The sequence below is a fragment of the Mytilus edulis genome, chromosome 10 (genome assembly GCF_963676685.1).
Source record: "Mytilus edulis chromosome 10, xbMytEdul2.2, whole genome shotgun sequence".
NCBI lineage: Eukaryota > Metazoa > Mollusca > Bivalvia > Mytilida > Mytilidae > Mytilus > Mytilus edulis.
In genome coordinates this window covers 12,838,361-12,892,211 of record NC_092353.1, presented here as the reverse complement: position 1 = coordinate 12,892,211, position 53,851 = coordinate 12,838,361, and the positions used below count along the sequence as shown (strand labels likewise).

The 53,851-nt window shown below is 32.4% G+C and overlaps 1 protein-coding gene across 1 annotated transcript; it reads right to left on the bottom strand.

Annotated features, from left to right (window-relative positions):
• Positions 1 to 395: 395 nt before the first annotated feature.
• LOC139493430 (uncharacterized) lies at positions 396 to 18,624 on the bottom strand. The gene is made up of 8 exons (XM_071281828.1): positions 18,382 to 18,624; positions 16,854 to 17,050; positions 14,686 to 14,994; positions 13,640 to 13,945; positions 7,768 to 7,988; positions 7,369 to 7,483; positions 5,630 to 5,713; positions 396 to 4,809 (listed from the first exon to the last, which is right to left on the bottom strand). The coding sequence occupies exons 2-8, from the start codon at positions 17,047 to 17,049 to the stop codon at positions 2,177 to 2,179; spliced, it is 3,864 nt and encodes a 1,287-aa protein (XP_071137929.1). The 5' UTR covers position 17,050; positions 18,382 to 18,624; the 3' UTR covers positions 396 to 2,176.
• Positions 18,625 to 53,851: the final 35,227 nt, after the last annotated feature.

Genomic DNA, 53,851 nt, shown 5'->3' with positions numbered 1-53,851 from the left:
AACATAAAGGGCACAAATAGTACCTATCAAAAGGTATTAGGTTTATAATTTTATATGCCAAACACGCATTTCATCTACACAAGACTAATCAGTGACGTTCAGATCAACAAAGTTTGAAAGCCAGAACAAGTACAAAGTTGAAGAGCGTTGAGGACCAAAAGTTCAAAAAAGTCGTGCCTAATACGGACAATGTTTTCTGCTTGGGATAAGAACATCCTTAGTATTCAGAATAAGTATCTATGATGCGTTTATTCATACTTTTGCAAAAAGTAAATTTATAAAAATGACTATATAATAGATATCAATGATTACAACGAAGTACGAACCTTGTATATGTGTTGTAAAAACGCAACTACCGAGCAGAATAGTAGACAAGGCTTCAAATTAACAAAGAGTTCTAAATGAAATAATTTATTCTGCAGGAATATTTATTTCAATGCTTCAAAGTCAATTTATAATTCACACAATTTTAATAAAGTCAGAGAATCTACATAATGTCAGTGTCTAGACAAAAATAAAGAATATCAATAAATATATGTTTAAAGAATAATCGAACAATTCCAAATTTTAAATTTAGGCCAAAATGTTTTACGACAAAATACCACCGTCAAGTACAATGTGTAACAAAATTCATCGTCTTTTTACACAAAGAATACGTGAAGATGTGTAAATAAATGCTAGAATATCTTTACTTAACATCTTACATAAATTCACAAAGCCAAACGTGAAATGAATAGGTAAGGAAAACGAAAAACAGCCGTTCTCTAGGACAGTTAAATTTCAACTTACAAAGTGTTTACGTTGAAAACCAAGATGTCATTAAAGCGATTATTACACTGACAAATATGCATGACAATAAATTATAAACAATACATAGTTTTATTCCATAATAACAATATTTCAATAAGTACACCCGGAAAAAAACTCCCTATTTCAGAAATAACTTCTTTGTTGTGATAAGAACTACAACTCTTGCACAAAACATGAAACTACAGTGTTTCATCACAGTAACTTCTACTGCAAACGTTGATTAATAATTAAAACAAGACCATAATATGCTTTATCAGGTCACTTTAAAAACTTTAAAATATGAAAGTAATGATATTTAATTGGAAATAATCATTAAAGTTCGAGATTTCAAGAGTACAATTTCAGTTTCACAACACATGTAACGAGTTCTGAGACTGTGGAGTAATAAACAATTGCAAATACATAAACTATTATATTACACACACTGACATTATATAGTATACACGTAAAATCCATTTACACTAGGACTTTCTCTACAAGAATTCACAGAAACGATATATCATACTGCAGGTACTGTTATATACAACTATGTAATACGAATATTTAATCAAAGCAACATCTCAAATATAGCATTTGATTACAAAGAACAACGATTTTTAACACTGTTTCAATATACAAAATATAATATCTTAATTACGCTGAGGTAGAATTAAAATTTTCTTGCTCAAAAGCATTGTATATAAAATGTATTACATACAAATAGATATCTCCTTTGCGAAAAAATCAAATAAAGATAAAAAAAAAAAAAACAATCAGCAAAACAAAAATACAAAATACAAAATAAAATAAAGCATTAAGCAATACCAACTCTATAACAATCTGAGGTCAAATTTAGCTGCTCCAAAAATTAATCTCTTCATACCTCAATACAGACAATTGTCGTGTAAAGTATACTATGTGCGAATACCGGAATTAATTACATGCGATAATCTGATTTCCTATTTCTTAAAAAGAGAACCGGATAATGATTCCCACAATTTAAACATATTTTTGGCTCTTTCTTGTTCTTTTTCGATTTTTAACATGAAATTGTCTGTTTTCCCTTTGATTGGTGTGTTTAAACATCTCTTTCGTGTCTTTCACCTCTCTTGTCGAAGATAAGTCAGCCAAATCATGGTTTCGTTCAAAACACGTCTATAAAATAGTTTCAGCTTTATCAATAAAATCTCTCGATGCAATATACATAATAAATGAAATCAACATGGCACAAAAAAGCTCAGTGTTACTATATTTGGTAAAACATGGCAACAGCTACTTCCTCTGCTATGGAAAAAAATCCACATAGTATACTGTACCTTTTCAAGGAAAAAGAGAAAATGGGTTCCCCAAAAATGTACTTTTACATGAGAAAAATTGTTACTTGTTTTCAATAAAAGATTATTAAACAAGCAATCAGAGTTAATATTAATCCTAAAATGACGAGATAATACTTTTTGCAGCCATTGATATGTGATTGTATCATGTAACTTAAATAAGGCTTAATGGTCTTGTCGGCTCCATAGTGCAAAAGTAGTCCCTGCAAATCGATATTCCCAGAAGCTAGGAAAAACGGGGAAATGTTATTTAAATCTGGTAAATTTACATGAGCACCGTTATTTAATAGTACTTTTAAGGCTTCACTATGCCCATTAGTCGTTGCAATTGATACTGGAGATCTTCCTTGGTTATCGCAGATATTTGGATTAGCTCCATATTTGTATAGAGTCCTGATTAATTTTACACGCCCTTTTCTTGACGCAATGTATAATGGTGTCCTGTTGTTTTTGTCAACGCAATCTACATGTGCATTGTTTTCAAGCAGTTCGGTTACAACATCAAGGTGGTTTTGATTACATGCTGCAAATATTGGAGACCTTGACGTGTCATTTGAGAAGTTTACATTTGCATCTGTCTGAAGAAGGTATTTTACTATTTCTAAATGACCATTCTCTGACGCAATAAACAAGGGCGATTCACCATCATGATTGCATAAATTAATATCTCCTCCTTCTTGTACAAGCACGCGTAATACTTCTAAATGACCTCTATCTGAAGCGCGATGTACGGCAGAAGTCCCATCATTTTTGCACAAATTAACTGTAGCTCCACGTTTTAACAATTGTAAAATTGCCTCAGTGTGTCCAACTGTTGCTGCAAGTATTAATGGCGGTGTGCCAGAGTTATTTCCTTTATTGATGTCTGCATTGTGTTTTATCAAAAGATCCATTGCATCCCAGTGACACGAATAAGCAGCTGCTAGAATGGGGAGAAGATATGCACTATCTGGCATATTAACATCCGCACCTAACTTTAACAATTCTTCAATACTTGCTAAGTCCCCACGTAAACAGGCAGCAGATAACGGAGTTTTGCACCTGTGTGGATTTTTTTTCTTTTCTGGCCAACCGGCATCTATTGGTAACAAAGCTCTATTTATACAATTAGAGTTTACATACTTTTGTATCAATCTCAACATTTCGAAATCTCCACTAAAGCATGCGAGTATTAAAAGTCTAGTTTGTTCTGTTTCGCTTGTATTAAATATGATGTCTATAGATTCATTATTGGACATAACCAATTCAATAATAAACTGCAGAAGCAAAGTATGCCTATAATATACAACCCAACTGAGAACTCGTATTTGGTATATTACTAAGTTGTCAGTTTTGACTATTTTGTCCAGTAGTATATCTTGACTTCTAAGAACAAAGGAATCTCTAAACTTGTCTTTATTCATTACCTTTTCAATGACGTTCTCCCCTTGATTAACGATATGTGTTGATATACTACCAGTCTGAATGGACAAAAAGAGATCTTTGATTTCTTTATATGCCTTTCTTTCTAACGTTTTCAAAAAAAAATTCAGAAACGGTTCATAAGTCAATGAATTGTTCATGAAAACATCAAAAAGTTCCATATTTGTGATATCTCTGTAAATCCTGTTCCCTAAAGACGAATAATGTTGCTCTAGTACTTTAACATGCATACATTGATTTAATTCCTCGGGTATAACCCGCACCTTATGAGCAATGTAATTACTGTCTAGGTACTCTATTATCAAATTAGGATATTGATTTCCGAAATGGGAAGCAGTAACTTCGAATATGCAATCATGGATAAATCGAAACACTCCATCACATTGTGTCACATACGTCTCCAACATATGATCTAAAGCATCTATCAAATCCAACTCGGGCGTCCCATCGTTCAGTCGACATGTCCTGTATATCAATTGCTTTACCTTTTTTTCTGGAAAATCATCCTCCGATAATTTCCCTTTGTTGATCATGCATAAGACTAGTGCTGCATAATAGATTTTGCTTCTACACTTCATTTCATCTAACTTTTCATATAAGCATTCATGTGGTTCATTGAAAAATCGTAATCCAATATCTTGGTACTTTTTCTCATTTGCAAAAAGCCGACATAGAAGAGGAAACATAATGTTTGCTGATTCAAAGGACCAGGACGTATACTTATTGGGGTTCATACCTACCGCAGAACAGTGCATTTTCAGAATGCATCGTTTTTCACCTTCACTAATACAAAACTGCTTACTCTCTAAGTCCACAACATTTTTCAGGAAAAATACCTTTGTCGATTGGAAGGTGCATAGCATTTCAGTTGCCTTAAATACTGATTTACGACATGTCATGATCAGTTTTGAATCAGTCTCTAAAACTAACATAAGCATCTCTCGTTTTCGTTCTAATCTATCCACTTTGTCATGATCAACTCCAAAGACGCCTAATATGTCATCATATACAAATATTTGCTTTTTGTTTGGATTTCCGTATGTAATAATTTCCTCTGGAGAATCTATTGGAACAAGCTGGTATCCTTTTTGCATATATATCAATGCAACATGTTGAGAGGTAGCCGATTTTCCTGATCCCGGACTCCCTATTATCGTTACGCAACTATGATTCTCAATGGCTGCAACTACTTCCTCAGAAGCTTTAGTTTCTGCAAAGGTTTTATCATAATGTATCCACTGTTCAATTGCATTGAGCTGGGTTACTGTAATATGAAAATTCATACTGATTTATGACGTTTCATGGGCAAAAGTAATAACTTAAAACACAAGGCATAATTTTAAACAAAAAAACACAAATGAAATCCACACTAACTAAACATTCTAATTAACACATCCCCCGTTTCCATTCTCTATTAATCTATATAAAAATGATAGCATAGCATCTACTATTTGTTGAATGATTTCTCTTTTCCGTTAAACATTATTGCCTATCCAGCCGATATGTGCTTATATTAATATATAAAAACTATGGGTGCTGTATTCTTGCGCTATTAAGACATAACACTGAAACGACGAAATAGTAAGCGACTGGACGAAAGATCAAGTTCAGAACAATAGATATAGGAAGATGTGGTATGAGTGCCAATGTGACAACTCGCCATCCAAGTGTCAATTTATAAAAAGTAACCCATTATAAGTCAAGGTACGGCCTTCAACATGGAGCCTCGGCCCACACAGAAAAGCAAGTTATAAAATGATCCCAAAAAATACTAGTGTAAACCATGGATATTCCTTTGCAACTAATTCCTGAAACAATACCAGGTCTCTCATGAGATGAATGTTTGGAACAAAAAGCATGTGGTATTGTCGAATGGTCAACCTACATAGTATTTGTTTCTTATAGAAATAAAATTGAACAAAGGTTTGATGTGTATTTAAAATCATTGGTGACTACGTATACTAACTGATAAGAATCGACATAATTAGTTTCAGTGCTACACGCTGTTCAATATTGATTATATTTATTTAATCGTTGTTTTTTTCAAGTTAACGGATTCCTTTTATATAATAATGCATACTTACATCTAACATTTTTGGGAATGCTTTCTTTACCATCCTCTTCCATGTCTTTAATTTTCATCTGAAGGCTTTTTATAACTGCATTATCTAACATTACCAGAAATTAAAATTAACAAAACATATATTTATGATAAGACGAGAGTAAAGAGCATTTAACTACAGCAAAACTTAATGTAGCCATTATAACATTGTATAATAAATATCTATATATAATTGTATTGTTTGATACAGGATAACACATAAACAGTACTGATAACGAAATTAAACTAGATGTGTCAAATAGTTATCGAAGGTACCAGGATTATAATTTAGTACGCTAGACGCGCGTTTCGTCTACATAAAACTCATCAGTGACGCTCATATCAAAATATTTATAAAGCCAAACAAGTACGAAGTTGAAGGGCATTGGGGGCCCAAAATTCCAAAAAGTTGTGCCAAATACGGCTAAGGAAATCTATGCCTGGGATAAAAAAAAAATCCGTAGTTTTTCGAAAATTCAAAGTTTTGTGTAGAGGAACGACATGAATGGTCCCGTCTCATAAAGTTAAAAAAAATCTGCAATTTCAACAACACATGGGAACACAAACATGATGGTGGTCTCACATATCAAAATCTAAAGCTGTTTAGAAAAAAAGTCCGTATAACAACTGTGCTTTTTAACAATTATCAAAGCCTGAAACCGATTATTTGGGCAAAAATCAACGGAGCGAAACTTGAAATAAACTTGATCTGTAACTCATCATTGTTAACTGACATAAAAATGTAGCCCAATATTTAAAAGTGTTTAAAACAATGTCCGTGTAACTGTGATTTTCAACAATTTATCAAAGCCCAAAGCCCGATTTTTCTGAAACAATTAGCGGAGCGGAATGAAACTTGAACTTGATCTGAAATTTATCAGGGTTAACTCACAAACCAAAAATTAGCCCCATATCTCAAGTTATTAGAAAAAAAATTCCGTATAACTATGATTTTCAACAATTTATCAAAGTCCGAAGCCCGTAATGTAGGCAAAAATTAGCGGAGCGGAACGAAACTTAATCTTGATTTGTAACTCATCATGGTTAACTCACGTACCAAACATCAGATAATCCAAATATCTGAAGGCGTTTGGAAAGCAAGTTCGTATAATGGTTTGTTGCGGAATGACCAAATGTCGGAATGACGGAAGGACAAAGAAGGGTAAAACTATATGGCACCGACAACCGACAACTTTATTGTGGAGTCATACAAATAAATGTAATAGCAAATGATTGTAACCAATTATTTACAACATAAAAAAATCCGTGAGCATTAAAGCAATTCCTTTAAGTGTTAGCCGATATTACTCCAATTGTCATTTTATTTAAGTATACTTAAACGAATATAAAAATTACAAAAAAATAAACGATTATCTATGCATGAACTCGATCATAAATATCAATATTTTGTGTGTAGTTTTTTTTCTAGATGTCATCTAGTTAACCATCGATATGATTTCCAAAGACTGTCGAATTCATATAACCCAATATATTAATACAAATATGAACAGAGAGTGACAATCCGTAAACAAATTGTTTATTTGAAAATACACCTGACTTTTTGTCTGATAGAATGAACAGGACCTGATGTCTTTTAAGAGCTGCTAGAATCAAAAATTCAAATTTGGAATAGTGTGTATAAGTCGATTTTTTATTCTTGTTGATACAGTTTGAAATGACACGTAAATGAAGCTGTTTTCAAATTTCCCATTGTTTAATTACCTTTCATATTTCGTAGTACTTTATGCATTTCATGTATTACTTCAGTACCAAGATGTTCCAACAGACCAACTTTTAAATGCAATTCCTGGGATGAACCACACATTCTTTCTATAATCTAGAGAAGAACGTAAGAACGTAGACATAAACACATGTCACTATTAATACGGTCAACAAAACTAAATGAATCACAAAATATGTATTACTATGGGTAATGCAATTGTTTAAATTTAAAGCTAGACAGCACATGTACATGTATGTTTGTCTGAATTAACTTAAAGAATGTCTTATTGTAGCAGTGCATCGGAAAGGCTTTTACTTATGTGTTAATATACATATCTGAATGACAAGAATTACATTATTATTCATACATGGCATGAAAAGGTTAATATATGTACTTACATCAGCAGCTTTCTTTAAAATCTCATCATATTGTTCATCACAAATGTCTTGAACGTCAATAATATAATTACAGTAATGTTGGAGTGTGTCCGATTCACCGTCTATGCTGTTATCATGCATATCTAGTTGTGTATTTTGTGATTTGATGTCTTGGATCACTGTATACATCACTATTGCAATATCAATAGAAATTGCCTTAAATATAGGGCTATCCAGTATGGCTGAAATTTAAACACAAGGACTTCAAAACAACTTACTATAATTCTAGATTGTTGACTAAACATGATTTATGTGTCATTAAATAACATGTTATAAAATATACTAATATGAGAAAACAAATAACAAACAAAAAACGCGCGTCAAGTAAAATACAAAACGACAAAACCCCTTTTCAAATCAAAAGCTTAAAAACATCAAACAAATTGATGTTGCAGGCATTTCCTTATATAGACAATTGATACGCAGCAGTGTGCTAAAATGATATATTTTTTTTAAAGAATATCAAAGAAGAAGTGATTAAATGTTTAGTAGAAATATTGACTTTTATCAAAATAAAACTATTTTTCTAGTGTACGTCATTTTTTTTAATTACTTTCCATTATTTAAAAATTGTTACATAGATAATAAGAAAAAGAAAAAGGTTATTACACTTTACATTTGTGACAGGCTTTGCAAAATACATTGTTGCTTGTATCTACAGAAAAAGCATTCACGTCGTTCAAAAGTCATACCTTTACAGATCGTTTAAGCTTGTACGATCATCGGCACGTATATTGTATAACAGTTATGTTTCATTTGCAATAACAAAGGTGTTGGAAAACGTTATAAAGACGGCAACTAAAACGATAAAAATAACCAAGATCTAGAGGTAAACATATAGTCTTCTACAAAGACCGTGACAGAACATGCAGAGACTTAAATCATTTCGTGTCCAAAACATTAGATTTAAATTTAAGGAGGCTCGAGGGTATAAAAATTTCGGAAAAAAAATAAACATTTGTTTTTCATTTCAAATTTTATTTGTAACCATTTATAGTTGTTATTTATCATATGGTACAAAAATCATTCAAAACAAACAATTCATGTTGGCCCCAGATGACTTTTAAAATGTATATATCATTGAAAAAGTTCCAAATTATCTCCCTTTGGTGGAAAAATGCCATTTTTTTGGCTTTAAAATTGAAATATCTTTTTTAACTCATCGGTGACCTATATGTTTTAATATAATTTCCATATAAGCTGTACTTAAACTAAATTATTGTAAAATTTGAGCGATTTCTGTAATAAATTTCTTTTTTTTATTTCGATATTAAATTTATTTCTCCTATTACTTCAACAGAAAAAACTCACTTTTACAAAAATGTATGCTTCTTTCGAAGGCAAATTGTGAGCGCAAATGAACGGTGACCCCATTTTTTTATTTTATTTTTCTATTAACTATAAGATAAAGTTCATTTGTAGAAAAATATAGAGAAATCCTATATAAATGATTTAGACCCGCGAACCCCCTTAATTCTCCAAAGAACAATTCTCCTTTAGATTTGACATATTACACCTACTGGCAAGCTAAGCTAAGAGTTATGATTTGAGACACACGGAATTAACAAGTTCCGTACTTTGCAGATAATGTTACACCTGCGTTAGACCTTTTGACAGAAAAAAATCACCAGTCATAAAAAATTATATATAAATATACTAAATAAATAAATGATTTGGAAAATACATTGAAGGTATAAAAAGTCATGAGAATTCCGAATGCAATTAGGTTATATCCGGGCACTCTGGTTCTAAACCTTGGTTCCGTCTGGGTTTTCTGGTTCTGAACCTTGGTTCTTTGGTTCGAAACCATGGTAACTGGTTCAATATCCGGGTTGTTCTTGGTTCCATCTGGGTTCTATTCTAGATCATTCTAATGTTCCCGTTGAACATAACAGAAGATAACCGCAAGTCTCCGAATAAAAAGGTAAAGTAGGTCAAAGACGCTAAAATTATTTTATAACATTAAACATTTTAGCATCGACGGTAAAGGAAGCTATAAGGTATTTATCTTCTCATTTTAATAATTTTGATAAGGAAACTAGATAAAAATAAAGCAAAACAAACCGAAGTATACAGTACATCGAACATCCTTTTATTCAATTCAGTCGGGTTTTTTTTCTTTCCTTTACTCATCCCTTATTTACGTAAATATGTCTAGACAGTGGCGGATCCAGAACTTTTCCTAAGGGAGGCCCGCTCCAGTCATGCTTCAATGATTCCTATATAATCAACCAAAATTTTCCCACGAAAGGGGCAAGGCAACACCCTCTCCCCCCTTGATCCGCCTTTGCTAGAAGTTTTAAAACCGACCAATTAGGACATGTTGTTATATGGCTAACGATATGTGCATCTAGCCACTTGACCTGTTGACGACTTGCATATATATTTGATTGCACATTTATTATTAAAATTCGACTGAATTTTATTTAATGGCTTTTTAATAATTTCAGATTTGAAAGAAATACATGTGAAGTATATGTAACAAATCTTTTTGTTCAAAACAGAATGTTAAAAGACATATAAAGGAAAGTGATGATCAATAAGTTGGTAAGCTTTTTAAATTAGTTGGAAAAAAAGTTAAAAAATATAATAAAATGTATAATTATGTACAACATTCAGTCATTGTAAAGGGCATGCATATAATCATTCGGTCAAAAATAAAGAAATCAAAATTAAAATTGATTATTTTTATAAAAAAATTATATGTACATGTGTTAATGACAGTGCTAGTGGGATGTGTATCACCAGCACAATAGTCAGAACTTCTGTGTTGGCGCCATGATTTAGGGGCATAAAGCGTTACACTAGTCCGTCTGTCCCGAACGTCCCATAAAAACGGGTTCCGCTCTCCTAACTTTAGTTTGCCTCTACCAAATACTACAAAACTTATACACACTATATAAAAGAAGCTGGTGCATAAGTGTCAATGAGAACTCTCCACAAGAGACTAAATGACACAGAAATTAACAATTATACAATGTAGCCTAGGTCAACACAGGGTCTTCAACAATGAGCAAGGTTCATACTGCAAAGTCAGCTATTAAAGGCCCCGACATGACTATGTAAAACAATTCAAACGAGAAAACAAACGGTCTAATTTATGTACAAAAAATAAACGAAAAACAAAATAGGCACGTGCATATAAAAATAAGGCGGGGTTAAACATGTTAGCGGGATCCCAACCCTCCCCCTTATGTGGCATGAGTGCCAATGAGAACTCTCCACAAAAGACCAGATGACACAAACACTAACAACTATAGGTCATATACAGCTTTCAACAATGAGCAAAGTCAATACCGCATATAGTCAGCAATAAAAGCACTGAAATGACATTGTAAAACAATATTCAAACGAGAAAATAAACGATCAAATCTATGTACAAAAAATGAACGAAAAACAAGTATGTAACAAATAAAAAACGACATTCATTGAATTACAGGCTCCTGACTTACCAGGCACCTACATACCTAATAAGGCGGGGTTGAACATGTAAGCGGGATCCCCACCTCAACACAAAATCAAATTTTAAATTTTTAAGTGTAACTTTTACCGTTCAAGAGTTATCATGTTCCTTTAAAAACATAAGAAGTGCTGACTCTTTCGTTTCCTTTCTCTTAAATAAGTCTGACTCAATCAAATGTTATGAACCTTATACGCGATTCAAATTACCCCATAACACAGATCTATTATGTTCGATATTGGGTCCCGATGGCGTCACTGTTCATTAGTTTTTAGATGTAAAAAGTTGTGGTACGAGTACCAATGATACAAATGTCAACCCGGAGCCTTGAGTTAGGAAAACTGCTAAATCTATTGTTTCCGTTCTTTAACTTTAATTTGCCTCAACCAAATGTTTTGAAACTTATTCACAATGCTTATGATCACAAAACGGTCAAAGTTACTCGAATTCTGCATCTATATGCGGAAGTTTACTCATTTTTTTTTCACAAGCAGGGGCATCTGTGGTTAATAGACATATTCTACATTTATTTCAGTAATCAGCTTATTTACTTCCATTAGATTCTTCTTTAAATAGACTTAACTTGCACATTTTTTTTCAGGATTTCGGTGCAGTTTGGTAACAGACAGTGATATTTCAAGTTAAATGTGACCAACTTAACAAAGTGTTTCACTAGATTGAGCTCTCTGTCTAAGTGTACTTTATAGGTTCTTAGCATTGAGTTCAGTTTATTGACATGCGTATACCTTCTGTGTGAATTTTTATGATGTAAAAGCAGACCTACATGTCCATGAAATGAAATCTAAGGTAAATTGATTGAAACATTTTGCATTATCTATCAAAACTGGCAGCACACGATGCTACTGAATCAGTAAACTTTCTTACTTGATATTCACGGAAATTAAAGGATTTCGTTTCATCTGAACCAAACATTCTTAAAAATTGAGAATGGAAATGTGGAATGTGTAAAAGAGAAAGTAACCATGTCAAAAGAGCAGAAAGCAGTCAAAGGCCACTAATGGGTCCTCATAGCTGACTATGCGGTATGGGCTTTGCTCATTTTTGAAGGCCGTACGGTGACCTATAGTTGTCAATGTCTGTGTCATTTTGGTCTTTTGTGGATAGTTGTCTCATTGGCAATCATACCACATCTTTTTTTATATCTTCAACAAAGCGAGAAAATCCCTCGCCCAGAGGCGGGCTTCAGATGGCCCTTACAATGTAACAAAATGTGTACCAGTTCAAAGTCCATAAAATAAACTTACAATTAAAAACATACAAGACTAACAAAAACCAGAGACTCCTGACTTGACGTCAAGGTAATCATACCAAGAGACACATCCAATATGCAAAGGTCAAGAGTCAAAAAGTCATAGTCTGGTCAAAAAAACACACAAAGCGGATTTTGAGAAAAGGGTCATCGTGGTACACAAAACTAACAATATATCTATATATCTTATATATCTAAGAAGATGTGGTACGAGTGCCAATCATACAGTTAATTCTCCATTTAATTCAAACAAAAAATACAAGTTTTACCTTAAGGGCAAAGGTCAAGCTCACATGAAGTTTCTCGTGCCAATAGACTCATCATCTTATGACAATACATCTACATGCCACATATTCAGAAGCAAGGTCAATTGAAAATTTTATTTTGAGGTGATGGAAATATACCTAGGAACACACAGCAACATGATGACACACCCAACGTGCATACATGTAGGTCAGGAGTCAAAAAGTCAAAGTCTGATCAAATGTTCCATGTAAAAAAATACACACCGCAGTCTTGCACGAAAGCTCATCATGGTACACGTAACAATGTCTTATGTCATGATGCACTACACATGCAAAATATAGAAAACCTAGGGCTGAGACAGAAACACAAGACATATAACTAAACTCAATTGAATGGTACTTGTATTGCAGGTCACTACAATTGCCTTCAACAAAGAATATATACTCTTGCAACAATGCAAAGTTAAACCCGTCTTTCACTAAAGTTTGAACAGGATTCTTTGCAACGATTATCATACCACATATTTTTATTATTGTTACATTTCCATGTAACCGTAGCTAGTGCCTAATTTTTAACCCAACCATATGATAGTACTATGGTAAACTTATGGAAACACTTGATACAGTCATGAAATTGAATATTTGAAATAGTACGACCTAACAATACAAGACAGAGTTGTAAACAAAAGAAAGTAATGATACATATCAAATTTTTAATCCCAATGCACAAATAAGAAACCGTAGTTTTTCATTCAATGTATTTATCAAAAATGTACGCTTGGGTTAAACAATGAAAATTAACACTGTATATTTATATAAACGATAAATCTTGTAAAATATAAATAAAATATATGAAACCTGCAATACGTGATCGTTTCTCCTCTTCAGAAACCTCTGTTGTTTCCAAAATGTCAGCAAGTTGTGCGTTGACCTCATCCTGTCGCAAGGCGCATAGAAAATGTTCATATGCTGTCTTATTTTTAATTTTCCCGATTAATTCTCTGACTTGGTCAGATCGATTTGCTATCGACATAATGTCACTTGAATCATCTATGGACAATACTTCAGATGATATCAAGCTGTCAACCACACTTTCTAGTGAAGTCGTTTGTTGGACTAACATGAAATAATTCTTTTCCAGTCTAATCGTCCATTCATTTATTTCTTCAAAAGAACAGTTTAAATATGATACATGATTTATACAATCTTTAATAACTCATGTTTAGTTTATATTTAATACACAATATATAACATAGAAAAGATCCACAAGGACCAACCGAAAATTAATGACAGTTAAAAGTTAATTATGTACTAAAAAACAATGGTTATCACTTGGAACTTACCCTGATAGTTCCAAATTTGCAAAATTTAGGCCGTAAAAAGTAATAATGTGACAGATAGTGAAACATATGGTTACTTTTCTTATCCAAGTTGAGGCAGTTCAATGTCGTCTGTTATAAAAAAAAACAAAAGAAGAAAGAACTAAATCTTCCATTGATCATATCGAGGCGAAATGCTGATGACAATGAAAGATTTTTGTTGACCCTGAATCAAGGACATCAGTTCTAGCTTCACATAATATGTTTGTGTGTTATATAATTCTTGACGTATCGTATTAAATGGGTAATATGAAATCCTTCGATTGTGCTGCTTGAATTTTTTACACAGACAGTTCACCATTGGAAAGCTGTAATCATATTTTTTGACGTAAAGGCTTGCTTTCATCTTACCCATGGAAGTCATTTCTAATAGGTAAGTCAGGATATGAGACATACTAAACTGTATCGTTGGTGTCGGGTAGGTCATGTAAGATGTTCACATAGTTTATTACCAAAAACCTGTATCATATAATGAATTAACGATACGTAATTCCATATTTTAATATGCATGCAAAATTAACCAACCTGATTCCGTTAGTTTTTCCGCTTTCGTATCTGCTTTTGTATCTGTTATTCTATCAATCCAGTTGTTGTTCTCATGACCAGATTTATGTAACGCATCAACCAATGTGTCTCTGACGTTGTAGGATCGATTCATTAGAAGATCAATTATCATTGTGTTTCTTGCAGACTGATTTGGGCATCTTTTAACCTTCTCTCGCTCATCTATTGATATAATTCCTTTGGAGATTAGACAATCCAGCACTGAGCCGTCAAGGGTTGTATTGTTAACTAGTTCATGGTAGTTCGAGTGTATATTATGTTGTAATTGATCTGAAATAAATAGTAATACTTTGTAAAGCTACGAAAAACAAGTAAATTTAACCAAAAAGGTGTGAGCAATCGTAGAATTGCAGGGTTTGTACCAAATGTAAATTGTTTGCAACAAATGGGAACATCAGACATAAATGATTTTTCCATTATTGACCTTCTCAAATTTAACTTTGTGCGAACCTAATGTAGGTAAATCACGAAATGTTCCCGGATTCGTGTTTATTAAGTATTTTTTCCATAATCTGGTGCTGTATTTTCTAACCTACACATTACAAATGCGTTATCAGCACAAGCTTTAAAATGAGGCAAACATGTCAAATGACATTTTAGGGAACAATTGTATAAGACAACGACAATATAAAAAAAATCTGAGTAAATATACATAATTGAATGACGTACAATTTGTTTTAGTGATAAGTTGTTATATCTATGGATTGATTTCTTAACAAAACAAAAGATACAGACTTCAGTGCACTCGACACATTTTCAAGGATATCAAATATTATGGACGATATGTCATTGGCGATTCTACGTGAACAATATGCAAAAAAGTGTAGATCCTGACAATGAATGTGCAATATTCAAATAAGATATCTGTACAACACAACACGTCCGCGGTGCATAGTAAAACAGACATGAATATACATATCAAGAGTTCTACTTATTCACAAGTAGATTGAACGGAAGTCCTTGACAAACAAACACTAACATGGAAACAATGTTAATTGGATACATCATTTATTCTCACAATGAAATAAGTTCTCAAATTTCACTTATGCAAAACAATTGAAGGACAGTACTAGTCGTCAAATGAATGTGTCTATTATTGCAACTAACAAACGTATCATAGCGGAAGTGAAAACATTGCTATAGTATAGTATATAGTAGGAATACAACTACATTTTTAATTTATACTTATTGATTGGTTATGAGAAGAATAAAAAGTTTATTGTCTTCAAGGTGCAACTATTGCTTTGATGCAAAACCGAGGGCAATAGTTGTATCCTAGGTGACCTTAAACTTTCTTGTCTTCAAATTTCAGGTCAGTAAGTGTATTTTTGTACAAAAAAGGCAGCATATAGTACACAATAAATGTCGGAGCAAGATCAACTATCTTAATAAAGAAAAAGAACACAGCCATATTGTCTCACGTTTACTTCATATATATTCTGAATGCTGAGGCTTCGTCCTGCATTGACGTCCAACCTAGATACAAGTGGTAAAACGCGACGTCGTAACCTCATTGGTAATCTCAACATTATCTTATCCAAGAGCTGCATTTAAATTATTGTGTACTTATTTTATATAGGAAATGTTTACGGATGTATAATGATGTAAATTACGTTCGATCATGTTCTAAATATCATGTTTGTAAAACAAAATTGTAACATTTCTGAATATTGCATATTTTCATATAAATATGTTTTGTACGTACAATGAAGTTATATAAAAGCTACAAAAGAGAGACGAAAGATGACAGAGGGACATAACACTAAAGAAACGAACATAATCTGATCACGTCTCGGCGAAAACAAATTAAAATAAGCATACAAAAAACAACATAGAAACTAAAGACTGAGCAACAAGAACCCCAACAGAACAAAGTATATCAAGGTTATGCCAAAGTTGGTAGTTTTGAGTGATAAATATTGATCCGTGTGACAGAGACAGCGGCATAAGGAATATTACGCAATATCGGTCATAGGTTATTTATTAGGTTGTTTTATGCTTCTGTTATTTTTTTCAGTAGGTGTGCAACACAATTTAAATGAACTACACAAATTACAAGATTAGATTTAAGACCATAATAAATAAGGAGATGTTTTGAACAGCGGTATACTACTGTTGCCTTTATTTACCTTCAATTTGGCACACTCGCCTAAACTCGTCTGTTGGTAGACGTTGTTTCAGTACTTCCTTGTTTTCTTTAATTGCATGTTCTAGGCCTCCGGGATATGTCTGTTCAATGTGTTTAATAATCAATTCAGGAGCCATTCGGAACAGAATATATGCTAACTTTATATGGTTTGGTGTCTCATTATTTGTCCTATCCATACTGCAATTAAACATGTCATATAACCATTCCAGGTCTAACTTAACATAATATGTGTGTGTGTTATATAAAGATAGAGGTACAAAGAGTATAAAAAAAAAGATATACATTCACTGCCAAGCTTTCTAGATGCTTTGAACTTATGAGTTTACATTAGTTTAACGAATGGTACGGTTTTGTGTTGGTCTTTTTGACGAAGGTAATCCCACAAACACTGTTTTGCCTAGACGTTAGTGCTAATGATACCAGGCTGTACTCAAGTCTTCTAGTATATGTCAATAACATAGCAAACAATCTATTCTACTAATAACTAATTTAGATAAAAAAGAAAATTCTGATCAGCATAATAACCAGTTACTACGGTAAGATATCATAACCCAATAAAGTACTGTACTTTTATGAGTTAAGTATAATGATGGATCGAGGAATATAAAAGCAATCGAGATTTAAACCCGATGGACGATTTATGTCGTTGTAATCTGTAATCGTTCAATTAGAATTAAGATGTGAGGTTTGGGATAGTTTATTATTAGAATATATTACTTGATTACTGAAAAAAATATAACCAAGGACTTGTCTTTGAGAAGATACAAAATCAAACCACTACTTTGGCAATTACAATGTCAAAACGTATTTTGGTTTTCCAAAATCAGGTTTATAAGCTGTCAGCCTTACATCCGACTAGAGTCACATAACCTTTGATTAGAGAGAAAACATTAGTCGATCTCAGTTCATTTTACGTGTCAAAATGTGAAAAGAAGAAAAAACAACTCCTAAATAATTATGTTCAATAAATATAGACCTACCTGAAAGTGTGTACGCAGTTAACGATCGTGCACATATAGTTAAAATTGTCCGAAGGATACGAAAGATTATTTAAATTAAACAAAACTGTTCGGTCGGTCAAGTGATGATATCAATTACATGTAACATGCAAAAAATGTATATCATTAGGGATGAGGATTAAGGTTGAGCGCACGCTTACAGTTTCAGTATGTGCTTAGCTCAAGTCAACAGCCTGCAACTCAATGGTCCATCATATTTGATTTTCGTTTATTATTCTATACATTCAATTTTTGTTTGAACTGTTTTAGATTGTGTCATTTTAACAATGTATATAGCTCTAGTGTGGGTCTTGCCTATTGTTGAGGACCGTAAGATAACTTATATCACATACAAAGATATAACTTTGCACAAATTCTATTTCCTATTAAGTCATATACCTAGATTTATTTTTCTTATTTTCATTGAATGACATTCAGACTTTAATCTTCATGTATCTATAAGAAGACGAAGAAAAGTCACTAGCATTTTAACCAGTTATACTATCTTACCTTCTTTCAGCAGCTGGTAATGGTATTCTTATATTGGTACAACACTATTATCTATATGAAATTAATCTAAATATTTGTGTTTTGAATAACTCAATATTTTTTGTAAATCACATACATATATAGTAACAGTTTACGATGAATCGGAAAACACTAAAAACGACATATATCGGAAACATTATAATTGACATTTTGAACTGATAATACAGCAGAGGATGTTGTCACTTTTATTTAAACTGAGTAATTGATATATTAATTTATTATAATAAAAAATACTTCAGATTATTGTCAATTGATCAATTAAATATAGCTGCATCGGATAGAAACCGACCTTTTGCAATACATAAATACAATACATCTGTTAATTTATTTCGGGTTTAAATAATCGCTATGCAAAATATGTAAATAAATTGTATTTGCACCAGACGCGCATTTCGTCTACAAAAGACTCAAAAGATCAACTGTTCAAAATTTGAAATGAATACCTTGCAAACAGTTCATGATCCCTCCGTTATTGCTTAATTGAATATGTTCCAACATAAAACAAAGTTTTAGTTAATTTGACTGTTTGAAACAGTTCGTTATTTTTGGTATTTAATGTTCACTAATTTATAAACACTCGTACTATAAACCAATTGATATTTCCGTTCTCCATCACATTATACCTTTCAACAAAAAAATGATTTTTATTTACCTGTGTACAATATTTTATTCGGTGGCATTTTTTCATGGTTATGGTTGTATTTCTGAAATTGTTGATCATGTCATCAGTTATTATGTTGATTTTGTAATTAGAATGTTTCATAAATCAAATTGATTTGTTCTGTGTATTTTCACTTGTGTTAATATACGTCATTTGATTGAGTTAGACCATTGCAATTGATATATTATTATGTGTCTTTCTATGTGTTGATGCTCCGCTATTGTTTTAGGTAAGGGTTAAGGTAGGTACCATTACACCATTTGAACACGCTGCATTTGTTCGCACCTGTGCAAAGTTAGGAACCAGATGTTCAGTGGTTGTCGTTTGTTGATGTGGTTCATACATGTTTCTTGTTTTTGTATAGATTATACCGTCGGTTTTCCCGTTTGATAACTTTTACACTAGTCATTATGTGCCCTTCATAGCTTGTTGTTCGGTGTGAGCCAAGGTTCCGTGTTGAAGACATTACTTTCACGTATGATGGTTTACTTTTACAAATTGTGATTTGGGTGGAGAGTTTTCGCATTGCCACTCAAACCACTTTTTTATTATATCTTTTATTGGAAATTGATATGGGGAATGTATCAAAGAGCAAAGAACAGCCAAAAGCCACAAATGGGTCTTCAATGCAGCGACAAACTCCCGCACTAGGGGGCGTGCTTCAGCTGGACCCTAAATAAACATGTATACTAGGTCAGTTATATTGGACGTCATACTAAACTTCGAAATATACACTAAAAACTTAAATGAACGCAAAAATGAGGCGGGGTTAAATATATTTTTTTAGAACGCAACCCTCCCCCTTTACCTCTAGCTGATGTAGAAAAACAAACACACAACAATACGCACAGTGAAAATCAGTTCAAAAGAAGTCCGAGTTCGATGTCAGAATAGGTAACAAAGGAAAATAAACAAAATGACAATGATATTAATTAGGAATACTAGCAGTTACTAACATGCCAGCTCTAAACCTCAATTAAATGATTGAAAGACTATGTTTTATCATATGACTATCACGTAAAAGCCCTCCAGTTAGGGGTTCATCATTATATCATTATACAATATATGCAAAGAACATAAACCGTATCATGCCAACAACTGGTTGTAGAATGAATGTGTTTATGTCCGAGCTCGAGGTAAATACCTTATAAGTTAATCAATATTAAAGCCAAAGTATCAATCTTTAATGACCTGAAAATTGTACATGTATACGTACACTTGCATACGCTAAATTTCTTACCAGCAAAGCTCAAATATGTTTAAACATAACCAGTCACACGGAGTAAACATACACTTTTGATGTCAGGTTGACAATCAGATCTGTATAAATATTTTTTGATATTTTCCTTTACTACTAGCATATTAATCTATTGTTATAAAAATTCATAATATCTAATAAAATTTGTAGATTTAGCTAACATGGTCCTTATATTTGGATAAAGTAACATTTGTTTATATCGGAAAGTTGTTTTAACGTTAAATGAGCTACATTTAAAAATTGCTTGCTAGTCCCTCTCTGTGATTACCTTTAGATAACTTTGGTTCATTTCCCAATCTTTTTTTTTACCAAACAATCTATCATGAAGGGAAGACAAATACTACGATTTTCAATCATAGTCTTTTTCAAAAATGATGAACGGTTCTTTAAATTGGTATGTAATTATTTTAAACGTTTCAAATTTATGAAATTATATTCGTACATCAATAGTTTTGATACACCAATAACAAAAACTGAAATATATTGAATTGATACATTTTGTAACTATTCAAATTTATATCAGAAACCTAAACTTAATTATAAAATAATGAACCAGTTAAAGGGAGACAATACTCGCATAACTTTTTCGAATTGGCACATAATACAACGGAATGTCACTCTTGCATACAAATGGCACATCAATATAATTAATTAACTGTGCAATCGCGCTCCACCTTCAATGATGATTCTAAATTATAAATATAACTAAAAGTTGTTAATCTATAGATAGTAAAGACTAATGAAATCTAACCCACTGTTTAAATATTTCTTTGCATTTTTCTAAAACTTCCTCAGTAAAATGCTTGAGCCACTTGACTTTCATAGCTCATAATTAACGTTTTTACACAATATTTAAATAAAGTAGCTAAAGATTATTCGCTTTTCAAAGTGTAAGACGCAATAAAAATCGTATGCTTGCACCATCTTACCCATAAACCGATTTAATTAAGTTCTGAACATTTCGACATTTCTTCGTTAAAACCGGTTTTAAACAAATCACAAGTACGTGTTAAGATCCGACTAAATACCCATAACAAGATATCGTCAGGTAAATTTGCTATATAATAATGCCATAAATTGAAACACCTAAACTTATGCTAGTGCGTGTGCTTGGAATCTTTAGATTGTTCCTTACAAATTCGTCAATAAGTGCGTTTTTGTTTTGTCCTTTGCCTGGAGATCATGTTAACTGAAAATTAAAAGATCAATATCTGAGATACTGCCGACTTCTAACATTGTACAATTTAACGGTTAATAGTGATGCATACATACAATCTGGTATCAATTGTAGGTTGAAATTCCAATCAACAAACAAGGCTACTTTCCAGTTTGAAAGGATCTTCAAATGTTGAGCAAATAATGATTCGGTCGTCTGTCATACATTTTGTAATGATATCCTTCCACATTGATCGGTCTTAAAAGTGGATAACAGTGTTTAATCTATCAAACACCAATTTAAGTTTTTAACGACCTTGACTGGATATACATCTCTCGCACGGTCCCTTCGGTGCCCGAAAGTGTTTAGAGAGCGTTAAATATTTTCTGTAGTGGGTCAGGAACAGGTTGAGGACGCCTTTTTTTGGTAGGCCGCCATCTTTTGTTGAGCTGTATTTGGTTTGTTAACTATTATGATGTTTCTTACTTATAATACGTTACTTTCGTATAGATATTTATACTCTGAACTTGATATAATTACCTACATGTATGTATATAAGATCTAGAGTTTCTATTGGCGATAACAATAATTCCGCCTTATGACCGTTCATAGCCTCTATATGTAGGTTTCACAACCTGAAATAGATTTTGGTATACTTCAGTGTTGACAAACTTTAAGAAATGGTCTTAAATTGGTTTGACAAAAAAAATCGATTTGATGACTAACCTACCGGAATCACTACTTTTCCTCCTCCTCTTGAATGGTTTAATGTGTTCTTTCGCCTTGTCAATGATTAATGTACATGTACGTGTTGTTTGTATAAACTTTCCATAATGATCTTGTTACAGGTTTTTAATTCTTCTGGTGATGATTATATCCGTGCAGCAAACAACACGTGTGACAAGATAAATTATTTCCCATTTGTGCTGCAGGTGAAAATAAGTAATGATCATTTACTTATATTTATTTTTGCAGCTTTATACCAAGAACAGTCCTCCTTTTCTTAAACTATCTGGATGAACTTCGCTGTGGTGTTATTTCGTTTTCCTGCCATATATTGCGCAACTAAACGGGAAGAATTGTAGAACAAAACACGTCTACTTTTCGTCAGGTTCTTGTTACTCCGTGTTTAGTTTTTTATGGTTTTTTTGCAGCGTTCTTTGGACATGTATGTCTTTTTGTCGTTGTGCTTTGTTCTTGGTGGCATTGTCAGTTTTACTGTAGTGATTTGAATGTCCTCTGTGTTTTTTTGCTTTTTGCATGTTCTATTGAAATAATTTCATCATAGGTACCAGAATTGAAATGTATTTACGCAAGACTTGCGTTTTATCTGCAATAGACTCGTCAATGATGCTCGAATCCCAAAAAGTTAAAAAGACCAAATAAAGTTCGAAGTTGAAGAGCATTAAGGATAGAAACTACACTTAAAAAAAGATATAGCCCGCCACCTAAAAGAATAACGTCAGAAATACGATGAAAAACAACTGATGTTAGACACATGATTACTCGTGAACATCAATGAAACTAGTACTGCTTTATTTTAGGCTAGTTTTTTTTCAGGTAGATACAAGTGACTCATTACTTTTAAGTAAACCACAGTTTACTTTGTTGATTCAGAGCCAGTGAAAGTAGCCATTGCTGTTCCGATTGGTTCAAAATTCTATGTCAAGGACATACATTTATGTTCTACTCCAACATTGATTCCCTAGATGAAAACGTAGAAATTAACATTTTAGCAATTGAAACGTTCACATTGACCAAATAATAGTTATCCAATACAAACTGGTACACTTACACATTCAGGAAGTCGAAATTTGCAAACTGACAATCAAAAAAGAAGACCATTAATGCCAAATGAAGACTCGTCCTTTGCTATTTGGGAAATACCCTAGTAAGTAAAGTTTCGGAAAACACCCCTAAAATAGTATTTGCTATTTCAAACAATATTTCAAGATTTGATTTAAATAAATATCGAAACTAGCTAAATAGGTTACACATGATTCCATTCAGATCGGTAACTTTAAAATATAATAAAAAGTAAAATCACAAAAATACTGAACTCCAAGAAAAATTCAAAAAGGAAAGTCCCCAATCAAATTGCAAAATCAAAAGTTCAAACACATCAAATGAATGGAAAACAACTGTCATATTCCTGACTTGGTACAGGCGTTTTCATATGTAGAAAATGGGGATTGAACCTGGTTTTATAGCTAGCTAAACCTCTCACTTGTATGACAGTCGCATCAAATTCCATTATATTGTCACCGATGCGTGAACACAACAAACAGACACAACAGGCAAAAATGCCAAAAATAGGGGTACAGCAGTCAACATTGTGTTATCATCTTAATCACTATAAAAACAACAAATGTAACAAAGAATCATAAAAAGGCATGCATCAAAATTAACATCCTCATTTTGCTTATATTATACGATTTTATTTATCTATGTAAAAAACAAAAATACACCCATAAAGGATGGAAGGTTTTAAGTACTGGTGTAAAATTGCGTGTTTGAAATTCGCACAGGTAGAGATAAAATAATTTTGTCGTTCAAAGTATGACGGGATACATAAATACAGTCACGTAAAATAGATATAACAAAAAACAGACTAAACAGAAATTAAAGTAATAATAGTAAAAATAAAATAATAGTGTTGTTCAAAGTATGACATCAAATGTTTATCACAAAAAACAGACTTAACAGTAAAAGTTATATTAATAAAATAATTTTGTCATTCAAAGTATGACAAGATACATTGGTACAGAGTCACATTATAAAATAATTTTGCCGTTCAAAGTATGATGGGATACATAAGCACAATAGCCCTTACAGTGAAAGATAAAAACAATACAGTCACGTAAAATAGATATAACAAAAAACAGACTAAACAGAAATTAAAGTAATAATAGTAAAAATAAAATAATAGTGTTGTTCAAAGTATGACATCAAATGTTTATCACAAAAAACAGACTTAACAGTAAAAGTTATATTAATAAAATAATTTTGTCATTCAAAGTATGACAAGATACATTGGTACAGAGTCACATTATAAAATAATTTTGCCGTTCAAAGTATGATGGGATACATAAGCACAATAGCCCTTACAGTGAAAGATAAAAACATGATAATATTTCTTCTCATGGACCAATGTTTTTATATGTTGTTTACCTGGCAATTTATCTCGACAAGGGGTCGTCATTGTCGCAAGAATATTTCAAGCATAAGCAAATTTTGGATGTTAAGTCAGCAAAAAACGGCACTCTCTTGTTGACCTTTTTGACTTGATATTGTTCAAGTTTATCTCAACTTATGGTGTTTGCATGATACTAACTTTTATCACTGTCTTGTCTAACAAAGTCCCGATTCATTTAGGTGACGGAGTTCTTGTATTTGCCTTTTTAGGCAGTTAAGCTGCCTTATGCGAGCACCCTAGATTTGTGTTCTACCCAATAAATGCTGAAATATGTGCCATTATTATTATCTAGCTGGATGTTATGTTATTCTTAACTAATTGGACAGTTTTTTTTCATACTTTTACTTCTTGATTACAAAAAATATGATCAGAAAAACCTTAAATGATCGTCGATTTATCCAAAAGTTTTGAAGTTGCACATAGGAAGTAGGGCACATTAGGAATCTTTACGTAGTTTATTATACCCTGTGATTTTGGATAAGCTGTCAAAGAACAAATGTATGAAATGTTTAATCGCCGAAAATTTCTAACGACAAGTAGTTTAGATTTCCCAAATGGCAAAAGTCGTAGGAATATTGTTTGTCGTCAATACGTAGTCAACTACGTCAGTAGTCTTAAAATAAGTTCCACTGTTCATGCTGTTGGCGGCAATTTTAAATTATAAGACGAAATTTTTGTATCTTTTCAATTTGGAGGCAGGGGTTCAATCAGCGGTTGTCCGAGGTCTGTGAACTTCCACTTTTGCAGTCGGACTTTCGACTTGGTTACTAGCTACGCTCGACATGCACGACTTGAGAGGAAATAAAAAAAAAATAACTTTGCAAACCTTTTTACCAAAGTCTCCTAATAAACAATCTCAAAACTTGTTTTTAGCATTATTATTCATGACATCGATGTTCATTTTGTTCAACCGCTAGCTTTATACAGAAAATCGCCGACAAATAATGTGTAAATTCGAGTAAAATCGTATCTGACAAAAACAACATTGAAAACAAAATGGCTGACATGAAAAGAAAATTCTAATATCGGATCCGATTCCGGAAGTGAATATGGGTAATTTCGGGTTTTGGCGATCTTTGAACTTTTAAATAAATCAGACAGATGACAAAATACATCTTTGCATGGTAAATAAATATAAACAGTAGAATTAAAAACCAAAAGATATATGTAAAATAATGAAAAAACAGGAAATATTTTGTACTGAAAATGTGAGAAACGTACAATTAAATACAATGATGATGAGGTACAGCATAATGGTGCAACAGTGCCAGCGTTCTGAAGATCCATAGGTATCCATAGGAAACTCAAAATTACTTTTTGACAAATTTTAATGTCAAAATCCAATACAATGTGAGTCTTTGTGACAGCTGGGAACAGTATATCTAACAATATATATGGTCCTGGTGACAGTATAAATTTTCTTTATCAGTAATAAATGTTGGTAAAGCAAGTTAGAAGCTTTTAAAGTGTAAACATATTACTAAATGGGTACTTTTTTTCTCAATTTTGATGGGTCAGTTAAAATAGCTGGAAGTTTCTTATTTTACACATATAGTGCAACTAGATTATATGATACCTGAATGTAAGCAAATTATATATATGTGGAGTCCTTTTGGGCACTCTATCTCCTCCTGTTTAATAACTTGGAAACGGATGAAATGGAGATCCCCACCTCTCAACCATACATATTCATGTTTGGGACTATATAACTAGTCAAATGAAATATAGGTGAAGTCCCTAGGGTCACCCACCACCTCCTGCTTTAGAACTTGGAAACAGTCGAGATCTCCATCCCTCAACCATATTTATTCATGTATGGGACAATATAACCAATCAAATAAAATACAGGGAGAGTCCCTGGGGTCACCCCACCACTCCTGTTTGGGAACTTTGAAAACGGTTCAGATCCCCTCAATAAACCATATATTTTCATGTATAGGACAATAAAACAAATTAAATGAATTATAGGGGGAGTCCCTAGAGTCACTGCACTCTCATGTTTGAGAACTTGGAACTTGAACAGTCGAGATCCTCACCACGTAACCATATATACTCATGTATGGGACTAAATAAAAAATCAAATGAAAAATAGGGGTTGTCCCTAGGGTCACTCACACCCTCTTGTGTGTGTTTTGAGAACTTGTAAAAGATTGAGATACCAACTCCTAAACCATATTCATTCCTGTTTGTCATTTCAAAAAGATTGAATGACATACATGGTCAATCTCATAGGCGTCACATATGCATATCACTTTGCTAGACCTAACACTTGTCATTTTATTCCAAACTTAGATAACATGGACTTGGGTTGAAGGTGGGAGTCATTTAAATTTACTATGGACAGGTCAGTCAGACCTCACTATTGATCCCTGTAGTAGTAAACATTTGTCTGATTTGTGGCTCATAACTTTTGTAATGTAGAACACAAACTCAGTTTTCTTTTCAGGGAAGCAAGTTCATTCATACTTTTACAAGCTCGTACTAAGTCAACTTGAAATACTAACAGTCAACTAATACGAACAATTACGATCAACTAGAAGAACTGCAATCATTGCGAATTTGTACCACTGCTGACTCGAGACTCATGACCATGAAAAAAAATGTACTTGATATATACGTTGCTATTGAAAACCTTGATAAAATATGAATTATTTGCCTTAATGATTAATTCATTAAATGAACATAAATGTACAATTATATATGAATTTTTAATGTTTGTTCTTTTAAATCTTTAAATGTTAACTGCCTACATTGCTTACAGCGCTTTGATTTTCAATATCGATGGTGGGGCAAATCCGTTGAGGTGTAAGGCCTTGCTATAGGAAATGCTCTTGGTACAATGTATAGGATGACATTAAGAGACGTTCGGTTACGCAAATGTCACTGAAATGCAATTCAATAGAAATAAACATGTTTAATAGTAAAAAACTATGACTATTTTAAAAATATCTTAAGTTTGATAAAATAAAATTAACGGTACCAATTTTCTTGCACCAGATGCGCATTTCGACAATACATGTCTCTTCAGTGATGCTCGTGGTCAAAATATTTGAAATCCAAAGCTTATATAAAAGATGAAGAGCTATAACCCAAAAGGTCCAAAAAGTATAGGCAAATCCGTGAAAGGAATCACAGCTTTGCATGAGGGAGATTTCCTTGTTACAAACACTGATAAGATGATATAAAGGTCTAGCTACGTGTGCAAACTTCGGAACGAATCTACGATAATAACTCGCAAATCCAAGAAAAGAGCGCAAGTCCTTTACAGTCTCTGGTTGCGGCCATTTCTTTACAACATCCACTTTGTCTTGATCGGTTGCGATGCCATCTGAAGATATAATGTAACCTATATATTTTACTTGTTCTTTGAAAAAATGACATTTCTTTCCTTTTAGTTTCAAGTTATGTTCTTTTAGCTTCGTTAGCACTTTATCCAATCTTGTCAAATGTTCTTCTATTGTTGAAGAGTAAATAATCAGATCATCTAAGTATATAAGCAAAATTTGGAAGACGGAATCATTAAAAATGTGCTGCATCAACCGTTGAAATGTGGCTGGACTGTTGCACAATCCGAATGGCATTCTAGTATATTCAAATAACCCAAATGGTGTACTGAAAGCAGTTTTCTGTTGGTCATCGGGGTGCATTGAAGATTGCGTATGAAAAAGCAGGGGAGCACTTAAGGAAAGAAGCTGTTTTACGAGAGAAAGCTCATAACACAAAAGCGTCCGAACATAAACTTGAAGTTGGTACTCGAGTACTTATTCGTAATAGAGTACAAGGCCGAAATAAAATTCAGGACAAGTGGAATTCTTTACAATATCAAGTGATAAAGTGCTTAGACGCTGACCGTCATGTTTATCTCATTGAACCAATTGATAAATCTGGACAACCTCGCGTCGAAAATAGAACTAATTTACAAGTGTGCAAATTCAAGTCACAAACAGACAGTGACAGTAGTTCAGACGAAGACCCTATTGCAGTTGGATACAACGGATACCGACAGCTGAGACGATCAAACAGAACTAACTTTGGTGAACACTCAAATGTTTATAATGAACCAAGATCAACTGTTTAAAATTGTATATTCATGCCTTTGACAATTTTTGACAATCAAATATTTTTTTTATATTGTACCAATGTAAAATGTTTAATGACTTTTAAAGGGATGTACGTTACCATTTCTAGTCAAGGTTGTTTGCTAATGCTATTTGATTAATTGTTTAATTCATTTTTAAAAGGTGCCTGTTTGAATTTTTTTATTTTCTTGACACTTTAAAATTGGACTTTTTGCTGATTTTTTCCTTTTTGTGTAAATCTGTTATTGCATTGAAGGTTTTGAAGTCAAGTTCTAGTCAAAGATAACTTGTAATTGCATTTGAAGTTAAAGATAATCACACCTTGCTAGTAAGAAATTATTTTTGTGTGTGTGTTTTATTATGATTATGAGTTGTATCATATTTTGAAATTGAGTCCTATACTGTAAAATTGTACTTTTTGTGTTATGGTTGCAGTAACGAGGACGTTACTTTTATAAGCAGGGGAGTATGTGAGCAAGTCACTTATGATTCCAGAATTTATTCAGGTGTAACCGGTAATTTTCTATTTTTATTGTAACCGGAACCACCGTTTTGATGACGTATTAATATGCACTTATGATAACGCTGGAATGAATGAAAGAAACATCTTAAAATAAGCCTTTTTATACCATCTACAGGTAAATTATTATTGTATTAATTATTTCCTGGCCTTTATATTATTATAAAGGCCAGGAAATAATTAATACAATAATAATTTACCTGTAGATGGTATAAAAATGCTTATTTTAAGATGTTTCTTTCATTCATTCCAGCGTTATCATAAGTGCATATTAATACGTCATCAAAACGGTGGTTCCGGTTACAATAAAAATAGAAAATTACCGGTTACACATGAATAAATTCCGGAATCATAAGTGACTTGCTCACATATGAATCCGTCATTTATGCAGAAGTTACATCAGAAACGCCATTTATGAATTTATAAGTAAAGGTTGATAATGCAAGAGCTATTCCTTAAAAAGGATAGTTGTCACATTTACAATTGACTATATATCTTTATTTATTTATTGATTTCGAAGTTGCCAAATCTCTCCTGTCGATCACTATAACTTACTCACCGTTTCGTTATACATTGTGGAAGTACAGACTTGTGCCAAAAGTGAAGATAATTCCAAAATGGCAGCCACATACAGTTGTCCAGTATCTGTCATAGTTCAACCTTTGTAATTAATATTAATAAAATGATCTGAACTCACGTAATACTTTGTGATGTTTCCTTTTGCCCTTATTCCTAGCCTCAAACGTATTGGAATTGAATCATAAAGTTTTCTTATGAATTCTAAGGATATATTTGTCCATATGTCCCGAATTGCTGTCTCCATTTGAACCTTTGTAGTGATGTTATGTGCCTGTTTTTGCAGTTCAATTTTAATTTTACGCCACATATTTTCAATAATATTAAGGTCTGGACTTTGTGCTCGCCATTCCATACCATGAAGTTGATTTTTTTCCATGTAATCCTTCACAATTTTGGCTCTATGAACCGGGGCATTGTCATCTTGGTATATGTAATTGTCAGCGGGGAAATGACGAGCAATAACAGGCCAAACAAAATTATCAACTATCTCAATATACTTTAACGCATTTATATAACCAGTTACAACAGTAATAGTACCAACACCTTCATAGGTAATGCAGCCCCAGATCATCAAACTCAGTCGTGACCCACGGCCAGGATTTAAGCAAGGAGGAGTCCACTCCTCACCAGGCCGTCTCCAGACTAAAACACGATTATCCATTCCAATTTCCACCTTACATTCATCACTATATATGACCCTTCTCCAATAATCTTCCACAGTTTTGTGTCTTGCCAATTAACACCATGCCAGCCTTTTTTTGACATTTGCAGCACGAATTCTGAATTTTTTTACAACACGTTTTTTGAACCCTTCTTCATACAATTTTCTCTGAACAGTACGCTTAGATACTGGTTCTTCCCTAGATTCATTGAAAACAATAGTTATCTCATGCAGTGGACGTTTTCTGTCCGACTTGACAGTGGTGCAAAGTTTGCGAGTATCCTGCGGTGTTAGCAGATTCGACCTTCCCGTTCTCTCCTTGTTTTCCAAACTTCCCCGACCTTTGAAACGGTTTAAAACCCCATAAATTGTTGGAAGTGGGTGTCTTGTTTGTCGTGCGATGTCAGGTCCTTTCATACCAGCCTTATGTAATGCTGCAATAAGATTTTTCTCGGACAATGACAGTTCCTTGCGTTTTGGGGCCATTCTCAAAACTATACGAAATGTAAACAAAGCAGACGATTCCAAACTTCCGGTGACGTATCAGGTCAATGACCTTCCTCAAAACTTTCATATTGTGCAAAAAGAGAGATAACTCCAACTTATTTACAGAGAAAACGGTTTTAGAAGTTGTCACTTCCAACCCGCATTCGACATAACGTCGTAAAATTATTTTCACTTTTGGCACGGTATATTTTGTTTAAAAAAACGTTGAAACGTTTAAATAATCAAATGTAGTTGCTTCGCGTGGTTATTTCTAAAAGTAGATTATTTTACATTAATAGTTTGTTTAATTGTTTACATGGATTATGTTAACTTTTTTGTAATGTAAGAAAAGTATAATCAAACAATAGTGATTAAAAATGTGAATTAAGAAACGGAGAAAGTCCTTAAAACAGAAAAACAAAACAAACGTTCGATTATACCATCAGACTGACAACTGTCGTATTCCTGACTTGGAACCCGAATGATCAGAACACGTATTTTCAGTATAATAATATTTCTATTGTGTAGAATCATGTGTTTGAATAAGTGAAACGACAAAACACATATTCTATAATATGACAAAATCTTTTAAAATTAACCGAAACTAAAATGTAAGAACATTCTGACAATTGTTTTTTTCATCTATCAAGGTTTGTCATGTTTGATTTTGTCCTCAAATTTTATCCGGCAAAAATATAGAGATGCTACAATTAAATGAAAACCATAAATGTATTAGTGAAAATTTACTAAACCATCTCTTTTTACGTGATAATGTGTTACCCAATAACATTATTTATTATATATGTGTTAAAATGTGTGTACACAGATAAACAAACAGTCACATGATTTGAAAACACAACACATTTTACGTGTAAAAAATATTATGCATTTAACAAATCTTCTTAAAATGCTAAAGAAAAATTGGGACAAGAAAATTATTCTAATTTGATATATGATAAAACAAAAAACAGATATTGAGAGAGGTAAACTGTCAATGGTTTAACTTTAAATTAAAGGCAATTAAAAGTTAAAAATTTTCAAACGTTCTTTATTCCTTACGAAGATTTAAACCCAGGTCAAATATTAAATACTATTTTTACAGCATAGAAAAATTATAAATGAAAAATTCTCATTAAAATATTGTGTTGCATTATTAATCACCCTGTGCGGTATGTGTAAAACGAATTGATTGAATTGAAAATCACGAAATCTTTTTATAAGTTCCTTACACGCAATAATTGCTAACGGTTTCGTTTATTTAACTGGTGTCATATGTGTTCACCACAACAATGAGAGAGGTGGATTTCATATAAGATGAAAACATCATTTTCAAATAGCATGCGTACTAAAATGCTTGTCTGTATTCACCTTCATCGGGAATGTTCAATGCCGAATATTTGGAGGTCTACCTTACGGATGTATAAAGACAGAAACAGATTCATACATACATTTGGAAAGAGCATTAAACAATCGACAAACCTATTTTAAGGCAACCTTTCCAAAGGAACCAAAAACCTCTAAATCTATATAAACCAGTATGAATTTTATGGAAGGCAAATACGGGACATGATATTGTCAGTTAAATTTGCAAATGTAGTTTAATGTCTGTTGATTCTTCACTTTTTTCAGGTTTGACTTTTTACAAATGTGAAGAGTGAATGCAATAGTTACTAGAATACTTCACAAAGCCTTTTTAAAACTTTCTAAACAAATGCAATCGGTATCGTATCTTGGACACTTTGAAAACAGTGATGTCAACATTGCAAACAAGATATATTCAGAAGAACCATAATATCCAATCCCTTCTACCAACGTAGTTTATCATTTTCAGCATGTTGGTGAACACATCGTAATAACTGTTTGATTAAGAAGTTCAGTACTCATAATAATCAGTGTATATAAAGTGCGAATCCAGCTAGTTCATTTTTACTGTTATATGCGGGTATGTCTATTGTAGAATAAAGGATCATGGGAAAACTGTATTTGTTTACGTTTTGAGCGTGACAGCAGCGGGCCCTCTTAAGCAGTCAGTGGGCCCCTACTTATGAAAAATTCTAGATCCGCGAATGGATACTACCACAGAGATAAAACCATGCACATTTGGGTTATTGTACACGAAATGCATGCTACAACTCATTTTTGTTGATTTTAGACCCTTTGGAACTCTATGTGGGCTATTTCAGCAACTAGGCAAAAAATCCCCAAACTTGATACATGGTCAGATTCAGCATGTCAACGAATTCAAAATATCTATATTAAAGGACTTTTGTCTATAAATTTGGACCCCACAAAATTGAAAAAGGGACCAAAAATATGAAAAAATGCATGCATCGGATACTTTTGTTATTGAAGGCATGACTGTAACAATAGGATGAATATACAAAAATATCTTTTTCTGGGGTCTCATTGGGGGGTTCTGATCCCGGATCCCGCTTACTGTTTTGGCAGATTCCCGTATTCCGCTTATTGTTTTGTCAGATTGCCGTATCCCGCTTATACTATGCAGTTCTAATTTTTTGTAATTATCCGTGTCCCGCTAGACTTCATTTCCCGTTTTTCTCTACACAATCATTTGACTTTCACCTGTCACGCTTGCAAAAAATCGGCAATCCGGCGTGACGCTTATACCCAAATGCGACCCACTATTTTACTCTATTTTGACTCATATAAAGCCCATTATAAATATATTAAAAAAGTAGCGTAGATTTTTTTATCTCTTTTTATCCCGTCTCGTTTCGTTTTTGAGCCATATAGATGTCGTATGTGACAATGAGACAACTCTCCATCCGAGTCACAATTTATAAAAGTAGACCATTATACGTCAAAATACGGTCTTCAACATGGAGTATTGGCTCACACCGAACAGCAAGTTATAAAGGGCTCCAGTGTAAAACCTTTTAAACGGGAAAACAAAGGTGCAATCTATATCAAGATGTACGTAATTAGTGGTGAAGTGTCATGGAAATGGATAAAAAAATAAGGATAAAGATCTCTATACGCTTTATAAGAAACTAAATGGAATACATTTGAAATAAATGTTATTTCTATTGAATTTAGTAGAGTGTTTTAGAACCAAACTTTCATCCGTAAGTTAAATTTTATCAAATCTTTCTCTTACTTTATCTATTATTTGAGCAAGTCGGCTAAATTAAGGCTTTACAGCTAATTTCCTACTGCATGTAAAGCAAAACTTTGGTTGGCTTGCTTGCTTAGTTTGTATAATTGTTTATACAAACTTTGTAAATAAGATTGACATTTTTAAACAATATGAATAGGCATAGTTTAACCTGTATTTTTAATATTTGAATTAAATTGGGTGTTATCATAATGATTATCCAATAAAAAAGCAAGCAAATCAACTAAAGTCTTGCTCTACATGCTTAAAGAAATGAGCTGTAATAGATAAAACAAATAATAATTATACAGTGAAAATGCACCGCATATACAATACTAATGATTCGCTCCACAGTTAAAATGAAAGAATAGTATCATTATTCGACAGTAAACATGACTAGCATTACGAAATCATCATATTGGAATTTAGTTAAATATGAAGAAACTGAATGACAAAACATATTCTACGTTATACAACTTTAATAATTGTATTAAAATGAATATTTTTTACTGCAACAACATCTCACCTGTTAGTTATAAAGCACCTGCACGATCTGTTCGTGAAATGTCCTAAAAATTCACCTATTTTGGGTATATATTTCACAGTTGGATGGCTTTAGGCGCGATAAATCCCGCTCGCATCTCTTACTTTGTTTTATTAGTATTATGTATTTCTGAACATATACATTTTAACTATTTTTCTTCATTTTCTTCAAAAATTAAAAAAAGTTCGTCTGTTTATTTATCATTCTACATTAGACATTTATGGCATATACAGTAAAAATGATATTTTAGGATCCGCACTTTACATACACTGATAATAAAACGTTAAAAACTCTAGAGATTCTTGGAAACATATTAGAAGGGTGTAATATTGTTTTCAACCCAAAAATAATCATTTAAAAAAACCAACATGTAATATTCTTCGTTTATCTTTAAAAAGAAGAAAAATATAAGCGTAATCAAAAATTCAATTTATGCTACGCAAAGTTCTCATAGAAACCTCTTCAACATGAACATTTCTTCAACCATCGAAAAGTACAAACTTTTTGTGTTAGTTATCTAATACACAAAAACTATCACAAATATTCAAAGAAAGAAGCTTTGTTGCTTTATACACTAGAAAATTCTATAGTTACAGTTAGAGTGTGTTTCAATGTACAAGGAGACGTTACTAAGTTGTAAAACATATGTTTACTCAATGAGCAATACAATAATTATGTTAAAACTTAACCATGTCAGACAGATAGCATTTGTATTGGAGGCCAATTAGTTCTTCAAACAGAACATCAGAATAATAATAGGTTAACAATATTTCGTAACCAGATGTTCAATTAAAAAAGGCAAGGTCCTTCAGAATATTGACTTTTTTTAACGCACCCATCTGGTATATCGTGAAACAAATTATACAACAAAAGAGATGTTTCTACCTCATATCCTTTCGTCCACCTAGAATTTGAATATGACTGTGAAAATTACAAACGACAAACACATCGGATGCAATTGAAAATAAAATACCAATATGGAGAACATCAAAATCAAAAACAAAGAATATCAAAAAGATAGGCAATATATGTCTAATGGTGAAAATCATTAGTGGTACGAATAGTGTTATACTGTTATTAATGTGTAAAATCTTTTTAATCCTGTTTTATGTTCAAGTCCAGTCGTATTGGGTCTTGGTTTGTCGTGTTGGTTCGAAATTTTTAAACTTTGTCATATAAGGGCATACAACTCAGCAAAAGTAACTTTTATTATAGAATGTGCTTTGCATTTACCTATTTTATTATGTAGCAACAAAACGAGTCCGGTAACACTTTTTCTTATCTAAAAGCAAATCATTAGAACTGTCTTCTAATATTGTATCTTAAAATAGTTATCAAGGTACCAGGCTTATAATTTAATACGCCAGACGCGCGTTTCGTCTACGAAAGACTCATCAGTGACACTCAGATCGAAACAGTTATAAAGCCTAACAAGTAGCAAGTTGAAGAGCATTTAGGACATAAAATTCCTAAAAACGGTTAAGGTAATCTATGTCTGGGATAAGAAAATCCTTAGTATTTCGAAAACTTCATACTTTTGAATACCGAAAATTCGTATAAATGACCATATAATTGATATTCATGTCAAAACCGAAGTGCTAACTGCTGGGCTGGTGATACCCTCGGGACGAAACGTCCACCAGCAGTGACAACGACCCAGTGGTGTAAATAGTTATAAAAGATATCAGGCTTATAATTTAATACGCCAGAGGCTCGTTTCGTCTACATAAGACTCATCAGTGACGCTCAGATCAAAATAGTAATAAAGCCAAACAAGTACTAGTTTAAGAGCATTTTGGACCCAAAATTTCAAACGTTGTGTCTAATACGGTTAAGGTAATCTATAGAATCTATTTAAAGTATATCATGTATATGTTGTTGTTTCTTTTTATCACACATATTTTGGATTTATATGCATACATTTTACAAACTCTGATAATTTAGCACTTATTGTTGATCCCATACATTTTATTGTAATTTTTGAAACAAGGATGGTATTAATTACATTTTAATAAATTATTCAAAAATTATGTGTATCTTTATTTGGGCGTATGACATTTGCGCCGATTTTGAAAATTTTCATTCTTTCATTTGCGCCGATTTTATTTTTTCATTTGCGCCGATTTTATATTTTTTTTTAATTGGATTTACAGGTAAGTTACAGGTAGGTTCATACTTTTACATTGGCTGAGCACAGAGTATAAAGACAAATCAAGTGACATTGCAATTGGTAAATGGCTATCCCAATGTTTCGGGTTACCATTCATTTCCCTAAATGAAATCGATGACTGCTTCACGTTTGATAGTGTCTGACGCTCCTTCTGATGACAAATGTCATATATTCTTAGACAACGTACAATAAAACATTCCATAACTGTCAACCAATTCGTGATGGCGACAATAAAATTAACGAAGGGATGATTTCAACTTCACCATTTGGAACTCTTGGTTTAATAGCTTTCTTGTGAGAAAATGCGAACTCTAGAAATGCCCCCACCAGTACGTATGCCAGACAAAGAAAAGATAACCTTCGTTATCGACAATTACGCCAAACATAGAAGAGACGAAATCATAAGAAAGCAATATATTAGATGTGTTGCCTATACATACTCGGCAAGAACAGATTTATGATTTGAATGTATTCCGTTTTTATGGATTTGAATGCTGTACATATATTTTTAATTCGTCATTTTAGTTTAAACAAAGTGCTTTTATTCTTAGGTTTTTACTTCTTGATTTTAAGCAGGAGACAACAGTTATATACATGTTATGATTGACAATTCATAGCATATGTACAACTGGCTAACGGAAGAGGTCTTTAATGACAAATGAAAATAACATTACTGGGATGGAGAGTTGTCTCATTGGCACTCATACCACATCTTCTTATATCATTTCACCTGTAATTTACCTGTTATTTACCTGTAAAAAAATCGGCGCAAATGAAAAAAAATATCGGCTCAAATGAAAGAAAAAATCGGCGCAAATGAAATGCAGATCGGCGCAAATGCAAAACGCCGCTTTATTTATATCTTAAATCAACAAATGCGTACAAACAAAATGCATATAGACAAATTTTTTTTTCCGTTCCATTCAGTTACCTTCAGGTAACTTTCATACAAAATTATTACTGCTTTTGGGACGACCTCTGACATCTTACCTGTCGTAGTCGTTGTCAACAGTTGTCGAAAATTGTTAAAAAGGTCTAATTAGAACGTAGTTTAAATATTACACAAAGGATACCTAGGACGAAACGACATTTAAACTTTTTTTTATTCAAGCAGAAACCCTTCATGAAAGGTGAGTTATGAAATTTTCGTGTAAATATTGTAAACTTATTTAGAAATCAAATATAGGTAACATTAAATGAAAATAAAATTAAAACAATACGTTTTAAATGTCTTGAAAAATAAAACATACTTGCGTGCAGGACAACACAAGCCTCATTTTGCAATTGAAAATGATTTTTTTTTTTAATTTAAAACAAACTACTGGAAAAATATTCTGATTCTTACACTATTGCGCCATGCATAGCCACATCGTTTTTCAGTATGCTTTCTTTCAATAATGTAGAATTGTGTAAACGACAAACCAAAAACTTGACTATATAATTTTTCTTAAAAATGTCCTGTACCAAGTACGGAAAATGTTTAAGTTTCTGTGTATGTTGGCGCTTGTTTTTGTTGAACTTCAGTGTTCCTGGTATTTCTTTGTTTTCCTCTTATGATTGATGTGTTTCCCTCGGTTGTAGTTTGTTTACCCATTGTTTTCTCTTAATCGATTTATGACTTTTGAACATCGGTAAACTACTTTTGCCTTTATTTATTTTGACGTTTATTTACGTTAAATTGTTTGTTAATCACAAACTTGCGGATAGACAGATGTGAAAATAAATTCGATTATCGCCCTATTCACAAAAAGTACCTAGATCAAAATTCATTAAGGATGTAGTTGGTGGAATTGAAAAATATTTGGAATTTAAAATTGATACTGTAAGCCATTCAGAAGAGGATTAGTAAAGAACACAATAAACTGAAAATGTTGATAGGTTATGGAACTCATTGGAATCTTACCTTCTATTCAGCATTAATCGGGTCTCAAATTGTAGGAACAAAAATCTGAAATTTGCTTAATTTATTTCTTAATGACCTTTGTATGAGCTATTGCAGTCATCTATGAAAAGAAATGTAAATGAAATTGGGCAAAATAGTTCCCCTAGACCTGTATCGTATGACAAAAACCAGAAGTGCAAACATCTGGCAAAAATTAATAAACCTGAGTACATACTTAAGAAATTATTATATACAGTTTACCAACTGTGTATGGTCTATTACTATTTCGCCGTTTATGGAGGAATGTGCCTATACGGCATATGACAAACAAACGAAAGTCAAAGTGTCTGACAAACAGAGTACATGTTTATCGTTCATATCGTAAAAAAACTCGGTTGAGTGTATAAAAACAAATTGTATTTACAACACAGGAATATGTTTGTGTAAGCCAAATGTTAACATTGAGCTCTTGAAAGTGCCACTTTAAAAGTTGTAGATTTAAACATCTGGTTTACCTGTGAAGATTAAAAGATTTATAAACATCTATATAGATATAGGAAGATGTGGTGTGAGTGCCAATGAGACAACTCTCCATCCAAATAACAATTTATAAAAGTAAACCATTACAGGTCAATGCTCGGCCTTCAACACGGAGCCTTGGCTCACACCGAACAACAAGCTATAAAGGGCCCCTAAATTACTAGTGTAAAACCATTCAAACGGGAAAACCAACGTTCTAATCTATATAAAAACGAGAAACGAGAAACACGTATAAATTACATAAACTAATGACAACTACTGTACATAAGATTCCTGATTTAGAAAAGGTGCAAACATTTGCAGCGGGATTAAAAGTTTTAATGGTACCAAACCTTCTCCCTTTTTCTGAAACAATAGCATAACATCACAACATAGAAAAAAACAGGATAAAATATCAATTGGCAGGCTTAACTTAATCAAAAAACGTAAATTAACACACTATGAACGAATAAATTTGATCTGCGATATCTGAATGCAAATTCATATTTAATAAAATATTAGAGACAAACATTCAAGGCCAAAAAGCAAACAAACAAGTCCAAAAAAATCCATGGCATCACACCACCGCGAAATATTTAACCCTTCTAAAATAATCACTTTTGAAAAAAAACGGTTTTAATAATGTATACAGGTAAATGAAAAATAACAAATACAAATACAAAGACAAATATTTTATTGGCACAAACACAATTACAATAATTGGCAAAGGCCCATATTTCAGTGCATTACAACAATGAATACATCATACTAGTAGTTAAATATGTTATAATTGAGAAGCTAAAATCTCGTTTCTATACACCAAACATTTATATATATAAGAACTAGTCACTTTCAGGACTTTTAAAGAATTGCTATTAATGCAACTATTAATATTTAGTTGATTTTCATTACAATATGTAGGAAGTATATTTAATATGATATTTTTAAAGTTAATTCTGTAGTTGGAAAAATTTTTCATCTTCTACCTCACCTGATTTACATACATTACAAACTCGTTCATCGGTGGGTAAATCTAAATATCGCCCTTTTTCAATAACAAGATTGTCTGCACTCAATCAGATTTTACACAGAGATGACCTTTCGAATCTATTACTCAGAACATCAACATAAGGACTACGCTGATTTGGATTATGAAATTGTTGGTAAAATTTTAGTTTTGATGAATAATGAATTTTTGATGATTGATCCTGTGTGCACTGATCAATCACTCGTTGTTTAATACTTGGTAGATATTGTTTAATAGAAAAGTTTCCCCCAGCTAGGTTTGAAAATCCTAGATTGTTTAAAATAGAATAAAGTTTCTTTGTCCAGGGGTTCTTTTTTCAGTTGCCAGAAAAAAATTGGATACAAGTGTGTTTTCAGACCTTAAAATATGATCGAAAAACTTAATACAAGAAAATGATATTTTTTACCACAACGGTAGCCTGCAAAGTTTAACTCTACGAGCAGCATTAATTGCTTTACAATGAACACCTAGAATTTCTTTTATGAATTTCATATGGAATTTTTCCAAAATGGAATTGTCTCCCGAATTATCAAAAACACACCAAATCTCACTACAATACAGTAATATAGGGCTTACTAATGAATCAAATAATGTTTCTAAAAGTTTACAAGGATTATCCAATCCAATAGTTTTTTTTAATCTTAAAGCATGCTTTCCTAGCTGTTTCCATTAGTAAGGATACAGCTAAGTTAAAATTGCCATTACACTTTAACATTATTCCCAAGTAACAATATTTGGCGACGGTTTGTAAGGCATTATCATTATAGAAAAACTCATTTAGATATGTTTTACCATTAGAATTAAATACTAATACCTTTGATTTTTGAACATTAACATGTAGCTTCCAATTTGAGCAATATGTTCCAAGAATATTGAGACTGGTTTGTAAACCAGTTTTGCTTTCTGATAGTAATACAATATCATCAGCATATAATAAACAATTTACAGACAAACCACCAACTCTAACTGGTTCACAGCTACCATTGAATAAATCTTTTACAACATCATCAATAAAATTATTAAAAAGTGTGGGCTCCCAAGTAAATGCAGTACTAAGACTTTGTCGTTTTAGGTATACTACGTATGTGTATAAAATTCTTCCAATAATTAGGAATACCAAAAGTTCTGTCATATAAATACATAATTTAACACTAGATCCAAACTGGGTGAATATCAACAATAAAACAATACATTTAGAGCTAGCTAAAATGTCCCTGATTTAAGGAGAATAATCTTGAAGTTGATACAAATATAGTTCTAAGAAGTGAAAATTAGTAGATATTCCAAATAATCAAAGCTGGTATATAGACAATATCCATATTAATATAAAATAACAAAAAAGCATTATAAACAGTATTAACATGTCGAATTAACAAGAAAATACGAGTTGAGAGTACTCGCAGTTACTGACAGCTAGTTAAAAGCCAAAAAAAAAAAAAATAATAAAAAATCAAGAATTTTGTAATTACCTCCCTTAACTTAGATGGTCGATGTTTTTGAAGCTCATACAAAAACATAGTTTTAACAAGGATTTATACAATTTGTGCAATTTTGGAATAGATTGTTTGCTTCTGATATAGTTCTACTTTGCAGTGAGTGTTGATTTTTGTTGTTTATCACAATATCATAAGACTTATATTTATATTATAACAAGACTATTGAAAATTTGCATTGACATAACCAACCGTCTAGTAAAGTTAAAATTAAAATACCCAAAGGCCATTTGTTATTCAGTTGAACTTTGAACTTTGCACTGAAATTGGTAAAAAGAATTACAGTAATGGTAATACCAGAAAGAAATCTACTCGGGACAAAAGTAAAAGCATGTCATTGATGGCAATACCTTAGATGATTCGGTGAGTGTAATTGGTGCCATCACAGAGGCCCATAACGTAATTTACAATGATGACGAAACTATGTTCGGACATCTGTTCGACAATACGCAATCCCAGTCAAATAAGTAAAAAGAAAACTTTCAACAGTCAGTGACAGTGAGCCAGATTCTTTAAAAACTACAAAACAACAAAAACCCACTAAAAACCTCCAGGCAACAGTAAGCGATAGTGCTGAGGGTAATAAAACCAAATCCGTTAGTAATGTTATTACGGTAGCTGAAGTACATATGGACTCAAGTATATCTCCTGATTTGCGCATTCTTAGTCAAATGATCAGTACCCTCTCGCTTATATATGCATGATATGCGCAATATGTTTGGCGATATGAATACACGCATTTATGACCTGGAAACAAATCTAGAACGTAAAATGACTGTTAAGGTTGATCAAATCATCGATAAGCGTGTCAGTTCGGAAATTAAAAAAGTCCGATCTGAAGTCAACGCTAAAAGTACAACGTACAAATTACCCCAATTAACTGTGAACATAAACAGAGCCGAAGTACGCATACGAGTGGTGTTGTTATAGTCTCGTGCAAGTCCAAAGCAGTTGTAAATGATGTAATGTCGGCTAAATACAAACTTAAATCTAGTCGTCAGTACAGTGATGTTTTCATACACAGAGATCAGACTGTTCAACAACCAATTGAACGTAAAAACTTTCAGACAATCGTAGATGTGTTAAAGTCTGTTGATCTCCATATCAATATGAAGGGCGCGGAAGTTATTGCCAGTCGTTAAGTTAATAGCAGAAGATCTTCCGAGAACCGCAGCGAACATGAGAGTAGGGGGACTTCTCATACACAACAAAATACGTCACGACGTGAAACAAACAATTCAACACGAAGTAACACTTCCAACTTACACAGTTACTACAACACAAGAACAAGTCATCGGGAACAGAACAACGAACACAGCAGTAGAAACCACCATCAACAGTCGAGAAAAGGTAGATGGTAGTTATCTGCAGGTCTTTGGAATGTAAATAACTGGAACAAAAACACTAACTCTGATAATTGTATTCTTCGCTCTATTTGTATAAATAAACTCGATTTAGATATATGTATTGGTGAAACTCATTTGAAAGGAAAAGATGTATTATTTATTAATGGTTATAAATGGATAGGTCAAAATATAAAAGCATTACATAGAAATGCAAAAAATGGATCTGGTGGTTTAGGTATTTTTTATGACAATGTATTTGTATGACTTATTTCATATTACTATATTAGACGATTCATTTGAAGGTATGTTGTGGATAAACTTTATTGAAAAATCATCTGAATTTGAATTAAATGTTTGCATTTATTACTTACCTCCAGAAAATTCAACACGTCAAATCGATAAAGATACTTTCTTTGACACTTTAATTACACAAGTTTATGAACATCAAAATAAAGGGCCGTTTTTCATTTGCGGAGATTTTAACAGTAGATGTGGTAATAAAAGTGATTATATTGAGGGTGTTGACAATTTATGTCAAAGAGATATCGTTAACTTTAAGTGTAATTCATACTGTAATGCATTTATTGATTTCCTTATTATTTTTAATTGTTGTATACTCAATGGTAGAAACTTTGTAAAAATGATTATATGTGTGTATCAACAAAAGGCTGTTCAGTGGTTGATAATTGCATTGTACCTTATGGTAATTTAAACTTTTTTAAAGATTTTTGTGTTATACGAGCAAATGATCTGGTCATGTCCGCAGGCTTCAACGTGAACGGGGTAGATTTAAATTAATACCTGATCATTCACTAATTAAATGGAGTATAGATTTAAATGCTTTTATGTATAATGTACGGCCAACAAATGAAAAAGATAAGACATTTTCTACGAAGTTTGAGAAATTTGATTTTGATAAAATTCCTGCAAATTTTATGAATACCAATAACATATATCAAAATATATATTCATTATTAGAAAACCTTAAGACTGTTGGAAATCAACAAAATTGTGTAAATGGCATTGATGATGATTTTTGTAAAACGGTTGAATCAGAGATGTCTGATAAAATACCAAGTAAGACTATTTTGTTGGTGGTAAGCAATCTAATAAAAAAATATCGGAATAAGAAACTCTAGTGGAATGAATCTTTGAGTAAATTGTGGTATGAGATGTGTAATGCTCAAAAAGCATGGAATAAATGTAATAACATGCACCAAAAACAGCTAAAAGCTATTTATGTACAAAAGAGGACACATTTTGATAGTGAGTTTCAAAAAAGTAAGAGGAAGTATTGGTATGACATGCAGGAGCAATTACTCTCTGAATCTAGCAAAAATCAGCATATGTTTTGGAAAACGATTGGTAAAATAGGTATTGCAGAAAGTCGTAAACATGTAATTCCTATGGAAGTAATCGATGATGATGGTAATGTAAGTTCTGAATTAACAGATGTTCTTGATAAATGGAAATCTGAATATTCAGAATTACTTAATCAGCAAAACAGTTCGATTAGGGTTTCTGATTCTTGTACCAGTATAAATGAAGCGAGTACTTTTAATGATTTTTTGTTGACGGAACCCATTTCGTTTCAGGAAACAGTACATGTTATTGAAAAGACAAAAAGGGATAAATCTGCCGGGGGAGGTTTTTCTTAACCAGAGTTCAGCTCTGTTTCTATACCACTTATTTGATATTTGTTTTAGATATGGTAATGTTCCCGATTTATGGAATAGAATTATTATAAATCATATCCCTAGATCTAACATGTCAGACGCGAGTTCAACTTGTATATTAATGATTTGGGTACATTTCTTAAGTCCTTTGACTGCGGAATAGAAATAGGTGATGTAAAAATGGGTATTTTATTATATGCTGATGACGTTGTTATAGCAAACGATGAAAAAGAACTACAACTTCTGTTAAATGTTTTATCTACATGGTGTGAAGACAATTGTATGACAATTAATACAAACAAGAGTAACGTTGTACATTTTTGACCGCCGTCTATTATATACCTAGATCTGATGTAATTTTTAATTGTAATGGTCATACTATTAAGTTTCCTAGTAATTATACTTATCTTGGTCTCGTTTTAAACGAGCATTTAGACTATAATATTACTGTAAAAGCCGTTTCATCTTCAGCAAATAGAGCCTTAGGGTTGGTAATAGCCAAGTGTAAATTTTTAGGTGGTGTTTGTTTCGATGTATTTGTAACATTATATGAAAGTTTGGTTTGTCCTATAATAGAATATGGAGCAGGCATATAGGGTGTAAAAACATATTCTTGTATTAACTCCATACATAATAGGGCTTGTAGATTTTTTCTCGGAGTAGGAAAATATGCACCAAATGCTGCAGTTACTGGAGACTTAGGTATAACACCTATTTTTGATAAGCAGTGGAAAAGTATTATTCGTTTGTGGTGTAGATTAAATAACATGAGCTCAAATCGGTTAAATGCAAAAGTTCACAAGTGGGCTGATAGTATGAGTATTAAGCATAAGTGTGTTAAAAACTGGATTTTTTTAGTAAAGAAAACCTTATGTGAACTAAATTTAATTCATTTATTGTGTCCTGTCAAAATTACACGAAAAACATGTCGATAATTGGCATGCTGTTTTACATTCTGATAAATCTATATCGGGTAGAGGTGGCAATAAGCTACGAACTTACAGACTGTTTAAAGAAAATTTTGAACCGGAGGATTACTGCAAAATAGCTTTACCCTTCAGTCCCAGAAGTGCTTTCGCTAAAAGGTGAGGTGTTGCTCCCCTAAGGATTGAAACAAGGAGATATGAAAATATGATAATTTTAATACTATAGGCCACACCAATTTAATTTCTTGTTCTACGGATTTTTAGACTCTAAAATTTGGGGCGAGCGAGCGATTTGAAAATTTTAATAAAAAAAATTTTAATTTGCAAATTTTTCTGAAGTATTTTTTCCCTGTTCACCAAGAAATAATCAAATCTGGTCTATGTATGTGTGACTGACAATGAGACAATTCTCCATCCAAATCATAATCAGTTTGGGGGCAACCCCTTAATGTTATAAATATCCCTTTTACATGTTTTATGAGGGATCAATATAAGTTATAATATATTTCTTTGTACAAAAGGGCTCATATTATCTCATAGAACTATATATCTATCTGGTATTAAATGGTCAAAACATGTCCAAGAATTTAGTAATATTCCTGGACTTTAACCATGTTAACACATTTACTTTAACAGTTTAATATTATTCAAAATAAGTGGACCCCTCTTTTAGAAAAATGTGTTTAAGATATGATGTAACTCGAGCTCTCCTCTTTTTGAGTACAAAATTCTAAGTGTTCAAAGGTTTTGTATAGAAGAATTATACAAATCCTTGGTATTTCTATTTTCTCTTCTACATCAGTAAAATGACCCCTTGTCTGCGGGAGGGTTGTTCTCAACCTGATAATAACAAACACAGGTCAAAGTACGGCCTTTTACATAGGGCTTTGATACAGACCAAACAGCAAGCTATAAAGGACCCCAAAATTATTAGCGTACACAATTCGAACAGGAAAACCAACGATATAATTTATATATCTAAACGGGAAAATACCAATGAACAACACCAACAAACGAGAACTGCTGAACGACATGCTCCTGAATCAATCAGGACAGGTGCATAAACATAAAAGAATCTAGGATGGACTCCGTAACAGGAGAGATCTGTTGAGTACTAAAAAAAATTGTTTTTCAAATAATACTCTGAAACGTATTTGCCTAAATGTATGTGGGTTGAGATCGAAGCTTAAGTCTCCTGAATTTCAGGAACTGATGCTAATGTATGATATACTTATATTTTTGGAATCAAAGACTGATGAATTTGACATTCTAGGGATGCCTGATGGGTATAAGTATTTTGCTAAGCATAGAACAAAATTTAAAAAGAAGTCGGGTGGTATAATTATTTGTTTTAAGAGTAATCTAGAAAAGTTTTTGAAATTTCCAAAATCTAACTCTGAATTTGTACAGTGGGTAGTATTGGAAAAGGGGTTAGTTGATTTTAATAAAAACTTGTTAATGGGTTGTATGTATCTTCCACCTGAAAATACTAAGTATACAAGCAATGAGGCGTTCATAGAGGTTGAAATTGAAATGATAGAACTTGTTAATAAGTATGATGGCCAACCTCTAATTGTTGGTGATTTGAATGCCAAAACCAAATTGTTAGATGATGTTGTCATCCCTGATGACGGTCTTTTTGATATACTGGATGATTTTGAAGATGACAGTTTTGTGTCATATTTGTACGATTACCAAAATTTATGTGACAATAATGTATCTTTAAAGCGATGTTCAAAAGATGGCAGTGTGCCTAATAACTATGGGTACAAACTTATAGATTTTTGTAAACGTAACAATTTGTATATCGGTAACAGTAGGTTACCAGGTAATGACCATATGATAGGCTTGACTACATGTAATATTAGTGTATCTCTTATTGATTATTTATTACTGTCCTCTAACATTTTTTCACTGATAAAAGAATTCAATGTTCTCGAATTCAATCCACTTTTTTCTGATGTCCATTGTGGCCTATGTTTTTGTTTTCATGCTTCAGTGAACATTTTTACTATAGTGCCTAACAAGATTTTGTGAGGTAGACGAAATTGACTTTAAAACGATCGTATTGACATTTGATGTCCAAAAATAGGCAGATCGGACATATTTTGACTTCATGTACCTACTACTTAAGTTTGGGAGCTATTGTAATTAACATATTCCAATGAGACTGAATAATGCTTTTTTTTTTGTTATGATAAATAATAACTTTATCTGCCGTAGCTGTGCGTAAAATGTATTTCGGCATTTCTCTTAAGAAAATGACTTGTTTAATGGAACCAAATTTCTTATTTGTAAACTTTCTCTTTTATCTCCACGATAGGCTTTTAAAAAATAATTTATCAACTGTGTAGTCGGAAAATTTTGTGAAAATAGAAGAAGTGGCAATTCTTACCTTTCATACCTTAACTTTCATTGATAAAACATAATATTGACTCGTCCAGTGTCCAGTTTGAAGGTCATTTTAGTTACCATACACATGCATGCACGTTCTTATTATCAATAGTCATGTATGAAAAGCATAAACAAGTTTGAAGGTAAACTAATTACAAGTTAATCCAATCAAATTGCGTACGAATTAATAACAATGACCAGTCCACATCATAAAAAATAATAGGGGTAAACTGGGTAGGGAGAAAATGTCAGATATTTTAAGTTCATTATTTTGCAATAACGAATAAAAATTTGTAAACCAAAAGATTTGCTATAATTCCATAAACATGTCGTTCTGTATTGGTATAGTTTTTGGATCTTTTATTTGCGTATTTAAGGCTGTAGAAAGTTTGGGCTTCAAAAGTCAACATAATTATTGACTTTATACAGAAAATTCGCCTTTTTAAAACATTGAATGTTTCAAAAATAATACGCGACAACAAAATAAAATCATTTTTTAAAACACTGCAAAAATAATCATACAGATTGATGCAGTAGTATTGTCATAAATTGCATTGGAGTGAACAGTGGTACAGCAAACGTCGAATTCCCTCACACAATGTTATCACACACTATACACATTCCGATGATAATTGTAGTAGTCAGCGTGGTCATGCGCGATGGGTTCCAGACAAGGAAAACCGGTTTATTGAGACACTCGCCAGTGACGTTACAAAACTAGACGAGATATCACTGCTTTTGTCGGAGGACAGTAGCGATCCAAAAGAACGAATCAATACAGTCGTTGACAAAATATGTGATATTTTTAAGAGCACTGCTAGTCGTGTTTTTAAGCCAAAGGGAAGATCCTATCTGTCTGGTTCTTCTAACCAACTTTGGTTTAATAAACAATGCAGAGATAAGCGAAAGTTTTTCCATAAAGCGAAAAACCGTTACAGTTTAAATAAAAATAAAGCGAACCGAGATGAGATGAAAAAGTGCGGGAAAGTTTACAGAGCCGAAATGAATAAATGTTTTGAGAGTTTTCAACATGCGCTAGAATCTGACATGCGTAAACTTTCGAAAAAAGATTCTGGTAAATTTTGGAAAATCTTGAAAAGATTGGATAGAGGTCTGATAAAGATATCCAAATTACTACTGATCAACTATATGAGTATTTTAAGTCATTAAATAAGAGCGATGTTCCAGATGATGATATTGATTTTGAGGATTTAGTTAATAGTATAAAAAGTCAGGGGGTTATTGAAATTATAGATCAGGAAATTACAGAGGACGAAATATTGTCAGCTGTTAAAAAATTATGTAATGGCAAAGCCCCAGGGGAAGATGGGATTGTCAACGAATATATAAAAAGCACGGTGAATCAATTTTTGCCTATTTACACTAAGTTATTTAATTTAGTGTTTGATTCTGGAATCGTTCCCAAATCATGGCTTATTGGTATCATTAAGCCGTTATTTAAAAACAAGGGGGATCCAAATAATTTGGATAATTACCGAGCTATTTGTCTTACATCGAATTTAGGAAAAGTGTTCACCTCTATACTTAATTCAAGACTTAATGCTCTGTCAGACGAGATCGGGATTATAACTGATGCCCAGGGTGGTTTTCGTAAGGGGTATTCTGTCCAAGATAGTATGTTTATCATGCATGCTTTAATTTCACTATATTTGAGTTCGGGAAAGAAATTATTTTGCGCTTTTGTAGATTTTAAAAAAGCTTTTGATACAGTGTGGAGGGTGGGACTATGGCAAAAATTATTAAAATATAATATTGGTGGGAAAATGTTTAAAGTTATATTGAGCATGTATACGGATATTAAGTCTTGTGTTAAAAATGGAGAACTAAAAACAGATTTTTTCCCGTGTGAGGTAGGTGTAAGACAGGGAGAAAAAATGTCACCTTTTCTCTTTGCCTTATACCTGAATGACTTGGAGGAATATCTGGATGAAAACTCTGTTGAAGGTCTAACATTTATGAATGATAAATTTACAGAGAATCTTGATTTGTATATCAAGTTATTTATTCTTCTGTACGCCGACGACACTATTATTTTTGCGGAGTCGGCAGAAGGGTTGCAAAAGGCTCTGAATGTTTTTGAGCAATATTGTTTTGAGTGGAAACTCACTGTGAATGTATCAAAAACTAAGATTGTAATTTTTTCAAAGAGAAAGTTTAATAAGAATGTTACTTTTAAACTATGTAATGAAATTATTGAAATTAAAGACTCATATGTTTATCTTGGTCTGCTGTTTAATTACAATGGAAACTTCTTTCAAGCTCGGAAAAAACTGGTAGACCAAGCTCAAAAAGCACTTTATGCTCTATACAAGAAGATACAAAATATCTCACTCCCGATTGATTTACAGTTAATATTATTTGATGCATTGGTGGTTCCTATTTTGACCTATTCCTCGGAAATATGGGGGTTTGAAAATAAAAATAATACTGAAAAATTACATCTACAGTTTTGTAAGCGCATTTTGGGGGTGCGATCCTCTACGCCAAATTTTATGGTGTATGGAGAACTTTGAAGATTTCCACTTGAACTGCAGATCAAGTTAAAAATGGTATGTTTTTGGCACAAGCTTGCAACAAACGATAAAAAATTATCGGGTAAACTGTACAAGTTACTTTGGTACATGCATGAGCATGAAGGTTATAATTTCAAATGGTTTAACTATGTAAAATCCGTGTTTAATGACTGTGGCTTTTGTGAAGTATATAATATTCCGGAGCAAGTTGATTATAATTATATTAAAACTAATGTGAGGCAGTGTCTCCAGGACCAGTTTATTCAAAAATGGTTCTCTGATATAAATAACTCATCAAGGGGGGGATTTTATTTACACTTCAAAGAAGAGTTTTGCTTAGAACCATATCTGTTAAAATTGAGGCGGGGTCATAGAGTTAATATATGTAAACTAAGGGTGTGTAATACAAAGTTTCCCATTGAAACAGGAAGATGGAGAAATGTACCACGAAATGAGAGACTTTGTCCACTTTGTAAAGCTGGTCTTGGGGATGTGTACCACTATATATGTATATGTACCAATTGTGAAGTTAAAGATTAAAGGGGGAGGTTCATACCTCTATATTATTCAAAATATCCAAACGTTAAAAAAGTACTGGGTATGCTTAAATATTGTAATAATAATGTGCTGTCTAGGCTGTCAATTTTTATTCAAAAGGTAGAAAAGCTGCTTGTCTGATTTAAAATTGCAATAAACAAAGATTTATTTCTGAAGATGTATAATATAAAAATGTATACTGAATGTATAATGAAATATGTTGTGATTTATATTGTGCATAATATGCTCCTGTTACGCAGTCTTCTGCGGCTGAGTTTTCTTTAATAAACTATAAACTATGATATCTTTTTATAATATTTACACAAAAAAAACGGTGCGGGAAATGGACATGATTACAATTCCGGATGCGGGAAGCGGGAATATAAAAAAAATAAAAAAAATCTGTTTTGAAAAAAATAGGTGCGGGCGGGTCCGTCGAACAAGGGGTCAAATTGGTGTGGCCTTAGATGATAACCAAAAGTTTGTGTTTTTATTCTCAGATGTAAATATGATACGTGTGTGTGCCAAAACCTGTCATTTGGTCTTACAAAGGCGTAGAAATTTTACATATTGTAAATAGTATTTTATTTCATATTGTGTATTATATCTATGCATTTTTATATTCTCTTATAATTCTGTATAGAATGGCTCTCATTTTATTTAGTATTATTTTACAATGTATAAAGATTGATTGTACTTGTTGAGAGATGAGACTTTAATAAAACATTGAATTGAATTTGCATCAGAGACTAAAATCAACTAAAACACATCCCAGGGATTTAGTATGTTAACGTCATGAACAGTCATAGAAGACATGACTTGTGCTATGTTTATTTTACAATGCACAAAAATACTTTACTTATATTTGAGAACAAATTAATACAACTGCTACACTTAAATTAAATAATAAAACGAGAGAGCACTTGTGAATACTACCCTTATAATACTAAAGGTAAGTTCAGACTTATTTTTATTATCTTAACCTACATGTAGTTGTATATTTGCATTTATTATTATAATTATGCAGTATTATTAACAGTTTTTTTTCAGATGCAAATAAATTCACACTTATAAGCAACATAATATCAATTCACAAAAAGGTACGTCTAAAACAAAATTTCACTCGTACAAAAACCATACAAATTGTATATTTTTTAAAACTTGCATCTTGTACACAACATATATATCTGAGAATATATAGCGTCAGACAAACCAATTTTAGAGTATCATTCTGAAGTTTACAGCAGAATAATTGTAGTCTTAATTTAAAATTATTAAGTTCTATCTACACTCAGAGCAATTTCAATTTGACAATCGGTTAAGACAACCTCTAAATATCGAATTTCTGACCTAAAACCGAAAACAAAATTAAACTGTCAATTGTTCTTGAACAATTGAGACAAGAACAATTGAGAGGTCTTTCCTTTTGTAATGTAAAATACATGTTCCAACAGACGTAGAATGTATTGAAAAGGTCAAGGTCAACCTTAAAAAGCTCGAAAACACACTAAAAATCCTTTATATAAGGTTAAAAACACTAATTCGCTATCTGGGACATGACCTTGACCTTTGACCTTTTGACCTTTGTCAAGGTCATTAGTCCCCAATGCAATTACTGAAGACCCCAAGAGTCTAGGACCTTTAGTTATATAGTAAAAGCTGATTTTGTCTTTTCAGAAACCTAAAACAGGGGTTATGCCCCTTATGGAAAGGTCAAATCTCTTTGGTCAAAATGTAACAAAGTTGCGCCATAATGACCCAAACATTTTCCACTATTTAAAACTTCTGTAAGTATAATGGTTTCTGAGATTATCCCATAACAAGGTGTTAGGTCAAAGGTCAAGGTCAACATACAAATTTGACCTTGAGGTATTTTTCAAAGATACATGAATTGATGATGATTGGTGAAGATCCTAGGTGTCTACGACTTGCAGTTTCTGAGTTTTGGTGGCCAACCGACACCGGTTAATTTTCATAGGGGCATAACCCTACCAATGAGTCGTTGAATCTTTTCGATCCAAATGTAACGAAGAACCAGGGTTCGGTCCTGAACAAATTTCACCCTTTGTTTTTTTTTCTACCTATTACGGTTACGGTGTTGGAACGATAACAAGGTTTTTGGGTTTCGGAGGGATTACTCCGAACCGACAAAATATTTCGACTCACAGGGTGAGTTCAGGATAGGTATTCATGACACCGATACAAAGTGTGAATATGAAAGCGACACATCTTACGGTTAACGCGGATAAATTTGTCAAAGTTTGGTGGAACAAAAAGAATAATAATAGTCAGAAGAAATACAGTAAGGTCTTTCCCTTTAGTAAAAGGAAAGACCTTAATTAACGTGTAATTAAAGGTTGTTTTAAACTGTTCAGTGGTGAATATTACTGTACATTTAAAGCATAAGATATATTTTTAATCCCGAGGTGAGATATTGACGAAAGATTGCATCAAGCTATTTTGCACCTAGTCGATTCAAATAAACCTTTATGTGCTTTTAGAGATAAATCAGATCGCAATTTTAATTCAAAGAAAAACTTCACTCTTTCGTTTCTTCATATTTTCATGATTAAAATTTAAAAATAGCCTTTTTTGCAGTACATTTATCTTATCAAAAAATTCTAAGTTGATTTTTTTCAGCAAAATATTAAAAAAAATCTTCCCTTATAAAA

Coding starts and splice junctions, on each gene's coding strand:
- LOC139493430 (XM_071281828.1), bottom strand. CDS start 17,049: ATGGATAGGACAAATAATGAGACACCAAACCATATAAAGTTAGCATAT. Junction 7,484..7,767: donor TTTTAAAGAAAGCTGCTGAT/GTAAGTACATAT, acceptor GTTCTTCTCTAG/ATTATAGAAAGAATGTGTGG. Junction 5,714..7,368: donor AGTACTACGAAATATGAAAG/GTAATTAAACAA, acceptor TGGTAATGTTAG/ATAATGCAGTTATAAAAAGC.